This window comes from Dasypus novemcinctus, chromosome 2, assembly GCF_030445035.2.
Source record: "Dasypus novemcinctus isolate mDasNov1 chromosome 2, mDasNov1.1.hap2, whole genome shotgun sequence".
In the NCBI taxonomy this organism is placed as follows: domain Eukaryota; kingdom Metazoa; phylum Chordata; class Mammalia; order Cingulata; family Dasypodidae; genus Dasypus; species Dasypus novemcinctus.
Genome location: NC_080674.1, coordinates 6,903,744 through 6,956,659, shown reverse-complemented (window position 1 = coordinate 6,956,659; position 52,916 = coordinate 6,903,744). Strand labels below are relative to the sequence as shown.

Genomic DNA, 52,916 nt, shown 5'->3' with positions numbered 1-52,916 from the left:
CTAAAAGAAACCAGGACTCCTTGGAAGAATCTGCTGATTCCTGGGCCAGGGCAGGAAATGTACCAGACAAGCCTAAAACAGTTTTCTGTGCCCAAAAGCATGGTAATTACCAAAAACTACTGATATCATGTCAAGAAGGCATCGGCGCTGCCGTGAAGAGACTTACTATCTGCCAAGAATAATGACCACAACTGATTGAAACACATTGAATACATTTAAAACCGTGAATTCACAATGACAGTTTGAAAAATTTCAGCAGCTCAAAACAACAAAAAAAATGGGTCACTCATGGGCACTAACTACTGGCACTGAAAATGGACAATTAAGTGATTATTCTGCTTTTTCTCTATAAAGTGTATTTCAGGGTAACCAAATAGTACTAGTTGATAGGAAAAGTTCTTTACAGAAGAACTAATGAAATCTTCAAAGAATTAATGAAATAAATGAGTAAGAAATGATAGAATTTTAAAATCACCCTCTTTGTGTTGGTGTATACTCAGAAGATCTGAATCTCTGAACTGTCCAAGTGACAGCCAGGCCCTGGGCCTCAGCAGACTTGCAGTTCCTACCATCTGGTTTCTTGGACTTACCCTGACCAGCTGACAGGGAGGTGAAGATGGTCAGCCACCACACCAGGGAGCCAAGAGTGCCTACAGCAGCAAGCAGGAGAATTGCAGCCATCATCCATGTGGAATCTAAACTCCTTCTTGTAGAGGGTGACTGGACATAACCATCTCAGGGTCCACAGCATGGAGGAATAGAGTATGGATTAGAGTGGACTTGCTGGTGTTCTGCTGGGGAACTACAGTGATTAGTAAGGGAAGCAACTGTAGTAGTGATGTGGAGAGGGTGGTCATGGTGGCTGCTGATGGTAGGGAGAGGGAAGAAGAGATATGGTGTGGGGGCATTTTCAGGATTTGGAGTTGTCCTGAGTGGTGCTGCAGGGACGGATGCTGGACATTGTGTGTCCTGCCATGGCCCACTGGGTGGACTGGGGGAGAGTGTGGACTACAATGTGGACCACTGTCCATGTCCTGCAGCGGTTTGCCAGAATGTATTCGCCAGGTGCAGTGGATGTGCCACAATGATGGAAGAGGTTGTTGATGTGGGAGGGGTCGTATGGGTAAGGTGGGGGGTATATGGGGACCTCATATTTTTTTCATGTAACATTTAAAAGAAAATAAAGATTAAAAAATTTTAAAAAAGTAAGTAACGAAACAAGAAAAAAATATATAGGGGATTCCAGTGTACCCCAATCCCTTCCCCTCCCACACTTTCCCCCATTAACAACATCTTTCATTAGTATGGTACATTTATTACCATTGATGAACACATATTGAAGCATTGTACTAACCAAAGACTAGTTTACATTATAATTCACACTTTGCACTGCGTACTTTTACAGGTTTTAACAAAATGTATAATGGCCTGTACCTGTCATTGCAATGTCATGCAGGACAATTCCAATGTCCCCAAAGTGTCTCATGTTACTCCTGGTCTTCCCTTTTCCTCCCCTCAGAACCACCGCCTTTATGTAAATGATCATTAAACACACCGTTCCCTTTTTGTTTCCTCCCCCCCCAAAAAATAAAATCAAATCACCCTTTTGTAACCCCTAATGCAGTGGCTCAAACTTTGAGTGGGATCCTAATCAACTGGAGAGATTAAGGATCCCGGACCCTACCCCAGAACTTCTGGCTGACTAGGGCCCAGGAACGTGCATTTTAACAGGTCCAGGAAAGACGCTGAAAACCTCTTGCAGGTAAATCTCAGCGTCTGCTTCTGGGAACCCTGCCTGGAATGATGTCCTAGTAAATCTAACAATCATAAATGCATTCAGATTCCTCTTTTTTTTTTAAATATTTATTTACTTCTTTATTTCTCTCCCCTTCCCCCAGTTGTCTGTTCTCTGTGTCTATTTGCTGCGTCTTTGCTTTCTGTTGTTGTCTGCAGCACGGGAATCTGTGTTTCCTTTTGCTGTGTTATCTTGCTATGTCAGCTCTCCGTGTGTGCGGCACTGTTCCTGGGCAGGCTGCACTTTCTTTCGCGCTGGGCGGCTCTTCTTACGGGGTGCACTCCTTGCGCGTGGGACTCCCCTACACGGGGGACACCCCTGCATAGCACGACACTCCTTGTGCGCATCAGCACTGCGCATGGGCCAGCTCCACACGGGTCAAGGAGGCCCGGGGTTTGAACCGCAGACCTCCCATGTGGGAGACGGACGCCCTATCCACTGGGCCAAGTCCGCTTCCCCAGATTCTTCTTAAACGTAGTATATTTTCACCATTTCACAATGATGACAGATTAAACTACAAACCAAGTTACTGTGAAAGTGAACAGGCATGACGTGGTTAAACAAACATGAAGGAGCTAATTTTCAGAAGAAAATAATAACAGCTTCATCCCAATTGATTTATTGAGAATATATGTGGGAAGACGTTTTGTAAAGTGTAAGTATTAATATGGGCATTTGAGCAACATTTATATGTTAGACAATGAATTTAAAACAGCACAGGTACCCTAAAGTGTGCTAGGATGGGGCCCAGGAGTGGCCAGTGACAATACAAGGATTGATTGGTTTTCAAAAGGTAACTGTTTCTAGAGTAGTCCACTAGTTAATGAGCATGGAGTCGAATATATTTCATATTGGCAAACCTTGTAAAATATGTGTACCGTGGTTTCAAAAAGAACCCACATGTGCAGGGGAATTGACAAACCAGAGAAGAAAAAAAAAAACTTGGGTCAAGATACAAAGAAAGTAGACTACTGCCCAGAGAGAAGATATGGATAATTTCTAATGTGGATCAAAAGCAAAAAAGTGACAAATAATAAAAAGTTGTAATAAAACCTGTCCTGTTCAGTACAACAGCCATGGTCACATGTGGCTATTTTAATTTAAATTAAGCTGAAATGTGGCTATTTAATTTAAAATATAAATTCTATTCCACAGTTGCACTAGTCCACTTTTAGCGTTCAGTAGCCTCATGAGGCAAGCAGTTACATATTAGATGGTGCAGATAAAGAACAATTCCATCACCACAGTTCTGTCACCCAGCACTGATGTAGACATTTGCTAATATCCTCATAATAAAAAACCATATATTTGACAAACTGACTCTCAGAAGCGTAAATTAGATAAAGTAGCAGGTCTATTCTTTACTGTTTTTTTTTTTAAAGATTTATTTATTTATTTAATTCCCCCCCCCCCCAGTTGTCTGTTCTCTGTGTCTATTTGCTGGGTCTTGTTTCTTTGTCCGCTTCAGCGGCACTGGGAAGTGTGGGCGGCGCCATTCCTGGGCAGGCTGCACTTTCTTTCGTGCTGGGCGGCTCTCCTTACGGGGCGCACTCCTTGCGCGTGGGGCTCCCCTACGCGGGGGACACCCCTGAGTGGCACGGCACTCCTTGTGCGCATCAGCGCTGCACATGGGCCAGCTCCACACGGGTCAAGGAGGCCCGGGGTCCGAACCGCGGACCTCCCATGTGGTAGATGGACACCCTAACCACTGGGTCAAGTCCGTTTCCCTTCTTTACTCTTTCTGCTGAGTTCTGATCAAGAATATTGGTTAGAATACAGGAGGGAAGCAGATATGGCTCAAGTGTTGAGCTCCCATGTACCACATGGGAGATCCTGGGTTCAGATTTTGGTGCCTCCTGGAGAAGATGAGCAAGACAGTGAGCTGGCACAATGGGCAGGCATGGCGAACTGATGCAGCAAGATGACGCAACAAAGAGACACAAAGAGGAAAGACAATGAGACAAAAAAGCGGGGAGCTGTGGTAGCTCAAGCGATTGCCTCTCTCCCACATGGGAGGTCCCAGATTCAGTTCCTGGTGCTTCCTAAAGAGAAGACAAGCAGACAGCAAGCACAAACGAGGGAGGAGGGGGAAATAAATAATAAAATAAAAAGTTATTTAAAAAAAAGTACAGGAACCATGAGAAAAAGTATCAGAGTCATCTGATGATGTGAGGGGAGGACTGGGCATAATCTGCTCTATTCCCTAGAATTCTACAGCCAGAGGTTCTAAGGGAAAGTGACTGAAAAAGGAGGCAAGGTCCCAGGAGTGCAGATCTCACAATGCAATGGTCATTGAGTCTACTGAGAAAATAAATTTATATACATAAATTATATATAAATATGTATGTTTACATGTCATATACATTTAGAAAGGGCAGAATAGGCACATAACTGATTTAGTCATCCATTTAACAAATATTGGGGACCTATCTGTGCAAAACACATAAGATAAACTTAAGGATGGACTGAAGAGTTAGGAACAGCACCCAGAATGAATCAAAGTTTACAAAAATTCTAAGGAAAATAACAGAATTTTCAAATTAGCTCAGAGAAATGAGACGAAAAGAAAAACTGACCCAATATTTGGATACATTGTGTATTTAATGTTAATGTAGGAAAGAAAGCAGAACTGTCAACGTTTAGTTTATTTCTTGACTATATACAGGAGCATGATCTTCAAAATGGAAAGTTTAGAACAACCCTGGCTAGGAGGGAGTTGAATCGTGCGACAGGTGAGGAGATGGGCGAGCACCCACAGCTTTACAGGACTGAGTCAATGAGCAGGGGAGGGAGATGCTCCGCCTCTTTCTGCTGGCATGTGCTGCTCTCTGCCATCTCTGCACGTCTTTGTAAGGTGGCAACAGGACCCCAGGAGGTCACATCAGTGGCAACACACCCCCCATTCAAGGACCACAGAAAGGACTCAGATATGTTCATCATGGCAGACCAGCACGGGGCCAGTTTTCCTTTGGGGATGAGCTGACCCAGCAGCAGTGCTCATGCTCACACTCGAAGCTAGGGGTTCCTGAGAGGTAAGCCAGTCAGCTGGGGCAGGCCAATCTCTCACCTCCTAAATTCGTCCATTTATACGTTTATATATGTGGGGGATTTTTTTCTTTAAATCTCAGGTTACTAGTTTTTAACCTCCCTTTTATGAGTCAGCCTTGTCACCACTGAAATAATGCGGCAGCCTGGGCTTGAATCTCCTTATTGGGAAGTTATTTCTCTGAGCCACGGTCTTCTCATCAGTAAAATGTTGACTATGGTCCCTTGCCATAAGGTAGTGGTGTAAAGAATAAACAAAATAAAAAAAAATACTTTGACCCCAGTGTAAATTCTAAGTCATTGTAAGCATTCAGTAAGAGCTTCCCCCTTGGCACCAGGCAGAAGAGTCCAGCACTTCTAGGCGCCATGGATGGTGTCACCTGTGGCATTCCATCTGGAGACAGGCTAAGGGTCAGTGGAGCAGGCAGCACCAAGGAGGGGGGCTGGCGTCTGCTGCCTTTACTGAAACGCGTCTTGCTGAGGATTCCCTTTACTTACTGTACCAGAAAATTTACAAAGAGAGTTGCAAAATTCTTAATTACCAATAATTAATCCTTATTAATATTTGTGGAGACTTATATACAAAAAAGGAGTCAGGGACGGAAGGGAGAGTAAATATAGATTCCAGAAACGACAGAGCTGTGGAAAATTCTAGAAAGGATTATTCAACAAGCAATGTGAATGAATATTTTATAAAAGGAGAAAACTAGAAACCACTTGAGTTCATTAAACCATGAAAAAAAATCCACATTGCTTAAGAGATTTGTAGATAATTACTTTAGATTAATGCCAAAGACTTAAAGTATCTTAATGTCTTTGAAGAATTTACAAGAAATCTGAAGTATATAGCCTCAATGGCCAAGAGAGAAAGAAATGTGGGCCAGAGGAGAACACAGTTGGGAGAACTGATAGCTGGCCAGATCAATAGCTGCACCCAGACTGCTGAATAATGGATCTGCTTCCAGAGGGAAGAAAGTCTCAGGTGCCACCAATAGAAGGCCGTGTCCTTGGCTCTGTCCCTTCAACATTCTGGTAAGCAACTGAGATAAAACAGAAGAAATGCTTACCAGTTCTGATAAGACAAGAGAGGGTTAGCTGGAGCAGGATTTGGAAAACTTAGCAAGCTGGAAGAATCGTGTGTAATGTAATGGGAATAAATTCCGCGTCCTGAACCTAGACACAGGACTGGGGGGTGGCTGTGTGATCAGGACGTAGAGACACTTGTTGCCCCAAAGCTCACCAATTCCCAGCATTGTGATGTTCATGCTGAGAGAGTATTCTAAGGTGCACTGTCGAGTGTCCAGGAGGAAGGCAATGGTGCCTTCCAATTGAGGGCGGCATGAGAAACACACTAAAAGGCAAACATTTACCAGCTGCAGCATACTAAGGAAGGGTGTCCGAGGAAGGCTGCACAAGGGCCCAGGTCAATGAAAGACGGCGCCCTTTTCAAATAAGTGAAGGGCCAATCTGCGGAAGACTCATTTATACAGGAGTGGGGGCACATCTGGGGACTAAGCCCAACATAAGGGGCCCTGGCAGGCGAGCGGGACTGAAAAAATTCACAAACGTTCAAAGAATATCAAACACGTATTCCTTCCCCTCCCAGAATTTACAACCTTTAGCACTGATCTTATTTGCTCAAATTATTTGCGCTTTATACAGAAATTAAAATTAAAGTCCCCTTGGACCATCACTTCCACTCTAGCCGTGGAAGCAACTGCCAATGTCAGTCGGGCGGGCACCCTTCTAGGATGTTCTAGAAAACGCTTCGTGCTCGGATAACCCTCAGTCACGCGGGGACGCGCGGGCGGCCACCAGTTCTCTTCCTCCTAGGAGCGTCTCCAAGCGGGCGCGCCGGGGCGCAGCAAGAGGCGTCCCCGGCCAGAGCTGGAGAGATGGTTACGACGGCGCGCACGAGCCCACAGGCCGGAAGAAGGGCGGGCCGGACCTGGGCACTCGGAAGCTCGGGCAGACCCGCCTCCCGGCGCCCACCGGGCTAGGGCTGCGCTCCGATTGGCCGCGCCAGGCGCCGTGACCGCCGCTCGAGGACACGTATTTCCGTGCTCCAGGAAGTGACGTAGTCAGGCCTCGCCCCCGGCAGAGGCGGAAGCTGAGCGACTTAGCGTCTCCGTGTCTCCACCAGTGCCTCATCCCAGCCAAGCCTCGGCCCATGGCCGCCTACTCGTACCGCCCTGGCCCCGGGGCCGGCCCTGGCCCTGCAGCCGCGGCGCTGCCGGACCAGAGCTTCCTGTGGAATGTCTTCCAGAGGTGAGGGCCGCGTTGCCGGCCGCCTCTCGGGTCTCCGCGCGGCCCCACCCCACCACCGGCTTCGGTCTCTGGCCTCCTCCTCGGCCTCCCCCAGCCTCCCACCTCCGTCTTGGGCTTACCCCCCCCACACACTGGCCTCGGTTTCTGGTCTCCTGCCCGGCCTCCCCCAGCCTCCCACCTCTATCTGGGGCTTACCACCCCGCCTCCACCCCGGCACACACACACTGGCCTTGGTTTCCAGCCTCTTCTCCGGCCTCCCCTAGCCACCCGCTTCGTCTCGTGCCTGTACACACTCACACTCCTCGTTTTCCGGTCTCTACATCAGCCTCCCCCGCCACCGGCTAACCTCCCCTTCTCCCCCATTCCTCCCAGTGTTTGTCCCGGGAACCGCCTAGCGCACCGCTGTTGAGGAGCGGGCTACGATCCCGGCGGGTTTCTGGGAAAACATGTCTTAGAAAAATATCAACTCGCACAGTCTCCCCTGGTTCTGTTAAAATGCCAGAAGCAAGGAAGGAAGCAGGAAGACTCCTTGGTTGGAGTCAGGTGACGGTTACCATAGTGCCTTTTGTTTCGAGTGGGTGCGAGTGAGTGAGTGAGTGAGTGATTGAAAGAAACTTAGGTGACTCAAGTTCAGGATTGACTTATTTAAGAGTACTTTTCCTGGTTTGCCAAAAAGGAACTGGTGCAGATGTAAGGGTCTGAGTAAAAGAAAGGAAGGCAGGAAAGTAAAAGCTGGAGACAGGAAAGAAAATTCAGTGTCTTTGGGGAAAACCAGACTTGGAATTTGGCACGAAGTTCTTAGGATGCAGTGAAGGTGCTCCTCATTTCCTTATTCCCCAGTGGAATAGGTGAGAGTGACCTGGGAGCATTGTAGGGTTAATGGAGGAACTGAGCTTTTTACCATGTTTTGCATTACCTACACTTTTTATCACCAGGTTAACTGGTCTCCTTCCTTTCTAGGGTTGATAAAGACAGGAGTGGTGTGATATCAGACAACGAGCTTCAGCAAGCACTATCCAATGGTGAGTGGGACCTGGCCCTGGCTGCAAGGACTTTGAAATTGCAAGCCAGTCCACTCTCAGTAAATAACTTCCTCTCTCAAACTTTATTTTCTGAGTACAAAGGAGTCACTTAAGACCAAATTAAAACTGATGCGTTGTAGAAGTGTTTCTGATTTCTTTTTCCTAGCATTTTCCTGGTTGTTGTCATTGCTGTTCCACTTACTTACAGGTCTAGCTTGTCACCTGCATGAATAAGCTTAGGGAATTGCTTCTTGGGAAAGGTGAAGGTTGTAAGAGAGGGTAAGAAACTGACCTTTGTACAGAAGATGCCATTTAGGTATATTGAAGATTATTTAATTTCTTCGATAACTAAATCTTCGTGACTCCTTTGGAGAGTCAGGGTCACAGAGGGCACTGATGAAATTATCAGGAGACACTGACTAGATAATTGAAGAGTTTGAGGAAAGTCTCTGCAGTACTTAAATGGGAATGTGGTTGCTATAGGAACTGCAAAAACGAGGGCTAGGCTGTGATAGAAATGATTGAGGATATTGAAAGTGGAGGGATTACATGGAGGTGATCTTAGTAGTAGCAGGAAGAGGGGGAAGTAATAAGGGTTCAGGTAGAGGAGGCGACTGCTCAAGCAGTTGTTGGCAGTGCTGTGTGGTAGAGATTCTCCAGTGTGTGCTGGGTTCAGCAGTGATTATCCAAAGTAGTCCTGCTAGAGACGTTTTACTTCATGAAATGCCTGACTAGGATGTTGGCCTTTTTTAATCCCTCATGTGCACCTGTCTTTTCTGATTCCTATATTTGTAGCTAGCTTTTCCAGAAGTGTGCCATCTAAGCTAGAAAAGGGATAACACTTAAAGATGATGTAAAGCACTGAGGCTCCTTTTTGTTTGTGAGAAGCAGTTTGATGTGGTAGGAAGAAGCTAGGTTAGGAAGTCAGAGAAACTTAAGGATATGTGTGTGCCTCAGCCTGTGGGGTCGACTTAAAGGAGAACCTGCCCTGCCATACATGCCTCACCACTCAGCTCCAGCTAGGTGTTCAGTGGGTACTTTGTTGCTTGACCATTGGTGTCAGGCTGAGCATTTACTTTAAAGAATGGAAAGATGCCACTGACATTGTTTACAGAATTAAATAGTAGTTAACATGTGGGCCTTAGATGGGGGTGTATATTTCACATGAAATTGTACAAATTGCTTTCTGAAAATTAAGAAATTCCATTACTTCTGCCCAGAGGAATTCTCTTCTCTGATTACTAACCTTTTTTTTTTTTTTTTTTTTTTTAAGATTTATTTATTTTCCCCGCCCCGGTTGTTTGTTCTCTGTGTCTATTTGCTGCTGTCTATTTGCTGTGTTTTTCTTCTTTGTTTTTCTTCTTTGTCCACTAACAAGCTTCTGTTGTTGTCAGCAGCACAGGAATCTGTGTTTCTTTTTTTTGTTTTTGTTGTGTCATCTTGTGTCAGCTCTCCCTGTGGGCGGCGCCATTCTTGGGCAGGCTGAACTTCCACGCAGGGCGGCTCTCCTTACAGGGTGCACTCCTTGCACATGGGGCTCCCCTATGCGGGGGACACCCCTGCGTGTCACGGCACTCCTTGCGCGCATCAGCACTGCACATGGGCCAGCTCCACATGGGTCAAGGATGCCCGGGGTTTGAACCGCGGACCTCCCACGTGGTAGGCGGACACCCTAACGACTGGGCCAAGTCCGCTTCCCGTTACTAACCTCTTTTTAATTTTTGTCTTTGATGTTTGAGCTGTACTCGGGGGAGGCAAAACTGTGTTACTAGAAAGGTGTCAGGAGAACCTGGAATCCAGCAGGCTGCAGTTTTAGCACATCCTGACTTGAAGCTTTCTAAATTTTGACTGAAAAAGAGCATTTCTTCATATCATGTGGTAAATATGGCCAAATGATCAGGCTAAAGTGTTGGCTCACTGCAGTGGCTAGTGCTGTATGGAGTGCCCCTTCTCAAGTATGTTTCTGAAGGCATTCATTTGGAGTTGGTTTCCAGTGAGTAATGAAAGACCTGTGATCTGTTTGAATAGTCTCCTTTTTCTCTTTTTTTATTTTTATTTTTCACTTTTTGAGAATACTGGCCAAGTTTAGGCATTGTGTGAAACTTCCTAAAGTACGGGGAGGTGGAGTCAAATACTCGATGTCATTATCATGGCATTTGTCTACCCTAGAGGGCCAAGTGCCGGATTCAAATCCTGACTCTACTGTTCCAGCATTGTGACCTTGGACACGGATATGACCTTTCTGGATCTCAGTGACCTCATAGTTACTGGGAGGATAAGTCAAAGAAATTCCAGGGAAGTGCTTAGTACAACACTTGGCAGTACAATACAGCAGGTGCTCAGTAGTTGTTAGCCTGCTAGTGGTAATATTGTTATTATGACTGTTACAGGCTAACCAGCCATCTTTTACGGTTCTCCATTTGATGATGATGATTATTGCCATTAATTGAGATCTAGACAGCGGTTTTTAAGACAATTACCCAAAGGATCTTTCAGTCACCATTCCTAAAATATGGAAATCAATACCTGCTTTAATGCAAGCTTATAAATACATACTGGGACTATCTTACAGTGACCTCTGTAAATCACTTTCTTGAACACACTTTGTGATTCCCTCAGCTCCTGTTGGGGCATTTAAGAAACAGTGTACCATGCCGTGGTCACTTTTGACTCTGAGAGGCAGAATTACACCTCACTTTCTGTGGGGTAGCCCCAAGAGGAAGCCTCTACTCTCTTTGGGAGTAGTAGTGTTCCTTGTGTTCTGAGCAAATGTGATGGGTGTTTTATTTTGTTTTTATCTTCCAAACCTTGAGTCTTTAACTGATTATATCTTATTCTTCAAATTAGCTACTAGAAAATTTAAGGTAAAAATTTATAAGTCACCTGCAGCAACTGTTTAGAATTTTGAGGTAAATCTTCTGAACTAGTCTTGGACTCCTTGCTTTCTTATCCTCTGATCCTTTTACCTTTCTTTTCCCAACAAACATAATTAACATTTACCTTATTTTGCTATTCCATGAATATCTTGATAGATTTCTTTTCATTCTTCCTGGAATAAGGCAGATCATTAATAAGTACACATTTCTAGTACTTTAGCCAGTCCACAGATAGGTGATGGTATGAACAAAGGCTTTGCTTGCCCTAGTTGTCATAGCTCTCAAGTTGTAGAACCAAGGTTCAAATCCACATGTGTTTTCCTTACACCACAGGGCCTCCTAATTTATTACATCTGTTTTCTTCCTCACATTTAGATATTCACTCTGAGGCCCCAGTTTTTTCCTCCCTTGTCCTTTCCTGACTGCTGATGGTGAAAGCCTCAGCAGTGGAGTCCCCGTGTTCCTCAAGCATGCCAGGTAGGTTCCCACGCTTTGCCTTTGCCTTCAGAAGGTTGGGGCTCCTTTGTCCTAGAATGCTTTCCTCTCATCCCTGCCCTTCAAGATGCATTGCTTATACCTTGCCTCCTAGGTGGTCAGAGCGGTTTTGTTTTTGAACCACCTCACCGTTTTATCTTTTTCTCTGATGTTCACCTTTCTCTTGGTTGTGTTGTAGTCATTGATAATTGGAGCAATTTTAACTTTTCTGATCTCTCATATTTGGGCTTCTGCTGTTAGACCTAGTTTATTAGGCTATTTTAGGAAATTATTTTAATCACCTTATTACTGGTGGGGAAACTGGAGTTATGAAACAGCACGGTCTCTCACTTTTTAAATCTGTGCCTCTGAGTGCCTCTGTGTTAAAGTCTAGTTGAAAGCATCCTGAGGTAGTGCTTGCTGGTCATTTTCACTGGGTTCTTTAAAAAGACTTGTTACCGGAGGAGACTTCTGAAAACAACTGCTTTGCAGTCAGGTCTGCAGTTATTAGGTATGAAGAGGGCCAGAGAAAACTGTTCTGTTTCTTTTTCCTTTTTTTTTTCTTTCTCTTTTTAAATTTAATTTTTTTTATTGTGGTAATTAATATATCTTGTTTCTCTTTGAAATCACACCATCACAAACAGTCTTGAGTTTGGTTCCTTTTTTGTATGTTTTGATTTTCACATATTTCTTGTAATTATGAGGAATTAATTTTCAAGTTTCTCTTTTTGTACATTTTCAGTAAGTTTGCCTTAACATATTGATGTACTTTGAGGAGTCTTTTTCTTCCATTTTACTTTATAAAAAATCAATTCAAATTTTTTTTCAAAGGTATTTTTATGGAGTTCCAACTCTCTTTGGGATCCCGTATTAAAAAGAAATGAGAGGAATTAGATCATATGAGCAGAATAATTCCCTTTCGAACATTTACCCAATTAAATTGCTCATCTCTTCTTAGTTTCCTTGGCTGCTCAAACAAATCCCTTCCAGTGGGTTGGCTTACACAGTGGGCATTGATTGGCTCACAGTTTTGAGGCTTAGAGAAGCCTGATCAAGGCATCGTTAAGGAGATGCCGTCTTCCTGAAGCCTGGCGCTCTGGGGCTGGCGCTGGTGGTCCTGGGGCCTGGGCTCTGACCTGTGGCAGTGCACCTGGGGGCCTCTCCCGGCCTCTCCCTTCTCTTCCTGGCTCTATTGAAGTTCTACTTCCTGCTTCCAATGCCTTTCTCTTTCTCTGAATGTCCTTCTGTTTTATAAAGGACCTAGTAATAAGATGAAGACCCATCCTGATTGGATTGGGCCTCACCTTGACTGAAGTCACCTCATCAAAAGGTTCCACTTACAGTGTGTTCCCACGCACAGGAGTGGATGAAGTGTAAGAGCATGGTTTTCTGGGGTGCACAGCTCCAAACCACCACCTCCCTCAGGGCACAAGCCCTCTTGAGGAGAATGATGCTGTGTGTTGCCCCTGGTGATGGAGCTGAGGGGGTCTGAGTTTGAGATTTCCCCTGCAGCTTCCCTCTGCCTGTGTGGAAGGGGTTAGCTCTGCTGCTTGGATTGCTCCAACTTCGCACATTCCCCTGTAGGGCATACGACTGGCCCTCTGCCGGCTTCTTCGGGAACTGCTCTCTCAGATGCTTTGATTAGCGTACTTTGCATGCCTGAGGCCTTGGGCCAGTCTGTACTAGTTTGCCTAGATAGTTTATGTTAAAATTCTGCTTTGGGGCAAACACCCGCTTTCCCTGGGGGTCTAGAGCTTTGGCAACCACCTCTGGGACTCCAGGCTCAGGAGAACTTCCCTGATGGGAACAGATGTAGCTCAAGTGGTTGAGCATCTGCTTCTCATGTACAAGGTTGCTGGTTCAATCCCCATTACCTCCTAAAAACAAACTCTTGTCGGGAGAGGGCGTAGCTCTGGTTGAGCACCTGTTTCCCATGTGTGAGGTCCTGGTTCAATCCCTGGTGCCTCCTGGGGAAAAAAAAAATTCCTTGACTGGCCAAACTGTTCATGATGTCTTGGCATTGCTGTGTGAGTCCATCGGGGAAGGACTCTCTCTCTTCTGGGCTTCACCCATTTGCCTTTTCCTTTCACTGTGGTAAACTGTCTGAGCATAACAATTCTGGGTCCTTTGAGTTCTAGGGTGCTCTCAGGGAACCCCAGTACTGCCTGTCATGATCATCTCAAAAACTCGCTTAACCAGCGTTTCAGAGGGAAAACAAGAATGGTTGGGATTTGGTGGACCTGGCTTTACTACGTTTACTTCATGACCTTGGGGAAATCACAGCACCTTGGCCTGTTTGTTCAGATGTGGCAGTGGCAGGCTGATTGGCAGCTTTGAGCCCTTTCTGCGTTCCAGACTCCTCTTACCAAGTCCTGCTCCTTCCCACGTCTCTGCCTGGGCTCCCTTGCCTGTCCTGCCTGTGTTCAGAAGCAGAGGTCTGCACTGACTGGGCCACAGGAGACTCGCCATGTACAGCATTTTAGAACGTCTTGAATTAGTTTCCAACATTTAAAAATTGAGCCCTCCCATAAAAATTGGATTTCTAGTTTCTCTGTAGTATTTGGAAGCCCTAACGATACTGAGTGCCATTCTCCCGTGGTGGAATTGAGCAGGGGCAATTTATTCCAGGAGGAAAGTATCACCCTCCTTGCCCTTAGCTCTGCACCATTTGTGGCTTCCCACCCCTGACCTGTTTTCCCACCCATCACCCACCTGGCCCCAGTAGCCTTTGTTGCCTGTCAGCAATGGGGGAGTTCAGAACGTGATTTTCCAGATGCAGTTGAGTAAGCATTCGTCCTCATCGTGGTTTCCAGAAGTACTCTGTGAAAGTTGCCGAAAGTGGAAAGCAGAGACGAGCATAAAGAAACCAGCACCCTCCTCATCACCGTATGCTTTGTGTTCACGGTTTTTCTTTTTTTTCCTTACATATGTTTCAAATAGGTGAAGGCTGTTTATACAAGTTTACAAAATGCTTTTTCTTTTTCTTGTAAATTCATGAACAGCTTTAATAGGTAGGTAGTGCCAGCCTACTGTTTACATTTGTGAATTCTTTTAACCATGCCACCATTATTGTTGGACTCCAGGCTGAAATTTTACCATTTTGTGGAGAATATCCCAAAATTTGTATCTGTTTAGAAGCTATGGTTCGGCAGTTGTGAGAACCACTTTAGGAAACTGTTAGTATTACAAATTGCAATTGGTGATTAATTCTTGTTCGCTTTCCATAAAAGAGGAATTAAAAGCAGAGTTGAGGGAAGTGGACTTGGCCCAGTGGATAGGGCATCTGCCTACCACATGGGAGGTCCGCGGTTCAAATCCTGGGCCTCTTTGACCCGTGCAGAGCTGGCCCATGCGCAGTGCTGACGCGTGCAAGGAGTGCCGTGCCACGAGGTGTTGTTCCCTGCGTAGGGGACCTCCATGCGCAAGGAGTGTGCCCCGTAAGGAGAGCCACCCAGCACGAAAGAAAGTGCAGCCTGACCAAGAGTGGCACCACACACACAGAGAGCTGACACAACAAGATGATGCAACAAAAAGAAACATAGATTCCTGGTGCCGCTGATAAGGATAGAAGTGGTCACAGAAGAACACACAGCGAATGGACACAGAGCAGACAACTAGGAGGGGAAGGGGAGATAAATAAATAAAAAAAATAAATCTTTGGGGGAAAAAAAGCAGAGTTGAGGTAATATTTGTAAGTTCAGTTTCTAGGTTGAGGAAGGAAAATGTGTAGAAGATGCGGCGGACTTGGCGCAGTGGTTAGGGCATCTTGTCTACCACATGGGAGGTCTGCGGTTCAAACCCCGGGCCTCCTTGACCCATGTGGAGCTGGCCCATGTGCAGTGCTGATCTTTGCAAGGAGTGCCCTGCCACACAGCGGTGTCCCCCGCGTAGGGGAGCCCCACGCGCAAGGAGTGCGCCCCATAAGAGCTGACCAGCGCGAAAGAAAGTGCAGCCTGCCCAGGAATGGTGCCACACACGGAGAGCTGACACAACAAGATGATGCAACAAAAAGAAACTCCTGTGCTGCTGACAACAACAGAAGCGGACAAAGAAAACACAGCAAATAGACACAGAGAACAGACAACCGGGGTGGGGGGAAAAGGGGAGAGAAATAAATAAACAAATCAATCAATCAATCTTAAGAAAGAAAAGAAAATGTGTAGAATATATTCCTGCCTTGCATAGCTCCCTTGTCTGTGTGCTTGTTTTTGTTTTTTTTGTTTTGTTTTGTTTTGTTTTGCTTTTGCTTGTTGCTTTCTCAGTTTTTTTGCTCATTGTTTTTTCTTTAGGAGGCACCAGAAACTGAACCTGGGACCTCCTGTGTGAGAGGCGGGCACTCAGCTGCTTGAGCCACACCTGCTCCCTGCTCATTTTTCGGTTTTGCTGGGGTTTTTTTTGCTTTGTTTTTGCTTGTTGTCTTGCTCATTGTCTGCTTGTTGTTCTTGCTTGTTGTTTTTGCTCCATGTCTTCTTGTTGCTTGTTTAGGAGGCACTGGGAACCAAACCCGGGACCTCCCATGTGGGAGGTGGGCAATCAACTGCTTAAGCCACATCTGCTCCCCTGTGCGATGTATTTTTAAGAATTGGAATAGCTTTATTCTGATTATAAAAATAACAGATGGTTCTTGTGACGTTTTCCGAAAAGATAAAAAACTCTTAAAAGAGAAGGAAAAAGATCAGCCTTATTAATCATTTGTTGTGTTTTTTTCTGGTCTTCCTATCTCTCACATATGCAGCCACACATCAGATACAAGACATGTATCTTGCTTTTTCATTTAATATACTGATTTTATTAGATCTTTGACTATATACTTTGTCACTTTGCTTTCATAGTCGAGTGTTTTGCTATTAGACACTTAGATTGTTTCTGGTTTTCATTAATGAATACTGCAGCGTTTACTCCCATAGTTTCATAAAACAGATTGCTAGATATGGAATCAAAGGATGTTAAGCATTGTTAGTGCTAGTGTTTGTGGAAGGCTCTGGATTCTGTAGCATAAAAGAATTTAAGGACATGCCATAGGGTAAGCAAGGGAGTGAAGTGTTGATTAAGAAACAAAACAAGAGTACACAGTCCTAGACGTGGATAAGGGCATGCTGTGAGTGAGGCGAACACCTGGGGCCCCAGGTTAGACCTTGGTAAGACGTTTGCTCCTCCCCCTTCCTAATGTTGGGGAGGGGCCCCAGCTGTTTGCTGTTGAGATTGGTTGCCCCCCCTGTTAGCTCTCAGGACGCCAGTGTGAGCCTTTCGTTGGAAGGTATCTGGGGCTACCCCTGACCCAGGGAAGAGTTCCAAATGGCATCTCATGGCCAGGGTGTCAGGAGGTCTCTGGGCATGTCGGCTGCCGGGTCTTCAGCTGTGACCCAGCTCGTCCCTTTCCCTGTGCTGACCTGCCTCACCATGATAAACACTGCAGGTCATTTTTTACAAGGTTCATCTTTCGCTTCTGGCATAGCTGGTAAAATGTGGGACTTGGGTATACAGATAAAAGACCTGGCAGGTCTGTTTATTAAATACTAGTTTGTTAGTCCCAAACCAGGCAGGCCTTCTTACCTGGGCCTTTTTTTTTCCCTTTACTTTTTTATTTTTTTAGGCCTTATTTTCACATGCTCTTCCTTTTGGCAGAAAGGTGCAGAAAGAAAGGCCTGCAGTCCCAGAGTCTGATGGCGTAATGTGGAACACGCTCTCCAGAGAGGATGTAGTTCAAGGTTTACTTTTTTTCCTCAAAAAGTTACAGTTTCAGTTGTACATATTCAAGTGATTGTAAAGTCTTTACCCAACTCACTAAAATTTTTATCAACCAAAATTTAAGCCTCTGGTTAATAGGACGTTATTATTATAAGGCAGAAAACTTTGGCGAGGAAAAGGACATGACATTAATGCATGAAGGAGGCTAGGTGGGCTTCCCCCACCCCTTTGCAAAGGGAGGTCTATAAAATTCCTAAAGTCTGTTGTGTCCCGAAAGCACTCAGATGGTAGTTAACCTGTCTCTGTGGAATTACATGCAGGTTTTTAGTTCAGGTGGTCTTCATTCACTTAGATTGTTGCTTTCTGTGGTTTTAGCATTGTCTCCAAAATATGTTTGGAAAAAATTGTGTGTTCCAGTTTATATGAAGGATAACATCTACATTTCTGTTTTCTGTGGTTCTCTGAGATGAAATTGAGGCAAGATGCATAGGTACTGTGACCCTAGTTGTCTAACTAGAAGCCACAAGGTCTTTATCCTCTTTTGTCTGAGTTACTGGTATATTAAGGGTATGTTTAATCCTTAAGATAATAAAAACATTCAGTACCTGCAGAGGACAGTGTACTGGCTTCATTGTGGGTTATATAAGCATTTGATGTTCGGTTTGGGAACGAGGCCACAAGGTTGGCGCCCAGAAAATAGTTTAATGTTGGCTGTTATCATTATCACTAGGTTTCCATGGAGCTGTCAGGCCCTAATTTGGGTAGCAAGAATGACATGTGGAGCTGCCAGGAGCATGTCTGTCTTTCTGTTCCTCAGCACCCGTTGGAGGAAATGTGTGGGTCTGTGTGCGGAGATGGGACTCTTGTGCTAGAGGAGGGGCCAGCTTCTTCCTGCCTTCAGCCCATCCCAGCCTGGACGAACCACTGTGCTTTCCTGGACCTGGCACCTTCTCTGCAGTGCTCTAAATGCTCCAGTGCTGCCTCCCAGTTCCCTCCCAGGCCAACCCCTCTGGAGAAGGTACCATCTGCCAAATTCCACATGTGCCTCTTTGTCCTCTCCAAGAAAAATGGTAACTTGGACCCATTTCCAGGGGCCCATTGACCTTTGATCTGTATAGGGATACTTCAGTTAAGAAGGGCCTCTGGGGAAGTGGATGTGGCTCCAGTGATTGGGCTTCTGCCTACCAGGGATGGAACCTGGGTTCTCCTGGTGAAATGCATGCCCATGTGGGGAGCGGAGTGCCTATGTGAGTGCCTGCACGGCAAGCCAGTGCCTGTGCAAGTGAGTCACACAGTAGGAAGATGATGCAACAAAAAGAGGCAAAGGGGAGAGTCAAGTCGAGGTGCAACAGAAACCAGGAACCAAGGTGGCACAATTTACAGGGAGCCTCTCCCCACATCAGAGGTCCCCAGGATCAAATCCCCGTGAGTCTTAGAGGAGAAAAATGAGAAAAGAAGACAAAAAGAAAAGTAGGTACAGAAGATCACACAGCAAATGGACAGACAGCAAAAATACCAAGCTGGGTGGGGGTAGGGGGGGTAGAGGGGAAAAAAAGAAGGGCCTCTGTTTGCAGTATTGTTTAACTCTTTCACCTGTTGTTCTTATTAATAATTATTGAGACTGTGTAAAAATTCAGTTCGTCAGGTTATTTGCTAAGATGGCCTAGTGATTTTTTTTTTTTTAAGATTTATTTTTTATTTATCCCCCTCTCCTTGTTTGTTCTTGCTCTCTGCTGTCTGTGTCTGTTCATTGTTTCCTTTTTAGGGGGCACCAGGAACCAAATCTGGGTTCTCCCATGTGGGAGGGAGGCACCCAATCACTTGAGTCACCTCCACTCCTCTCGTGATGTCTTTTTTTTTTTTTTTAAGATTTATTTTTTATTTATTTCTCTCCCCTTCCCCCCCTTTTGTCTGCTCTCTGTGTCCATTCATTGTGTGTTCTACTGTGTCTGCTTGCATTCTTGTCATCAACTCTGGGAAACTTTGTCGCCTCTTTTGTTGTGTCATCTTGTTGTGTCATCTTGCTGCGTCAGCTCTTTGTGTGTGTGGAGCCACTGGTGGGCTGCACTTTTTACACGCGGGACGGCTCTCCTTGCGGGGCGCACTTCTTACGCATGGGACCCTTGCATGGGTGCTTGGCACGGGACTCCTTATGCACTGCAGCACTGCACATGGGCCAACTCACCACACGGGTCAGGAGGCCCCGGGTATCAAACCCTGAAGCCTCCATATGGTAGACGGACGCTCTGTCAGTTGAGCCACAACTGCTTCCCCTAGTGATGTCTTTAAATATGAGCGTTGGGACAGATGGACAGTCATCTCCACCTTAAAAGATTTAGAACATTGTCACTGAAATTGTTCCATTCTGCACAATTGCCTCAATTTAGCAAATGATGGTTCTCTATATACACCAATTGGTCTTTTAGCCTGTATCAGAGGTGGAGGAAAGACAAAGAAAAAAAAGACTTGTTTCAGAAAAATCAAAAGGAAGTGGCAGCCACTGTAGAAGAAAGAAATATTGCACATCAGAGACTTATTGTCCTGAAATAGCAGAGTTAGAGTAAAACAAAAGAAAAAACAGATGGGTCTGGCTCCTAGGGCCTGTTTCTAATGGTGGTGTAACAGCTAAGAGCAGGCTTAGAAGACCAGATAGAATTAGTTGAAAAAGTGGTACTCTCCTGTGTTGAGGATTTTTTTCTTTGTCTTGTGGGTTCTAATACTTATTTTTCCTAATGCCTTTATGTACATGCTCCTGCCCATACTTCCTCTAAATGTCTGTAAGGCCTGCACAGAGATAATATCTATCTGTGAGCTGTAATATCCTCAGTTGAACACAAGCTTGTTGCGTGCTGATGTGTGCCAGGCTCTGTGCTAGGCTCAGGACGGTTGTGCCCCCTGCCTTCCCAGAGCGGATAGGCTGGTAGGAAAAGTGGGCCTCAGTCCTGGAAGGTGGATGAGGCGCTCTGAAGAGGAAGAGTGCAGGTGCTTCAGCAGAGCACATGGAATAGGGGCAGGGGGTTCCAGGACAGCACTCCTGTGGAAATTTCCCTCAGACTTAAGGGGTGCTTTTGGAAGGGACACACTTGAGATTGAGAAAAAATTCACGTGTGGGTGGGTATGGCACTTGGGAGGGACTGCAGGAAGTGCCAGTGCCCAGAGGGAAGGCATGGTGGAGGGTGGCTCACTACCCAGGTTCCAATAGGAGCTGCTTCACCCTAAATATAGCCATAAAAATATTACCTTCTTTGACATCAGGGGACTATGTTTGCCACCCAGAACTGATTGGTGCTGAAAGTAGTTTTATACGTTGAAGAAAAATAGCACATTTTTGTACATACGGAGGATGGGGAGAAGACACTGCTTCATTCCATACTTACTAAACAAACTTTTTTTGAATAGACAGTTTTTTAGAGCAATTTTAGGGTTACCGAAAAATTGAGCAGAAAGTAGAGATCCCATATGACTGACAGGGAGCTGTACAGAACATATGTCTGCGGCGGCTTGCTCGGTCGGTAGAGGTGGGGTCTGGCTGCGGACGAGGGGTCGGTCCAGCTCTGGACGAGGGGTCGGTCCCGCTTGGGACGAGGGGTCGGTCCCACCTGGGACGAGGGGTCGGTCCGGCAGCAGACGAGGGATCGGTCTCACAAGGGGTTGCGCGGTTCGGCTGACGGGGTCGCCCGGCGAAGCCGGCGACGAAGGGGTCGCCCGGAGAAGCAGGCGACGAACTGGGGACAAGGGAGGCCAGGCCCTTGTCGGGGGCTCTCAGGACTGGAGGGCGCACGGCAGAAGAACTACCGCGGAGACCAGGTAAACACGCAAGTCCACTTTACTGAGGGAGAGGCAACAGTTTTATAGGGGCTGGGGAAGGCTGATTGGTCGAAGCCACGCCCTGTTCTGATTGGTTGCCGGCAAAAGGTCAGTGGGCGGTACTGGACGGGGGAGGGGTGGTGGTTAGGGATTGGCTGTCGCTGTTGCTGGGGGAAGGGGCAGGGTTTAGGGATTGGTGGCTGCTGTTGCTGGGGTGGAGGGCAGACTTGAGTTTCCCGCCCACGCCTGGCTGTTGCTGCTGTCGGGGGAAGGGAAAAGGGCGGGCTGGATTTTTCCGCCCACACCTGGCTGTTGCTGCTGTCGGGGGAGGGGAAAAGGGCCGACTGGAATTTTCTGCCCTGCGCCTGCGCAGGGAGAAAGAAGGCATCGTGTGGCGCAATCCGGGAGGAGGGGCGGCCGCGGAAGCATGGCTGCCGAGAAGGGGAGACCCGAGGGCACTCTGCGCCCATGCCGAGCTTCCTTCAGGGGTGGCGGTGAGTTCGACCAGCCACCCTATTATGGGGGCAGCGGCTTGGCCTACCGCGGCCGCTCCCCCGCCAGGCCAGCAAACCACGCTTCAGCCCGAGGGGTGACCGCATTTCCCCCTTCTTTTCAAATAAGGACCAGGATGGCAGCAGCAACAAGTAGCTGAGGCCCAAGAGGCAGTAAGCAATGAGGGAAGCGGGGCTGAAGAGGGAGGCGAGTATGCCGGGGATAAATGTACAATTTGGGGGGCAGTATCTTGCCGTTGCAAGCAAGGGTGGCCAATGTCCAATTCTTGTTGATCTCGGTGGCTATAAGGTCCATCTGCTTGTTAAAAGTCCAGGATGACAGCGCGTTACAGGTAGTTGATCTCTTCTTGGCGGCGAAGAGCGGTAGAGGCAGACTGTGTGATGGTCTGGAGGATCGCAGCGGTGAGGACAAGTCGCGTCAGGGCACCAGCGATGGTGGTGGCGGCAGCGTCGGGAGTGGTGGAGACGTAGGCGAGGACAATAAGAAGGCCAAAGTCTTGAGAGCACGGCGATGGGAGCCGAGGTGCGCGGTGAGACGAGGGGTCGGAGCCGATGGGACTCCGACGGTCGCGGGCCAAGAGAAGGCCCCGACGAGGGGAGGGCGGGGCGACGAGCAGTGGAGCAAGGCAAAGGGGAGCAAGCACGGAGGGGAGGAGGCAGAGGTGAAGGCAGGGGTGGAGGTGCTCAGGCACATGCTCCTGAGAGTTTTATTGGCGCCTCTTAATCATAGCGGGTCGGTATAAGCCCCCGACATGGAAGGAGAAAGCCATCCAGCGATTCTCCCAGACCGCCGTGGATCATATGAGGTAGCCAAGGCTCAGGTAGCAGCAATGTTGCACGAGAGAAGTCCCACGGTGAGAAGAGAGGAGGGGGGGTGCCGCCAGGTTATGGAGTGAGGCTGTGGTGGAGTTGCCTTGCCCCACGTTGTGCTGTAGTGGGATTGCCTTGCCCCACGTTGGGCGCCAACTGCGGCGGCTTGCTCGGTCGGTAGAGGTGGGGTCTGGCTGCGGACGAGGGGTCGGTCCAGCTCTGGACGAGGGGTCGGTCCCGCTTGGGACGAGGGGTCGGTCCCACCTGGGACGAGGGGTCGGTCCGGCAGCAGACGAGGGATCGGTCTCACAAGGGGTTGCGCGGTTCGGCTGACGGGGTCGCCCGGCGAAGCCGGCGACGAAGGGGTCGCCCGGAGAAGCAGGCGACGAACTGGGGACAAGGGAGGCCAGGCCCTTGTCGGGGGCTCTCAGGACTGGAGGGCGCACGGCAGAAGAACTACCGCGGAGACCAGGTAAACACGCAAGTCCACTTTACTGAGGGAGAGGCAACAGTTTTATAGGGGCTGGGGAAGGCTGATTGGTCGAAGCCACGCCCTGTTCTGATTGGTTGCCGGCAAAAGGTCAGTGGGCGGTACTGGACGGGGGAGGGGTGGTGGTTAGGGATTGGCTGTCGCTGTTGCTGGGGGAAGGGGCAGGGTTTAGGGATTGGTGGCTGCTGTTGCTGGGGTGGAGGGCAGACTTGAGTTTCCCGCCCACGCCTGGCTGTTGCTGCTGTCGGGGGAAGGGAAAAGGGCGGGCTGGATTTTTCCGCCCACACCTGGCTGTTGCTGCTGTCGGGGGAGGGGAAAAGGGCCGACTGGAATTTTCTGCCCTGCGCCTGCGCAGGGAGAAAGAAGGCATCGTGTGGCGCAATCCGGGAGGAGGGGCGGCCGCGGAAGCATGGCTGCCGAGAAGGGGAGACCCGAGGGCACTCTGCGCCCATGCCGAGCTTCCTTCAGGGGTGGCGGTGAGTTCGACCAGCCACCCTATTATGGGGGCAGCGGCTTGGCCTACCGCGGCCGCTCCCCCGCCAGGCCAGCAAACCACGCTTCAGCCCGAGGGGTGACCGCATATGTCCAGGGTGCATGGTAATGTTTGGATATACTCATAGTGGCAACAATTAAAAACCACAGTAGGGGGGGTACTGGGTTCCTGGCCAGTGGTGCTCTGTCGTGGTCCCTAGGGGAGCAGCGACAGTCTCCCAGGTACAGTGGTGGGGACCGGGAGGGAGTGAGGGTTCAACAGTGAGCCCCAGATGCTAATGACTATGCTTGTGAGCTGATAAACCCAAAATAAGAACAAGGCCTAGAGCAACTTTGTGCCTGGGAATTTCCTTCTGTCAGCCTTCATGTTACTCAAATGTGGCCAGTCTCGAAGCCAAACTCAGCATGTAAATGCAATGCCTTCCCCCCAGCGCGGGACATGACACCCGGGGATGAGCCTCCCTGGCAACGAGGGACCACTATCAACTACCAACTGATGATGCAACTGGAAAATGACCTTATACGGAAGGTTCAATGCGGATCAGCAGAATATCCATGTCTACATAAAATACCATGACTTTAAAATGCTGTTTGACCTAAAGTAAGGGGGAAATGGAAAGGAGAAATGAGTTTATATGGCTATGAGTTTCTAAAAAAGAGTCTGGAGGCTGGCAGAAGGTTTGCCCTCATGCACAACTGAGCAGAGTCAGAGAGACAGATAAAGCAGATACAACCCCCAGATATTGGTTCCTTTGAGGGCTAAAGAGACCCATGGGAGTTATGGTCATGGCCGATGGGGTTAACTACCAGGGCAGATGGCCCCTCTTTGGAAATGGTGTTTATGTGTGATGAATCTGGACTCAGATGGGATCTCCCTTCATAAGACTTTCATGCTAATGTGCTGGAGGTGCAGTTAATGTTAGGGTTTAAGATATATTTAGGGGATTTGAATCTCTGGACTGACAATGTGATAGCCAGATCCTGAGCCTCAACAGACTCCAGCACCTACAATCTGATTTATTGGACTTACCACACTCAGCTAAGATGGAGTTGAAGAAGGACAACCACCACACCATGGAGCCTAGAGTGATTACAACTGAAAATGGGAGGATTGCATCCAGCATCCAGGTGGAATCTGACCCTCCTCTTGACATAGAGGTGCAATGGACACAACCAATCCAATGTCCACATAGAAGAGGTGGCATTGGATTGGGAAAAGTGGACATAATGGACAAAGGGTGTGGGGAAAGGCAGGAAGAGATGAGAGGTGGAGGCGTCTTCGGGACGTGGAGCTGCCCTGGATGGTGCTTCAGAGGTAATCACCGGACGTTGTAAATCCTCACAGGGCCCACTTGATGGAATAGAGGAGAGTATGGGCCATGATGTGAACCAATGTATATGAGGTGCAGAGGTGCCCAGAGATGTACTTACCGAGTCCAGTGGATGTGTCATGATGATGGGAACGAGTGTTGTTGGGGGGGGAGAGGGGGGGTGGGGGGGTGGGGTTGAATGGGACCTCACATATATATTTTTAATGTAATATTATTACAAAGTCAATAAAAAATAAAAAAATTAAAAAAAAAAAAAAAAAAAAAAGAAAGTAGAGATCCCATTTACCCTCCCTTGTCCAAGGCTTCCCTGTTACCTCCTGCATTCAAGTAGTGTGTGCAGTGAATGAACCAGTGTGGACACGTGACCTGTAATGGCATCATAGGTCACCTCGGGGCTCTGTGTTGCACAGTTCTGTGGGTTTTGGCAAACACATAATGTCTTGTATCCACCATTATGGTATCATGCAGAAGAGTGTCACTGCCATAAAAATGTTCTCTATCCCACCCGTTCCTCCCTCCCCCTCCCCCTGAGCCCCTGACAACCGCTGCTCGTAGTTTTGCCTTTTCCAGAATGTCATAGAGTAGGAATCATACAGTATATAGTTTTTTTCAGATTGGCATTTTTTATTTAGCAGTATGCACCTAAGGTTCCACCATGTCTTTCTGTAGCTTAATAACTCATTTCGTTTTTTTACTGAATAAAATCCTATTGTATGAATGTACCACAATGTGTTTATCCACTTACCTGTTGAAGGGGACCTTGTTTGCTTCTAATTTTTGGCAATTATGAATAAAACCACCAAAAGCATTCATGTGCAGGTTTTCCTGTGTACTTAACGCTTTCACCTCCTTTGGGTGAATACCTTGATGTGCAGTTGCTGGATTGTATAGTAAGACTGTTTAATTTTCTAAGAAACTGCCCGGTTGTGCCATTCTGCATTCCCGCCAGCAGTGAATAAAGTTCCTGTTGCTCAAAATCCTTGCCACTATTTGGTATGGTTGGTGTTTTGGTTTTTAGTCGTTTTAATAGGTGTGTAGTGGCATCTTGTTGTTTTGTTTTGCATTTTGCTTTTTAAGAGCATTGCAACTAATTTCACCTTTAATTTACAAAATCTTTAAGTTCATCAATTTTAGTTTATCCCAGAAAAAAAATATTTCCAAGAGTATACTTCTGATCCCTTTCTTGATTAAACTCACCCTTACTGTTGTAGCAGGTTATTTGCTGATGCTAGCTACTAAAGTATATTCCTTGAGGATGAAAGTTGACTATTGTTGGCAAATACCAGTAGAGATTGTGGTTATTGGTCCTTAGAAAAGGACCATAATAACATTCAGTCCTTTCGAAAGCAAGTTTGGAATCAGATGCATCTACTATGTTATCACTAAAAATACAGTATTTTAATTTAGGCTTAGTGTTCAGAAAATAGAATTGGATGTTTTGATTGTCTCAAGGGATTAAACGTACTAGACAAATACTAATTTTTATAGATGAATACTAAAAGAAAACAAGATTATCATAAAATATGTATATAGAATGTTCAAAATTCAATATATTTATGCCTATGATTCCCAGAAACCATTATAATGTCTACTGGAAGGAAAGATAAGCTTATTTAAACAGTATAAATAGTTGACATTACTCCTGGAAAACGAAGAAATTGTCATTACAAGATCCCCCATGGCTTGGAGGACAAGCTGAACAGGGACCCCTCCTTTACACGGCACTTCTCCATCCCAGGTGCCCTTTGGAGCATAGTTACCAAGTACACTGCACGTGACCGTAGAGATCGCCAGACAGTCTTTGTTTGGCAAGTGGGAATTGTACATCCAATCTCCTAGGAAGTTGCCCAGCCGTCTGCGTATAATGTGTATACAACATCTCATAGGACATCTGGGGTTGCAGTTCCAGGGATATGGTCACTTCGTCATTTCATGGCTTGACCAGTGAGAAAATAGAGTGATATCTCCCAGTTCATAGAGATAGATTTTGGCCCAGAAATCTCAGTAAGTGAGGAGGTCCATGGTTCCAACTGTAAGTAGCTGACCAAGACTGCAGATGTTGCAAGATTTTCATCCCAAACCATACATTCCCTGTTTGCTGCAGGTGGCAATGCTTTCCCCCAGCTTGATCATGGTGTTCAGGAATGGCACACGTCATTTTGGGAAGTCTAGCACTTGTTCATGGCTTTGGAATATGCACAGACTCTAGTTATGCTTTTACAGCTGCTTCGATCAGTGAAATGATTGGATGGCAGGGATGAGTCAGTGGAACGGAGTAGGACCACAGCACTTGCGTCACAAGGAAGGGAGAACAGGCATGCCTGGCTGACAGCAGAGATCGCTGTCATTTTGAGGGTGGAGGAGAGGCCACCGAGTTTGCTCTACTCTGTGTGCTGAATTGTTTCAGTGCTCAATAAAATGATTCCACCTATGAGTGTCTCATTTTTAAGGTCTTTATTTTGTTTCATCTTCCATGTACCACCACCAGAAGTACATTAGCCCACTCCAGACTTTATAGAGTGCAGGTATGAGAAATAAAAGAAGATTACCTCTCATCCCATGTAAAACCCACCTGTCTGGGTTTTCATCTTCCCCAGGCTGATATGGGAAAATTTATTTATCTCATTTTAATTTACAGTTCCCAAATGACATATGTTGCTGAGCATCTTTTCTTACGCTTATTTGCCAACTCTATTGCTTTGGTGACATTTTGTAATTGGATTTCCTTATTGTTGTGTGTTAATAGTTCTTTGTATATTTTGAATGCAAGTATTTTATCAACTCTGTGGCTTGTCTTTCCATTCTTTTAAGTGTCTTTTGTAGAACAGAAGCTTTTACGTCTATCTTTTAAGGATTCAGCTTTTGGTTTGTAAAAAGTCATTGCCAAGCCCAAGTTCACTTAGATTTTCCTGTGTCATCCCACAGAAGTTGTATATTTTGTGTTTTGCATTTATGTCTATGATCTAGTTTGAGCTATTTTTTGTACCACACTGTCTTGATCACTTTACTGCCTGTCTTCAGTATTATGTTGACTATTCTGAATCTTTTCCTTTTCCATATAAACTTTAGGTTTGGTTTGTCAGTATCCACAAAATAACTTTCTGGGATTTTGATTGGGATTGCAGTGAATCTATAGATCAAGTTGGGAAGAATTGACATCCTAATATCAAGTCTTCTATTTATAAACATGGAATATCTCTCCATTATCCCCTCACATTTCTTTAAAAATCTTTTAGTATGTTTTGAGTATAAAAATAAATACAAACCATTTTGAAAACAAGATTCTGGGGCATGAAGATATCTGGTAAAGACCATTCCATCCTCATAGTTGACAAATGGTTTTAATGCAGAATGTCTCAATTCTACTAAAATCAATGATCCCCTTTATGAAAAATCTTTGATAATCTCCCTGTTACTATTCTGACATGCTTGCCTATTCACAATTTCAAAGAAAATAGCATCATACCCAGGATGGTAACTTTGGAGAAAACTTTTGAGGTGGTCTTGTAGTATGTTTTTCAGTATGCATAGGCAGGATTCCTGGAGAAAAAGAAATAAAGTAATCTGTTGCCTGCACCTGTCTGTAGAATGACTAAATGTAGCAGCTCAGAGGTGCACTTTCATAGGGAGGTTGTGTCAGTGACTCAGACACCTGGGCAATGATGGGCTTTTCTGAAATGGTGAGTAAATTCTGAAAATCCAACAGAACTAAGTACAGTCTTTTCATTTTGTCTGTGGCTGCATTCCTGGTATATTCCGTGTATGTTAATATAAAACAGTTTCTTTGATATTTATAAAACAAGAGTGAGATTCCAGGCTCAGATAATTATAAACAGCTTTGAATGTGTGCAGGACATGAGCAACTCTTATTACTTACTTTCACTGTGCTTCTAGTGTTACAGTTGAGAAACTTACTGTTCTCCATGAAATACTTTTCTTACAGTTTAATCCCAGTTGTTTGTTTTCAGGTACATGGACTCCATTTAATCCTGTGACTGTCAGGTCCATCATATGTAAGTAACAGCATCCTTGTACTTGTGCTGACAGACAAGTAGGAGTCTTTTTTACTTGTCCTTAGATAGAGGCTGTGCTTGTGTCTTCTGAAACTCCAATGAGATGGATGTCCAAGTTAGCCAACATGATTATTGACTATTTGACTATTTGCAGAAATCATTAATAATCAGTTTCTCATGTTATTTTTATTATGTGAAACTTCATTAATTGTAATGTACTTGGGAGCAAACCAGTAGTACATGTTACAGTTTTATATCAACCTCTGTACCTAAAAAGAGACCAAATTTTCATATTTTTTGGCCATTTTGCAATTGCATGTAAATAATACAGATTTTACCCTGGAGCTAGACTGACTATGTTCTTTAATGAAAGTCAGGATTCATTTACTTATTTATTTGATGAAACTGTATCTTAAATACGATTTAATTTTTAAGTTATTTTGATACAATTAAATTTTTTTCCGGTTTCATTTTAACTAATCAAAACATAAGACAGTGGGGCTAGGGTCTTTTTTCTTTTTTTTTTTTTTAATCATGGAAGTAGGTTTACCTTTACTTGGGACTCCTGAGCCTCTGCTCCAGTAGATGTGACTCCCCTGGGAACATGGAGCAGGACACTGGTCTGGGTTAGGTCTGTCTTCTAGGCACAGAATTTATGCTCTGAGAGAGCTGGAGAGTACCTCGCTTCTCTTCATTTGGGAAACAAGGATCACATCTCCCCAGTGAATGTGCTTTTGCAGAACCCTGGTCTCAGTGTAAAGTTTTATTTCTCTTGTTTCTCCAGTATGCTTTACTGCCTGTCCTGTGACTGTCGTACACACTCTGACTAACATTTTTTAGGGTCTACACCCCACCCCAGGCAGAAGGGACAAAGTTTTTGGGAATCTAACCCCATTACAACTCCTTAGCGTGTGTTGAACGACGTCGCGATGGCCTGGGCTGGATCTGCGCTGTGTTCCTCAGGACCTGAGCCGGTGGGCAGGCTCTGAAGTGCCTTTGCTGTAATGGACCCTCTTGCTGCTCAAGGTCAAGGTTTGAATTTGATGTGTACCTGCTGTTTTCTTTTTGTCTCAGCTATGTTTGACCGAGAGAACAAGGCTGGTGTGAACTTCACTGAGTTCACGGGCGTCTGGAAGTACATCACAGACTGGCAGAACGTCTTCCGCACCTACGACAGGGACAATTCCGGGATGATTGACAAAAACGAGCTCAAGCAAGCACTCTCAGGTTTTGGTAATTCACTTACCTTGGTTGCATAGCATATTTCATTTTGGAACCTATGTACCATTTAAACTTTTTTTTCTTTTTTTTTACTTGTTTGTTTTTTTAACCTAGTTCATGTAAATTTTTGTTTACATCATACAGGCTTATATTTGGATACAATTTATTTATATCATGAAGGCATATATTTGATATGGATATGTTATGTAGTTTTTCATCCAAAATGAGATAAGGGCTATGCAAATCTTTGATCTTTTGGGAAATGGAATGATTTCATGAACAAAATTGAGAATGTGGGTTTTGAAAAAATTTAAGAGTAAGTAAAAATAAAACATAGACATCAGCTTATATTTCATGATGCAACAAAGTACTGAGAAAATGATAAAATAGCCATAAAAAACAATTCTATAAATTATTAGATTTAACTGTTGGTCAGTAAAAATCTTACGACCCAGATTGAGAGCTCTAAAAGTAAGAATGTGTTCTCCCATTCTCAAGTCATTGTGCGCCATGTGTGTATACGGATTTGTACACACATCAGACTCAAGGGAGTGAGCAGTGTGCTTGTCAAAAGTGTTTATATGGTACCTTTCCAGAATGAATTAATGTGCTCTTATATTAATTCTTGAGTCTGAGAGGAAGTGGGGGAGCAGTGTAATTTTTTTATGTACAAAGGAAACACTGAAATGTTTTGGGACTTGTCCAAGTCTTCTAAGTATTTACACCAAGATGACAGTTTGTTTGGAATGATTTCTACTTTGTGCTCTATCAAACAGGCTCTATTCTCATCTTCTGTGTTGGCTGCTTATAGGTGCCTTCTACGTATTTTGAGATTTTGAGTTTTACTAATAAATTCCACTTTCTCATGATTATTAACATGACCTCCCGCCCCACCCCCTGCATTTACTTTATGGTTTCTCTTTATTTTCTTGTTTCATGAACTTGTGCACAGGATCAATCAGAGGTGCTGGGATTCCATAGGGAGTTGTTGTTCTGGACTAGCCAGAGTAGATCTGGGATTTGGGCAGGAGCTTTGACCTCAGGCTCTCTGAATCAGAACTTGGAATGTGGCAGACTTTTCTCTGCCCTTCTGGGCAGGGAGCTGGAGGGTGTCTTTGGCCAGCTTCTCTGCCCTGAAGGGAAGGACAAAGGCCAGTGAGGGAGGAGACTGCGGGCCTTGGCAGTGGATGGGCAGCGAATGTAGCAGAGTGGAGCCATGCTGCATTTGATGTGATGATAATTTGGGCTCCTGTGGATGTTTTTAGACAAATAACAACCTTAAGTGTCCCAGAACATGAGCACTTTCTAAACTCGCTGGGCCCTAGAACCCTCTATTTACTCAATGTTGATGGCATTCAGGTCCTCGGAACACACTGGGAAACGTTGCATGTAGGCAGCACTCCCTGCCTCCCAGGCCTCTGTGTCAGCGGTCAGCACACGCCCGGAGACAGGCACGCACAGCTGGGTGCAGGTGTGGAGGGCGGGACGGGTGCAGCGTATGGTCTGCCCCTTGCAGTCAGGAACTGCAGGGTGTTGGGCAGGGAAGGGGTGGTGTTGGGGTCCACTAGTTGAAATTCATGTTGACTTCCTGAGCTTTCTTCTGTTGCAGGGTTTCTTTGGTTATTCTAAAAAGTTTCTTAGTTCTATTGGAGAAGTGAGATTTCTAGAGCTGTCTCCTTTCATTTTCTATGAAAAGGAACATTGTGATCCTTTCTGCATAATTATTTTGGAAGGTTTCTGGTAGTAATGTTTATGAAGTATGCCTCAGATGCAGAAATTCCTGTACAATTTGACTCCTGAGAACATGTATCTTACCCATTGGCCAAGTCTGAACCTTTAGGATCACATCCTACCACAGCCACAGTGCAGCTTTCCACTGCAGAGCTCTCGCCAGGTGCTTTATGCCAGCCCTGGCGGCACTGTGGCACTGACAAGTCCATGCTGCTGAATTATGTCATTCTTTTAAAAAAAAAATATTTTTTAGTTGTGGTAAAATAAACATGTTAAAATCCATTTTAAAGTGGACATTTCTTTGGCATTAGGTACGTTGACAGCGCTATAACTCACCACTGTCAATTTCCAGATTATTTTTATCATCCTAAAACAATTTCATACAATGTGATCTCTTAAGGATCGTCCATTCCATGTTGTCACATATATCAGCATGTGACTTCTTTTTACAGCTGAGTAATATTCCAGTGTATGGGTATACCACATTTTGGGGAGGGGGATATACTACATTTTGTTTATTCATTTATCTGTTGATGGACACTTTTGGCTATTGTGAACAATGCTGCGATGAATATTGGTGTACAAATAATAAATATCTGTTCAAGTCCCTGCTTTCCATTCTTTTTGGTGTCTACCTAAGAGTGGAATTGCTAGGTCATATGGTAATTCTTGAGGAACCACCATTTTACACTGCCACCAATAATGTATCAAAGTTGCTGTTTGTTTGCATCCTTGTTGCTTTCATTTTCTTTAGTAATCTATTCTAGTGGGTATGAAGTGGTATCTCTTTGTAGTTTTTTTTTGTTTTTTGTTTTTTTAAGATTTATTTATTTATTTAATTCCGCCCCCCCTCCCCTGGTTGTCTGTTCTTGGTGTCTGTTTGCTGCGTCTTGTTTCTTTGTCCGCTTCTGTTGTCATCAGCGGCTCGGGAAGTGTGGGCGGCGCCATTCCTGGGCAGGCTGCATTCTCTTTTCACGCTGGGCGGCTTTCCTCACGGGCGCACTCCTTGCGCGTGGGGCTCCCCGACGCGGGGGACACCCTTGCATGGCACGGCACTCCTTGCGCGCATCAGCACTGCGCATGGCCAGCTCCACATGGGTCAAGGAGGCCCGGGGTTTGAACCACGGACCTCCCATATGGTAGACGGACACCATAACCACTGGGCCAAAGTCCGTTTCCCTCTTTGTAGTTTTGATTTACATTTCTCTCTTTTTTTTTTTTTAAGATTGATTTATTTATATCAAACGCCCCCCCCCCATTTGTTTGTGCTTGCTCTCTGCTCTCTGTGTCCATTTGCTCTGTGCTCTCTGTGTCTGCTTCGTCTTCTCTTTAAGAGGCATCGGGAGCCGAACCTGGGACCTCCCATGTGGGAGAGAGGCACTCAGTCACTTGAGCCACCTCAGCTCCCTGCTTTGCTCTATCTCTCATTGTCTTTCCTCTTTAAGTCTCCTTGTTTTGTCAGCTCACCACGCCTGCCCTTTGCACCAGCTCGCTGTCTTTCTCATCAGGGCACCCAGAGCTGAATCCAGGATCTTCCATGTGGTAGGCGAGAGCTCAGTTGCTTGAACCACATCCGCTTCCCTCCATTTCTCTTAATGGCTAGTGATGTTGGGCATCTTTTCATAGACTTATTGACCATTTTAATATACGGGTTGAAGAAATGTCTGTTTAAATCCTTGACCCATTTTTTTAATTGGGTGGTTTGTCATTTTGTTGTTGGGTTGTATGAGTTTCTTATATATTCTGGGGTTAAATTCTTACCAGATATATGGTATACGAATATTTTCTCCTGTTCTGTAGGTTGCCTTTTCATGTTCTTTTTTTTATTTTTTATTTTTATTTTTTATTTATTTCTCTTCCTCCCCCCTCCCCCAGTTGTCTGCTTTCTGTGTACATTCGCTTTGTTCTTCTGTGACTGCTTCTGTCCTTATCAGCGTCACCGGGAACCTGTGTTTCTTTTTGTTGCAACATCTTGTTGTGTCAGCTCTCCGTGTGGGCGGCACCATTCCTGGGCAGGCTGCACTTTCTTTCGCGCTGGGTGGCTCTCCTTACGGGGTGCACTCCTTGCGTGGTGGGCTCCCCTACACGGGGACACCCCTGCGTGGCACAGCACTCCTTGCGTGCATCAGCACTGCGTGTGGGCCAGCTCCACACAGGTCAAGGAGGCCTGGGATTTGAACCGTGGACCTCCCATGTGGTAGGTGGATGCCCTATCCACTGGGCCAAGTCTGCTTCCCTCATATTCTTGATAATATCCCTTACACAAAAGACAAAACTTTGGATTTTGATGAAGTCCATTTCATCTATTTTTCTCATTTGTTGCTCATGTTTTTGGTGTAAAATCTAAAAATCTATTACCTGCTACAAAGTCCTAAAGATAATTCCTTATGTTTTCTTGTAAGAATTTTATAGTATTAGCATTTATAGTTAGGTCTTTGATCCATTTTGAATTACTTTTGTATATGGTGAGAGTTAGGGGTCCACCTCATTCTTTTGTGTGTAAATTTCCAGTTGTCCCAGCACCATTTGTTGAAGTGACTATACTTTCCCCATTGAATGATTTGTACTCTTGCTGAAAACCAACTAGCTGTAGATGTGTGGATTTCACTCTGTACTCAGTTCTCTTCCACATGGTCTGTATGCAGACCAGTGCCTGCACCATACTCTTGAATTACTGTTACTTTGTAGTAAGTTTTTTTGTTGTGTTGTGTTTTGTTTTAAGGCAGTACCAGGGATTGAACCCAGGATCTTAAACGTGGGACGCAGGCTCTCAACCGCTAAGCTGCATCTGATCCCCAATGAGAGTTTTTTGTTTGTTTGTTTGTTTCTTAGGAGGTCCTGGGGATTGAACCCAGGACTTTGTAGGTGGGAAGCAGGCTCTCAGCCACCGAGCTTCATCCACTCCCCTGTAATAAGCTTTGAAATCTGGAAGTGTGGGTCTTGCAACTTTGTTCTTTTCAAGGTGGTTTAGGCAGTTTGAGACCCCTTACAATTCAATGTGAATTTGAGCATCAGCTTTTTCATTTCTTTGAAAAAGGTTGCTGGAGTTTTTATGAGGATTGCATTAAATATGTAAATCGCTCTAGACAGTATTGTAGCATCTTAACAATAGTAAGTCCTCAGTCTTCAAACATGGGGGTGGATTGCCATTTATTTATTTAAATTCTGTCAGCATTGTTTTTGTAATTTTCAGTATACAAATTCTTCACCTCTTTCCTTAAATTTATTCCTAGGTATTTTTTTCTTTTAAATGCTATTGTAAATGGAATTGTATCTTGATTTCCTTTCAGACTGTTTATTGCTGGTGATAGGAATCCAGCTGACTTCTGTGTGTTTATCGTGTACCCTGCAGTTTTGCTAAAAACTAATTTATTAGCCTAATGACTTTCTCGGATTCGATTCTTCTTCATGATTTGCTATCTGTAGGATCATGTCATATGACTTTTTTCTAATTTGGATGCCTTTTATTTTTTTCTCTTGTCTAACTGCTCTTCCTAGAATTTTAGCACAGTGTCTAAGAACAGTGCTGGCATTGAGCATGCTTGTCTTGTTCTTGACCTTAGGGAGAAAGCTTTCAGTCTTTCACCAATGAGTATTATATTTCCTCTGTGCTTTTCATAAATATCCTTTATGAAGTTGAAAAAATTGCTTTCTACTGCTATTCTGAGTGTGTTTATCATGGAAGGGTGTTGGGTTTTGTCAAATGCCTTATCTGCATTAATTTAAATGATCATTAAGGTTTTATTTCTTCATTCTATCCATGTGGTGTATCACATTGATTTTCTTATGTTGAACAACCTTTGCATTCCTGTAATAGTCCCACTTGGTCACGGTGTATAATCTTTTTACTATACTGTCAGATTTAGTTTGCCAGTATTTTGTTGAGAATTTTTGCATCTATATTCAAGGTGATATTGGTCTGTAATTTTCTTTTCTTGTACTAGCTTTATCTGGCTTTGATATCAGGGTAATGCTGGCCTCATAGGATGAGGTAGAAAGTATTTCCTTCCCTTCTGTTTTTTTGGAAGAGTTTGAGAAGGGTTGATGTTAAATCTCCTTTAAATGTTTGGTAGAATTCAGTAGTGAACCCATCCAGTCCTGGGCTCTTCTTCTTTGGGATTTTTTATTTTTTATTTTTTTAAAGGGAGTACCAGGTCTTGAACCCAGGACCTCATACGTGGGAATCAGGTCCTCAACCACTTGAGTTACATCTGCTCCCCTATGAGACTGTGTTTGTTTTAGGAAGTACCGGGGACTGAACCTGGGACCTCATATATGGGAGGCAGGTGTTTGGCCACTGAGCTGTATCCACTCCCTGGGATGTTTTGTTTTTCTTGTTTTTTTATTTCTCATGCCCCTTCTGTTTGTCTTTTGTTTTTGTTTTTGTTTTTTGCAATTACTGTCTGCTCTGTGTCTGTTTTGTGCTCATTTTCCTTTTAGGAGGCATCGGAACTGAACCCAGGACCTTCCTTGTGGGAGGGAGGAGCCCAATGGCTTGAGCCACCTCCACTCCCACCCCAGGATGTTTTTAATTACTGATTTGGTCTCTTAATACAGGTCTGTTGAGATTTTGTTTCCTCTTGTATCAGTTTAGGTAATTTGTGTGTTTGAAGGACTTTGTCCATCCAGGTGTTATAATTTGTTGGCATATAATTATTCATAGTGCCCTCTTAGAGAACTCTTTTTATTTCTGTAAGGTCAGTAGTAATGTTCCCACTTTCATTTATGGTTTTAGTTATTTGTGTCCTCATAGTCTGGCTGAGGTTTTTATTTTCAAAACCCCACTTTTGGTTTTATTGATGCCCTCTCTATATTTCTTTTTTTTTTTTTTTTTTTTAGGCACTTACATATTTTTTTAAAATTATTTATCTATATTTCATTTATCTGCTCTTAATTTTTATTACTTTCTTTTTTTGAATTAATTTTTGCTTTAGTTAGATTGCTGTTGTGCTAGTTTCTTGGGGTATGAAGTTCATGATTTGTAATGTTTTTTGCTTTTTTTTTTTTTGAGCAACCAAGGGCCAGGGTTTGAACCCAGGACTTTGTATGTGGGAAGCCAGCGCTGAACCACTGAGCCACATTGACTTTCCTGAGTTGTCTTTTTTGTGGATTTTTTTTTTTGCTGTTTGGTTGTTTTTGTTTGTTTCTTTCTCAGGAGGCACTGGGAACTGAACCCGGGACCTCACGTTGTGGGAGGTGAGTGCTCAAGCGCTTGAGCCACATCAATTCCCCATGTAATATTTTCTCATATAGGCAATGTATTAATATCAAGCTATAAATTTCCTTCTTAGTACTGCCTTCATTGCATCCCATGAGTTTGGTGTTTTGTTTCATTTTCATTCATGTAAAAATGACTCCTAATTTCTTCCCTGATCTATTGGTTGCTTAATAGTGTGTTAATATCCGCATATTTGTAGATTTTTTAGTTTTCCTTCTATTATTGATTTCTAGGTTTACTCCATTATGGTCCAAGAAGATACTTTGTAAAACTTCAATATTTTAAAATTTATTAAGATATGCTTTGTGGTGTAAAATAAGATCTATCCTGGAAAATGTTCCATGTGCCCTTGAGAAGAATATATTCTGCTGTTGTTGGGTGGAGGGTTCTCTATGTGTCCAGTTAGATCTGGTGGGTTAATAGTACTGGTCAAGTCCTCTCTTTTCTTATTGATCTTCTGCTTAGATATTCTATCACTTATTTAAAATAGTGTGTTTAAATCTCCAACTGTTATTGTAGAACTTTCTGTTTCTCCCTTCAATTCTGTCAGTTTTTGCTTCATATCTTTTGGGGTTGTTTCAAAGGTACGTACATGCTTATAATCTGTCTTCTTACTGTGTTGATCTTGTATCAATATATAATATACTTCTTTGTGTCCTGTAATATTTTATTTAGAATATTGTATTAGTTAGAAGGGGTGCTGATGGAAAATACCAGAAATTGGTTGGTTTTTATAAAGGGTATCTATCTGGGGTAGGAGCTTACAGACACCAGGCCATAGAGCATAAGTTACTTCCCTCACCAAAGTCTGTTTGGAGCAAGATGGCTGCTGACATCTGTGATTGTTCAGGCTTCCTGGGCTCCTATGTTCCTGGGGCTTGCTTTTCTCTGGGTTCAAGGTTCCTTTCTTCCTGGGGCTGGCTTCTCCTTCCTCTGGGAGCTGACTTCCTGGGGCTCCAGTTTAAGTCTTCAACATCAAACTCCAACATCAGAAACCCTCAACTCTGTTCTTTGCCATGCCTTTTATCTGTGGTAAAAGATATTTATTTGGTGGGTGGGGACTCAACGCCCTAATTATAACTCAATCATGCCCAGGTACAGATCAGATTATAAGCATAATCCAATATTTCTTTTTGGAATTCATCAATAATATTAAACTGCTACAAGTATATAATATACCCTCTCTAGCTAGCGTTTGATACTGTTTGTGTAGAATGTCTTCTTCTGCCCTTTTACTTTGTATCTCTCTGTATCTTTGTGCAAGGGCTTTTTTTTAAAATATATTTTTTTATTTTTAAAGAAGCTTTAGATTACATAAATGTTATCTCAGAAATGCAGGAAATTTTCAGGGAAGCAGGTATGGCTCAAGCATTAGGGTACCTGCCTCCCACATGGGGTATCTTCTTGTAATGAACTCTCGGTTTTTGTTTTATCTGTAAATACCTTCATTTCTCCTTTTTTTTTTAAATTTTAGCAAATTTTTTGTCTTTTTTTTTTTAAGATACATAGATCGCACAAAATGTTACATTAAAAAATATGAGTCCCATATATACCCCACTCTCCACCCCACCCCACTCCTCCCACATCAACAACCTCTTTCATCAGTGTGGCACATTCGTTGCATTTGGTGAATACATTTTGGAGCACTGCTGCACCACATGGATAATAGTTTACATTGTAGTTTAGTCTCCCCCAGTTCATTCATTGGATTATGGCAGGATATATAATGTCCTGCATCTGTCCCTGCATTATCATTCAGGACAACTCCAAGTCCCGAAAATGTCCCTATATCATACCTCTTCTTCCCTCTCCCTGCCCTCAGCAACTTCCAGGGCCGCATCAGTGATATAATTTCTTCCATTGCTGGAGTCAAAATAGTTCTGTAGTAGAATACTAGCAAGTCCACTCCAATCCATATTATATTCCTCCATCCTGTGGACCCTGGGATGGTGATGTCCCTCCGCCTCTAAATCAAGAGGGGACTTAGATCTCACATGGCTGATGGATGCGATTCTCTTGCTTGCAGTTTTAGGCACGCTCAGTTCCCTGGTGTGGTGGTTGACCAACCTCACCTCCCTGTTAGCTGTCCTGAATAAGTCCAACAAACTGGACTCTGCTCTGCTGAGGCTCATGGCCAAGCTGGCACATGGACAGTCCAGAGATTCAGGTCTCCTGAGCATACACCAACCCCAGCACCAACCACAGGTTCAGTAAAAGTGACAGAAGGGGCATGTGTAGAGAGGTTCTTCTTTAGTTTTGAAAGATAATTTTGCCTGATAAAGACTTCTTGGTTGACCATATTTTTTCTCTAAGGACTTTAAAAGTGCCAAACCGCCTTCTGGCCTCCATGGTTTCTGATAAGAAATTCTGTTATCTTTTTGGTGAGTCAATATATGTGAGAAGTCACTTCTCTTGCTTCTTTCAGAATCCTCTCTAGTCTTTAGATTTTGAGTTTTGTTATACTGTCTCTTGGTGTGGTTCTCTTAGAGAATCTTAGAGCTTATTGAGCTTCCTGGATGTGCACATCAATTTCTTTCATCAGATTTGGAAGTTTTGAACCTTTATTTCTTAAAATAATTTTTCTGTCCCCCTCATGTCTCTCTTGAACTTTTGGGACACCAGTGATGTGTATGTTGGGATGCTTAATGTTGTCCCAGAGATCTCCCAGGCTCTGTTCATTTTTCTTCATTTTTTCTTTCTGCTCCTCACACTGCATAATTTCTATTGTCTTATCTTGAGTTCACTGATCCTTTCTTCTGCCTGTTCAAATTTGCTGTAGAACTCATCTAATGTTTTTTTAAAATTTCAATTACTGTACTTTGCAGCTTCAGAATTTCTCTTTAAGAATTCCCTCTACTTTCAGTGTAATTTTTCTGTAAATCTAAAACTACTCTAAAAATAAAGTTTACTATTACAAAAAACAAAATTTATGTTTTGTTAAAAAAATGTCTTCTCAGTTTCCTTTAGTTCTTTGTGGATTCCTTTAACTCATTGAACATATTCAAGACGGTTGATTTATTTAAAGACTTCGACTAACTGATACAGTTTATGCGATTCCTCAGGAATGGTTTCTGGCGAATTTTTTTTCCTGTGAATGGGCCATACTGTCCTGTTTCTTTTTGTGTTTTATAATTCTTTATTGAGAGCTGGACATTCTGAGGATTATGTAGTTATAACCCTGGAAATCTAGTTCTGCTCCTCTGGGACTGCTAGGTTTTTGTTGCTGTTGAAGATTGGAGCTGTCAGTTTGTAGCTTTTCCAAACTATTTCTGCTCCCAAACAGGGATTGGAAATTGTAAAGAGAGGGAAAAAAAGGAAAAGGGGGGGAAAAAGTCCTGCTTCTTTAAGAATCTTCTGCTGCCCTCCAGGTTTGGAACGGCAGCCCTCAGAACTGCTCCCCCCACCCCAGCATCTGAAGTCTGTGATCAAAAGCAGTGACCAATGATCAGATCGAACACCCCTGATTTTGTAAGGCTGGGTCTTCATTGTCCGATCTGGCACCAGGATCCCTCACTGCAGTCCCCGCTGCACAGAGGTGAGGTTCTACCGGTGTTGACTGCAGTTCCCCGGCTTACCCCTCTGTCGCTGGGTGCTGTGCAGCGCTCCACTAGACTCCAGAGTTCCAAAACAGTGGATTCACCGTTCCTGCCAGTTCAGTAGTTGTTTTGATAAGGAACTGGTTCCTGGAGCTTCCTTCTCCGCCGTGTTCCCACAATCTTCTCATTTCGTTATTTTTTAGACATTTATTATTGAACTTCTACCATGTGCCAGGTACAGAGCATGTGGAAATCAAAAGATTAACAAGGCTTGTCAATGTCAGTTAAGGAGGGGAAGAAAGGTTATCTAATTAATGTAAGTTTAATTTACATAAAGGAATTGGTAAATTTTTTATAAATTATAAATTCATAAGTTTATAAATTAGTAAATAGTTTTATAACTCTTAACAAAGGCACTCAAGGTAAAAACCATTTCCTTTACTCTCCAGATTTCCTTGTTCCCATTTGTAGTCTTCTGTCCCTCCACCCCAGCCTCTACAGCAACTACTTGGTTATTATAAAAGCAAGTGTAATGAACTCTTGTTCACACAACAGTTTCCCATCTTTTTACTACATTTGCTTAATCCTCCTTTCTATTGCTGCAGCATTTTAGATCAATTCCAGGGCCTTCTCCCAACATACTTCATTCTGTTTCTCTAGAGCGTGTACTTAGGAAATGAGTCATTAACTGGCCTTGCAGAATTAACTTAATTCCATGGTATTCTCTCAGAGCCTGCGTGTAGTCAGAATTTTAAAAAATAAATGCCCTTTTATCCCAGTTTTGCCTGAGTTAGACTCCACACAAGGTCTGTGCACAGTGTTCCCTCTCCTCCTTGTTTTAATGCCCTTGGCTCGTTGAGGATCCGCTGGTTCCACTGGCACACGTCTCTGTGCCCGTCCCTGGACTCACGTTCTGTTCTCCTGTGTTCTTTGAACTGGAATGCAGCCGTAAACACGTGACTGATGCCTACCTCCTTCCAAGGTGCTCTTTGGCCTCTGTTGTGTCACATCAGGGGCACATGGTGTCAGTTCTGAAGGCCGTGAAGTGCCCTTCTGTCTGTCCATCATCCAGCTGTTCTCTCCATTGACAGCCATTCCCTGAATCTGCACAGGGTGGTTTCTGGTGCTGTGATGCTTTCCTTCTTCCACCAGACTCTGGTTACCTTGAGGTGTAGATGCCTTGCGAGGGGGCATCAGTGCGTCACCCTTTGCCCCTTTCAGGGTGGGGTGTTGATGCTCTCGTTACCGCAGAGGACAGGTGCCGGGAGAGAAATGGCGTGCCTCTCCGGGAAGGGAGCCCAGGCTAGAGTGAGGCTCTGTGGGAGGCTTGGCCCCGGGGCGAGGAGAATGGTACCCTGTGCTGAAGAGGAAGAACCAGCTGAGAGGCCACCGAGCCCCCGACTTGGCTGTGGCAGGGATACCTCCCGATCCCCACCCCCAGGGCTGCAGAAAAGGAGGGGGGTCTGGTGGGATAGGTGGGGTTGTTTTTCTTAGCAGATAGGAGAGGTGGTTTCTACAGGTGTCCGGCACCCGTGGTGGCTCGTTGACCGTATTTCCAAGGCAGGCAGCTTGGCTCCAGGGAGGAGGCTGATGCAGAAAGGAGCGTCCTGTGGACCTCTGTACTCAGGTGCTCCCTAGTTCCAGCAGGGGGCTGTGTGCTCATGGCCAGCCCTGACCCTGACCGGGGCTGTGCGGGGAGGGACGGGCAGCTCTACTAATTACTTTGAAAGTGTTACATATTAACATGGATATTCATTACAGAAAATTCTAGAAAAAGGATTGCTCTCAGGTTTTGGCCACTCAGATAACATTCTTTTGTTCTATTGTTTATTATTGGTTTCTCTAGTCTGATTTCTTTGTGTATTGTTTTCCTACTATAACAATGGTGACCAGGGAAATCGGAAATTAAATTCAAAGTGAATGGAAATTGCTTCCATTGACTGTATATACTAGAAAGCCTGGTATCTCTGTCACTGTCCTGCCTGTCCTCCTCCAGTCAGGGCATGACCCCTCCTCGGCTGTGTCTTCCTCAGCAGGCAGGCCAGGCGCTCAGCCTGCGGCTCTGCCTTACCTCCCACGTGGAGGTGCTGGGTATGAGAGACTCACTGACAAGGCTGGAGAAGTGGCACCTGCTCTCTCTGCTCTCCTTCTGACTTGGATGGGCACCTGCAGTGATTCCTATCACATGCTTAGGAGGCACCCCTAAATTCAGGCCATAGACTCAGGGTAAAATGCATTGGCCTCTCTGGAAGGTACTTTATAAATGTTTGCATGTTTGAATCTTTAAGTAAAGTGGTTAAGCATTTTGTACAGGTGATTAACTGTGAAATTCACTCAGACAATAGGTGTCATATCCTTGCAAAGATTCCAACAAGACTGAAAAACCAGTAAAACTATTTTGCACCTGGATCTTGTCTCCTGAATGAGTAAGAGCGTGTGGTAACCACAGGCAGTGGGGTTGAGAGGGAGGAGGGGAAGGGCATCGGGAAGCCTTTGCCTTTGAAAGCTGCTGTTCCTGGCTGCCTGCCCTGAGCCCCCAGTGTCTGTCAGGCAGGAGAGGGGAGGCACAGCTCCCCACAGCCTCCCTGCCTGGAGACCTTTTATAAACAGGGTGCAGGGCATTGAAAATGGGACTAGCGATTCTCTGTGGTCTCATTGGGTGGTTTGGACCTTGAGGCCAGCTAATCCCTTATAGTCATTAAATTCCTTATGTCAGAGAGGCCCTGATTAATATGTGTGCGTGTCCTTTGATTGATCTCCTATTTCCTTAAGTTTGTGTTTTAATTCGAAGCCTGTGATCTTTCTCTTATATTTCCAAGTGTTCTCTAGTGATAGGACAGGGAGACTGGATTAGTCAGAACCTTCACATCTTATATTAATAAGTGTGATAAAATCAGTGGAGGGCTTTTTAAAATGAATACCTCCACTGAATTCAGGAAACTAAATTTGGGTACCCTGTGGGATTGTGGTTTTTGTGGGTGCAGCAATGTATAATGAGTGTAGTTGAGTTTGTATAAAATAACCTTTAGCTTTTAGCACAGGGATGGCCTCTAAGATACTCATCCTCCCAGGAAGATGATACTGGTTTTGCTAGGTTGCTTCACAGTACTGGAAATAAAAACGTGTTCAGAATGATTCAGGGAACTTCTTTGTTTCTCAGAGTGCATTTTAATGAACTTGCATGTTTTATTTCCTACCTAATCCTATATCGTTTGTTAGAGGCTTGTGGGGATCTTTTGGAGGGAAAAGATGGAATACAGATGCAAATTTTCTAATTTTCTTTCTTCAAGGGTACCGGCTCTCTGACCAGTTCCATGATATCCTAATTCGAAAGTTTGACAGACAAGGAAGAGGACAGATTGCCTTTGATGACTTCATTCAAGGCTGCATAGTTCTGCAGGTAACCAGCCTGGGGCGGGGTCGCCATGCGCTGCTGAGACTGACACAGCACGTGGGGGGAAGAAAAGAGAAGGAGCATTTTGGAATTCGTGACTCGATAAAGTCATGCATTGATAAACTCAGTTTCTGGAGCTTTTAAGACTTAGTCTTGTTTTTGGAGAAGTAACTATTAGTGTAGTTCCCTTAAACGAAGGTGTAAACAATCATGCTTATTTCCCTCCGAAATACTATAGAGTACTTGGAAGAGGTGATTTTTAAAAATAGCCTCTGGGTTATTTCTGCGTATACCATGCCATATTGTATGTTTAAAAACACTTTCTGTTCTGAGAAAAAATGTGCATTTTCCGTCGCAGTTGCGGCTGTGTCTGAAGGAGGCTGTAACCTTGAGCAAATTGACACGAAGTTTTCCCAGGCGAGGTGCAGATGAGGGTCCGGGCTTTTCTACCAGGCCCCACACTGGGGGCTTCTGTTCTTACAACTCACAGTGAGCCACAAAGGCGTAGAGAGCCTGGAGCCTGCTGGAGATACCCACACAGGGTAGCAGGAGCTGGGGCCTGCCCTGGCTGCTCCCAAAACAGGTCCTACTTCTGATTCTAGGGGGAAATACATGCTTTGGAAATGTAATTGATTTCTAAGCTCTTAGATATTGTTATAGTCTGCTAGGCTGCTAAAGGCAGTATGGGTTGGCTTTTTAACAATGGGAATTTGTTTACAAGCTTACAGTTTTGAGGCTGAGAAGAATATCCAAGTTAAGGCATTGTCAGGTGATGCTTTCTCCCTGAGGACCAGCTGCTGGTGGTCCTTGGCTTCTCCATCACGTGGCAGGGCACATCGTGGCATCTGCTGGTCTCCCTTTTCTTCTGGGTTTTGTTGCTTTCAGCTTCTTGTTTCTGTGGCTTTCCCTGTCTCCCTCTGAATTTCTTTCTCTTATGAAGGACTCCAGTAAGAGGGCTAGTTAAGGCCCACCTTAACTGAACTAACCAAATCGAAAGGTCATGCCTGCAATCGGTTCATACCCACAGGAATGGATTAACTCTAAACATGATTCTCTGGGGTCCATACAGCTGCACATCATCACATATTTTTAAACTTTTATTGATGACAAATTCCAAACAAGAACAGTAACAGAAAGAACAGTATATTGAACTCAGGGCCAACTGCATATAACACTTGCCATGCTCTCCTCCGCTACCCCCTTATTTTGAAGCATATTCCATTTTATGGAAAGCAGTTGCTGTTTCCATAAGTATTTCAGTACCTCATGTTGATGTCTGGGTCCTTTAGGTTTAAATCAAGTTGAGGCCACACCTTGTCAGCTTTGGACTCCATTGAGAGATATGCACATGAGTTTTTTAAAAGTGATCTGGGATTTTGAAGGACAGCCTCTCTTTTTATTTTTAAGTTGAGATGATAAATTAGTGCACGTCAGGTTTCTCTGATTTGGCCTGCTAAGTGGTAACACATAATCATTTCTTTAAAAATGAATCTGGTCGGCCGCTCACCCTTGCTCGCACCCCCTGCCTGCCACCCTTCGTTGGTTCTGTTGTTTGTCTACCACCATTTCTGAGCTTGTGACTTGCATAGCAGCATCCTTGGTGCCGAGAGCCTGGACTCAGAGTTCTGCTGCCTGAGTGCCTTCCAACTGAGAAGTTGGAATAACTTTTTAGAGCTTCTGCAGCACATTTGTAAGTGATGGCTTCCATCCAGAAGTAGGTAATTGTCAGCGTTTGCTCATAGTCTTTAGCAGCAACCAGTTCTCAGAGGTGTAGGTGCCCCCAGCATTTGAGAACTAGGGTGGACACTGAAGTGGACCGCAGGCGGGGACAGTGGGACAGTATATTGAACTCAGGGCCAGTGGGACAGTATATTGAACTGAGTGCAGGGCAGGAAGCTTGTGGTTGCCAGAGTCCCCTCCCCTGGCCCTGTCATTCTGTACTTCTCCATCAGCAGCACTGACAGTTTAGAAGACACCCTAGAAAAGTGGACCCTGGCAGCCGAGCTCTGCTGTCCCAGCATGGCCACCATCCCAGCTGGGAGCAAGAAAGATCTGGGGAATGATGAGCACAGCCAGGACAGAGCAGGAGCTGGAACACCTGAAGAAGGCAGAGACCACGCACGCAGGATGGGCCCTTTCGGGTATATGGAGTGTTCAGCAAAGACCAAATATGGAGCGGGGGAGTTGGTTTTGTTTTGTTCTGTTTTGGTTTTTTGGTGCATAGCAGTAAACTTTGATTTCTCGCTCTCATTGCTGCAAAGTGAGATGACTGTCAAGTTGCAGGGCTGTAGATTGCCAGTAGCAGCTCTGGCCCATGTCTCGTGCTCTTTCCCCCAACCGTGGCTGGAGAAACAGCAGCCAACCAGGGTATGCTTTCCTTATGGTGGTACTAGAAGCACAAGAGGGCAAGCCCAACAGAACATATTAAGAGGGCCACAAGAGCAGCTCTGCAAGCCAGATGTGAGTAGAAAAAATCTGGATACACAGGGATGCATCTTCTGGCTCAGACCTTGCGCCACGGACCACAGGCTTCTGGTGCAGGTCGGGAAGATAGCAGTGGTCATCCTGTTCCCAGCTCTGGCACAGATCCTAGCTGGTTTTCAGGATGCAGCCCTAGTGTCTCCCTTGCTCAGTGTGACATTGTCCAAATGCTTCTCCAGAGGTGACAGCCCAGCAGGTTCTCAAAGAGGCACGATCAAAGTCCCTTGGCCTCTGTTGCAGGAGAGAACTGATGAGTCCATGGCAGCCAAGAGAGCGTGCTGGTCCTGTGAGCAGGAAGAGGGGGAGTGGTGGAACACTGCATTCTCCCTAGCCTCTGTGCTCAGTAATGTCTGCAGCAGCAGGACATCTGTGATCACCTGATTAAGGGGTCCAATAGTGACGGGTATTCCTACTAAGCCATAGAAGCAAAACCTAGAAATCCTTGAAAATGGAAGTCCCAGCACTGCTGAGAGACTCCCAAAAACAAAATCAAAGAGCAGGGACTGTGTGCCCAGATCTCGAGGGCCTCTCTGAAAATCCGCTTGGAGCTGTGCAGTGCAGCCTGCCCTGGGGGTGTCGTCCAAGGCCCTGCCCACCTGGGGTGGATAGCGGCCTTGGTTTTCTGCTTCTCTTCAGACACCCATCCCACCCCGACCAGAAATGGACCTCATCTCTCCCAGGACATGTAAATGTTCAGTGTGACTCATTCTAAAACTTTGGTTCAGTCCAGGGGGGGAAAAAATCTGGGTGCCTTGTCTTATGAAAGCTTGCTGCAAGCCCACCCTCCATCTGGCTCATTTTTGAAGTGCTGTTATTAATCTCAGAGTATGGTTCTGGCTTTTTCTTATTTATCTGTAAATTACCTAAGATTCCAAATCTAAAGTCATCTTGCTACCAGTGTTTAGAAGCCAGCCACGATTTCTCACGATGTGCAGTCTGTCTGGCCCGCTAGAGGCCTTGCCTGCTGCCCTCACAGCCCTCGGCGTCCTGCCTGACGCCAGCCACCAGCACAGGGGACATCAGAGAGGGGTCGTTAGCACCCGAATTAGGCTGTAGCTGCTTCACAACTAACATATTCTGTGTGTCGTGTGTCAGCTGCAATCTCTTCCCCAGACTAGATAGAGTATTTTTCGTCTAATTGGATTTCTAAATACTTAGGAGTTGTCAGCTCCACGGAAAGAGTATTAGTTTTGTTTTTTCCCCCTTGGGTACCAGGGATTACACCCTAACCTTGTACATGGGAAGCAGGTGCTCAACCACTGAACTACAGCTGCAAACAAAGAGAAAATGTGTTTGAAAATAAAGTCAGATGGAAAATTCATTTTTAGAATGTATAAGTTGGTCCTTTGTTCTTTAGTGATTTGTCAGAGAACCAAGTCTGCTAACATTTAAATATTCAGATCTTTAAAATGGAGAGAGCCTCTAACTCATGTCTGCTTCACAGGGTTATTGCAGGATTGAACTACATTTTTATGATGTTCTACTTTAGGAAAAGATGGAGGGTAAATGTGCTGTCTGTGAGTTGCTGCAGGGTTAGTAGATTTCGCGAAGTATCAGCTCAAGACTGCACAGCATCTTACCCGTGTAGGTCCACCTGAGAGAAGGCTGCTCTGCTTCTGGTGCTGGGCAGGGTCTGAGCCCCCCAAAAGGCTTCCTGAGCTCCCACTGCCCAGGGGTTGAGGCCCACGGGGCCCTCTGTCTGCAGGGGGCGTTCCTGGCTCCACCTGATCCTGCAGGAATGACCGGAAACACGGACTGGTGGGGGCAGGGGGTCAAACAGAAAAGCTAAGCTCCTGGCCTCAATTAAAAAAATAAATTCTCAAAAAGGATTTCCTTCATTTCTCTTTTCAAGAAGGAAGAGGCTTTTTAAAAATGTATTTATTTTTTTACAAAATAAAATGAAAACTTGTACCAATCTTGGGAAAATACAGAAGTATAAAGAAAGAAAAATTACCACCATTCTTCAAGCCAGAAAGGATTTCTGTCGGCATGTGGCCTCTGGTAGGTGTGTGTGCAGAGGCCGATGGCGGCTTGTCGGCGTTCACTGTGCTGAGCTGCTTTCAGCTCTCCTGTGTTTCAGTTCCTTGTGACAAAGCAGTCACCACGCTGTGCGTTGGCTTAAGCCATGGGAATTCACTGGCTTATGGTTTTGAAGCCAGGAGTTCAAAGTCGTGGTGTCATCAAGGCAATGCTTCCTCGCAGAAGCCTGGCGTTGGGTGCCGGCCCGTGGCGCTGGCCACGCACATGGCGGCTCCTCTCCTCTCTCTTCCAGCTCCGGTGGCCCCAGCTCTCGCTGCTTCCCGTGGCTCGTGCTCTCTGGCCTTCCCCACAAGGGCTGGCCATAGCACCCTGATTCTGCTGGGCCTCACCTAACCACAGTCACTTCACCAAGGGGTTTTCAAGGGCCCGCGCGCATGGGAATGGATCACGTTTCAGAGCATGCTCTCTGGGGTGCACCGCTCCAGCCACGGCCACCTTCGCCAGGTCGGTCTGCGCATCCACCTCCCCAGGTGGGTGCCGCCGTGGCCCTCTTGGTGGACAAGGAGTCTGAATTCCAGGGCCTCCTGCAGAGGTCTTCATGTGCGTGGAGTGGTGTTTTCTTTTCAGCTGTGAATTGGGTGGCTGTTTTCCTCTGCAGCGCTGAAGAGCTCCTGGATGACTGTGCGGTGTTCTCTTATCTGACCTTTGTTCCAGGCTGCGACCTGTAGGGGCAGGCGTGGGAGGCCTGCACTTCGTGACGCTGAAGCCGTGGGTCTGAGGGAGGAAGAGCCCCGAGTGGCAGGCCTGTGTGTGTTCCAGGGGGTCCGGCCTCACCTATCCTGCCCAGGAAGCCAGGGCCTGGAGTCTGCCATCGAGCTGGGCCTGCAGCCCACAGTGGTGGTCTCTTAGCAGCTTCTTAAATTCTGAGCCATCCTACCCGATCCCCAGAGGAACCCCCACATGCTCCAGGGTGCCCCTCGGAGGGCGGGCCTGGCGTCTGGGGGGGTCAGACTCCCAGCCCTGGTCCTTCCAGAAGGCGCTGGCTCCTAAGTGCGTCTTGTTCCCGTTGGTCAGCATCAAGGTCTGGTGGCTTTTTGTTTTCCAGAGGTTGACAGATATATTCAGGCGCTATGACACCGACCAGGACGGCTGGATCCAGGTGTCTTACGAGCAGTATCTTTCCATGGTCTTCAGCATTGTATAGCACCGGCCTGTGCGAGCAGCAGCGGGACTCACGGAACAGAGACTGGAAATGCCAAACCTTTTACCTGTCACAGAACGAGAAAACAGATGCAGCTCAATGCTGTCTGACCTTAAAATTTTATATAATTAATATTTAGGGACCTGACTGTATATATGTGGATAAGCTGATTAATGTTTTTGTGATCTTAATAGCTGTATCAATATTCCTATACAAACATTTGATTTGGTGACTAATTGTGCCACGAGGTAAATATCAATTCAGATACTCTACAGGAGCAGAATGCATCATGTGCTGTTCTGATATCTCTAGTTCTATAGTGGAAATACTATTATTAGTCTGTAGGAATTTTAAATGATAGGGAATTTGAACATAAGGCTTTTCATGTGCCTTCCTTTTATAAAAGGACTTTATTGTATTCATTTGAATATACAGTGTAAGCAATAAAGTAAATGGTAAAGACACGGTTTACTTGCAACTTTTCAAAATAAAAGGCTGAAGAAATGGACTTCCTGTCACACTGTTTGTACCCTCCCTGCACGTTCGTAGTTGTGACATGCTCACTCCAGTCTTGTCCAGTGGGGCACCCTGGCTTTGTTCTAGAAGATGCAGAGATCCTTTTGTGCACTTTGTTATCACAGTTGATTAAATTCCATACAACTGCTTTGTAGGACCTGCAAATTGTTTTGTGATTGCTTTCATTGGAATTTTAAATTAAAATGCTCCGGTATAAAAGTAGAGCCACTTGCAGCCGTGTGTACCTGCCTCCTCACCTGCTCCCCCACGTCCATGATTTTGGATCAAATCCGCATGTGTGAGTTTCTTTCTGTAGGTCTTTTCTTAATCCTGTGGTAGCCCCTTTTAGCAGAACATGGCTGGGGATTTAGTGGGGACCCATGTCCTGGGGCTGGCTGAGCGATGCCAGTTGCAGGTTGAGTTCCCCCCGCTTGTCCTGCTCAGGAGAATGGGGTTGGGGGAGACGAGCTGTCTCTGAGAACCACGCCTGGCCCCTTCCCCTGCTGCATCTGCACGGAGATGTGGGCTTCCCGGGGCTGTCCTCGGCCCTCCTGGGCTGCAGGAGCTGCTCCCTGGCCGCTGCCCTTGCCCTCTGCGTTAGAGGCCACAACCTTGGTTCTCGTCCTGTCGGGTCCTTGGTTTCTGACCTTGGGGTTTACTCTCTTCTGAAGCATGCAGGGAGCATTGCCCCCCACAGCCCCTCGCTGCCTCGGCTCTACCAAGTGCACCAGGTGTTCCCGCCGGCCCGTGCAGCCCTGTGCCCCCTTGGGCTCAGCTCTGGCTGGTCCAAGCCTGTCCTGGCAGCTCACGTAAGGGCGTGTTGCTGTTCCCGTTGCTCCCCTGGCCGGAAGGGACCATTCTCCGGTCAGTGCTTTGGGTTCATGGTGTAGTCAGAATTTGGGTTGTTGACACCCCTGGGTTCTGAGCAGCTCCTCTCCCGTGCATGCTGGGAACACCCTCCGCCCTTCCCCTCCCTCTGCTCTGTGTCCCTGGCACTCCCGTCTGGGGGGGCCGGAGGGGCAGGCATGCCTGTGGGCAGAGGAGAGCCTCCGTCCAGGTCTGTCCCTGAGGGGCTTCTGGGCAGCCGGACGGCACCCAAGGCCCAGACATCCTCCACCACTCCGCGTTGCGCAGCCTCCTGGAGGTGACCGGTTCTGGGACGGCCTTGCGGAGAGCAGACCTTGGAAGGGTGGGTGCTTTAAAGGCCTGGAGGGCAGCAAGCAGCCGTTTTAAGGCTATGGAGGAAACACTCCCGTTGTCACAGCTTTCATAATCATGTTTCAAGCCACACCCTGTGTCCCTTTAAAGCCAGGTTTTTCCCGGTGGGAGGAGTGAGTGCAGAGTAGAACCCGACCCGCTATCGGGGAGCAGGGCTGCCTGGCAGGTGTCCTGGGGTTCCCTGTGCCCGGCCTGGCCCGTGTGCTCAGACCTTCCCACTGCAGCAGTGTTCAAGACCCAGCAATGGCCTGAGCTGTGGCCTGAGCTGTGACGGACGACGTGCTCGCTTGCCCCGCTTCAGGGAGGAAACGGCCCCACTGCAGCAAGACCCCACACTGAAGTCCACCCCGCCGGCCGGGAGCTGCAAGCCCTGCACACCCGCACCACCGCAAGAGAAATGGTTTTCTGAATTTCAATTCACGCTCACGGACCCCTGGGTGAGGGCCCTTGCCTGGAGGACCCTTGATGCAAGGAGAGAGGTGGGGTCTGGAGGCCTGGCCACTCACCGGGAGTGGGGGAGGGGCCAGCCGCCCTCCTGGGACTTGGGGGACAGAGGGAGGCAGGTAGCCTTCCCTTGGGGACAGAAGGGGAAAGGGCAGCCACCTGACCTGGGCTGGGGTGAGGGGGCCAGCGGCCGAGCTCACCCTGACTCCCCTGCGTGGCTGAGTCCCGCAGCCCTAGTGCCTGTCCCCTCACACTCGGCCCCCACGGCGGGCAGAGGGCCAGGCGGTGCGAGCCTGCACCCCTCACCCTCGTAGAGCCTCTAACAGCGATGGGGTCTGGGGCCGATAAATCGGCATGCGTGCGATGATTCGCGTGTTTGATTTCCCCGCTGGGCTGCCAGGCTCGGCACACATGCACGAGGGAGGAGCTGAGCGCGCCTGGGGGTGTGCATCTGCTTTGTAGATAAGAAAACGGAGGTCCGGGGAGTGCGAGTTGGCCTGGTCAGGGCCAAGCGGCAGCTGAGCTGGGATCTGGACGGGAGCCGGTGGCTGACATGCCCTGTTGTGCAGGGAGGTGGCGGGGACAGAGGGCGCCTTGGACGCACCTGTCTTGTGGGCAGTGCTGACACCCCAGGCAAGTGGGGATGGGCCTACCCTGTTGTAGGAAGTTTGAGCTAGCTGCAATATTTACAAATTGGGGTACGTTTCAAAATGGCTAATTTCCTCCTGAAAATTGCCCTGAAACAAGACAAAGAACCAGAGAAACAAAACTGATCTTTGATGAAACCAGCGAACACCTGTTCCTGTAAAGGACAAACCCAAGAGAGGATTCCAGGGAGAAGCCGGCCGGGCCCTGGGAAGCTGAGTCAGGAGCTGGCGGGGCCCTCTCGGGGGCCGAGGCAGGAGGGGGAGGGGGGTCGGCTCACGGCCCTCGCCGCGTTGCCCCCATCAGCCCCTCGGCAGCCGCGGCCTCTGCCGGCAGGTACATCAGAGGGGCTCACTAAAGCCGCCGGCGCCGCTGCGGAGAGGAGCGCTGCGCGGCCCCTCAGCGCTGTGCCAGGCTCCAGCCGCTCAAAAGGCAGTTCACGCAGCCGGGGAACAGCTCAGGTGACCCAAGGCCATCCATCTGAAAAGAGCCGGCGTCTGTAAGAAAGGAGAAGACTGGGAAGGAACTCCTGGAAATTCAGCACAGGAGATCTAGAAAAGGCTCCTAAAAAATAAAGGGAAGATAATGAGAAGGGAATTTCCCCTAACATAGAATTTAAAAACAGGGAGATTGAAAATAGGGGAGAAAAGGCAAGCGTATCAGAGGAGTGATCCAGGAGGCTAAATACTGGATAATAGACATGCCGGG

The 52,916-nt window shown here is 46.0% G+C and overlaps 1 protein-coding gene and 1 pseudogene across 5 annotated transcripts; one reads left to right on the top strand and one right to left on the bottom strand.

The window, feature by feature from the left end:
• The first annotated feature begins 6,920 nt into the window (after positions 1 to 6,920).
• Positions 6,921 to 50,125, top strand: PDCD6 (programmed cell death 6). Of its 5 annotated transcripts, none has more exons than XM_004478506.5 (6): positions 6,921 to 7,108; positions 8,069 to 8,130; positions 28,579 to 28,623; positions 29,698 to 29,856; positions 43,620 to 43,729; positions 49,290 to 50,125. In XM_004478506.5, exons 1-6 carry the CDS (start codon positions 7,011 to 7,013, stop codon positions 49,386 to 49,388), a joined length of 573 nt encoding a protein of 190 aa, XP_004478563.1. In that variant the 5' UTR covers positions 6,921 to 7,010; the 3' UTR covers positions 49,389 to 50,125. The 5 variants fall into 5 exon arrangements, with proteins under 5 accessions (XP_004478563.1, XP_004478566.1, XP_004478564.1 ...); XM_004478509.4 differs by having other exon boundaries at positions 45,679 to 50,125; XM_004478507.5 differs by having other exon boundaries at positions 6,930 to 7,108; positions 29,698 to 29,850.
• On the bottom strand, positions 26,247 to 26,958 carry LOC139439798 (peptidase inhibitor 15 pseudogene; annotated as a pseudogene).
• Positions 50,126 to 52,916: the final 2,791 nt, after the last annotated feature.

Bases quoted from the DNA above. Each gene is read 5' to 3' on its own strand.
- PDCD6 (XM_004478506.5), top strand. From the start codon at position 7,011: ATGGCCGCCTACTCGTACCGCCCTGGCCCCGGGGCCGGCCCTGGCCCT. The intron at 8,131-28,578 runs GTGAGTGGGACC...GTTTGTTTTCAG, and splicing joins TCAGCAAGCACTATCCAATG to GTACATGGACTCCATTTAAT. The intron at 29,857-43,619 runs GTAATTCACTTA...TCTTTCTTCAAG, and splicing joins GCAAGCACTCTCAGGTTTTG to GGTACCGGCTCTCTGACCAG.